The 62055-nt window shown below is 39.8% G+C and overlaps 1 protein-coding gene across 1 annotated transcript; it reads left to right on the forward strand.

Annotated features, from left to right (window-relative positions):
- Positions 1-53990: 53990 nt before the first annotated feature.
- Positions 53991-56476, forward strand: LOC104231573 (xylan glycosyltransferase MUCI21). Its single transcript, XM_009784585.2, has 3 exons — positions 53991-54320; positions 54426-54503; positions 54999-56476. The coding sequence occupies exons 1-3, from the start codon at positions 54107-54109 to the stop codon at positions 56276-56278; spliced, it is 1572 nt and encodes a 523-aa protein (XP_009782887.1). The 5' UTR covers positions 53991-54106; the 3' UTR covers positions 56279-56476.
- The last annotated feature ends 5579 nt before the right edge of the window (positions 56477-62055 follow it).

The following is a 62055-nucleotide window of genomic DNA, read 5'->3' on the forward strand; positions in this document are numbered from 1 at the left end:
TGTTTGGTCTAACCTTAGCTTGAGGGATTAGGAGTTGTGTCCTATTTGCTATGTGTTATTTGTTGAGTACGACGTATAGACATGGAGACGAGTATCCATACGTTGGTGTCAAGCATGCCCGTGAGTCTTATATTATGATTACTATGACTCCGTTTGTATTGTTCATGCCTTTTGTGATGATTTCTATTGTTGAGTAAAGTTTGTAGAAGTAATAGTGGTATTTGAGTATTGAAGAGCATTGGCTCAAGTTGTATAATGAATTGTGGAAGTACAATTGGCAATTAAACCCTATAGAGCGTTGGCTCAAGTTGTGAAGTGAGTTGTGAAGTAAGTGTGAAAAGGAGAAGATGATTATTATATTGTCTCCCTTGTCGGGATGTTGTTGCTTTCAATGTTATCTCCTTTGCCGGGATGTTGATATTTTTGATATTGTTCCTTTACCGTGATTTGATTGTTGTACTATTGTTCCCTTGACGGGATATTATTGTGATTTCATTTATTTCCTTGCCCCTATTACTTGTGATTGTTGTTTGGGTGAGTAAGAGTGTCAAAGCACGAAGGGTGATGCCGTGCATTGTTTTGGTGAGAGAGTGTTAAAGCACGAAGGGTGATTCCGTGTATGATTTTGTGAGGAAGAGTGTAAAAGCACGAAGGGTGATGCCGTGCCACACAATGTACAATTCCGTGCCGATTATATTGATTTTATGGTGAGGACGAGAGTAAAAGCACGAAGGGTGATGCCGTGCAATTTATATTGATTCTTATGGTGAGGACGAGAGTAAAAACACGAAGGGTGATGCCGTGCACTTGTTTGATTTCTGATTCCTGTTGATAATTGAGATATGGTGTTCCTCGTATTTACTTGTTGTCTTTCTATTTTTAATTGATGTTTCCTTGCAGCATGTTTCCCCCTCCTATTTCCTAACTGTACATTCCTGCTTTGTATTTTTCGCCGTATATGATTTAACTGCACAGGTTTATTTGTTAGTCTGGTCCTAGCCTCGTCACTACTTCGCCGAGGTTAGGCTAGACACTTACCAGAATGGGGTCGGTTGTGCTGATACTACACTCTGTATTGTGTGCAGATCCCGGCGCAGCAGCTTTTGGACCTTAGCTTGGGGTGGCTGCCTTCAGTCCATACGGAGATTCAAGGTAGTCCTGCAGGCGTCCGCAGGACCTGGCGTCTCCCTCTATCCTTTCATCCTGTTTTATTTACGTATTTCAGAAACAGTGTTGTATTTATTTTTCAGACCTTGTTTGTTGTATTTCTAGACCGTCTGTGAAGTTGTGACACCGGTTCTGGGTAGTGTTTGTTTAAGAAATTGTATTGGAAATATTTAAATGGTTTTATTTGTTTCTTTCGCTCATTTAAATTCCGCTATTTATAAACTGTCTGTTCATAATTGTTTGGTATTAGAGCTTTAGGTTACATAGGTCTCACAATTCACGGACAAGCTTAGTAGAGTCTGAGGGATCGGTACATAGACATCTGTATTTATCCCTAGAGGCTACAAAGTTAGGAAAAACTTCATATCTATTATTTCATACCGTGCGGTTTGGTTTCTCAATGCTAATTGATGGCGAGAACACGCGCTTCCTCATCCACTGATCAGTAGTCCGAGCCCCCAGCTGCAGCTCTCACGAGGGGCAGGGGGCGAGGACGAGACCGTGCTAGAGGCAGAGGTAGGGGCAAAGCTCAGTCCAAAGCACCAACGGCGGAGCCTCAAGTTGAGTTTGATGATGAGGTTCGGGCCCAGGCAGTTCTGGTAGGCCCAGCTCAGGTCCCAGAGGGGTTCATTGCTACCCTAGTACTCCAAGATGCTCTGGTCCGTCTACTGGGCCTTATAGAGAGTGTCACCCGGGCAGACTTACTTCCTGTAGCACCAACCGTCTCTCAGGCTGGAGGAGGAGCCTAGACTCCTGCTACTCGCACTCCGGAGCAGATGGCTCCCCATTTCAAACTCAAGCAGCTTAGCCAGTTGGAGTAGTTCAACCGGGTATGGTAGCTCAGACCGGTGATGGAGCAGCTATGTATGTTGATGCCTTGTGGAGATGGACAGGTTCACCAAGCTCTTCACTACCACTTTCAGCGGTGCATCTTTTGAGGATCCCCAGGATTATTTAGACAGTTGTCACGAAGTTCTCAGGAACGTGGGGATAGTGGAGACCAATGGGGTCGACCTTGCTACCTTTCGCTTATCTGGATCCACCAAGACTTGGTGGAGAGATTATTGTTTGGCTAGACTAGTTGGGTCACCAGCTTTGACTTGGGATCAATTTTCTCAACTATTTCTGGAGAAGTTTCTTCTTGTCACTCAGAGAGAGATCTATCGGAGGCAGTTCGAGCGTCTCCAACAGGGTTCTATTACAGTTACTTAGTACGAGACCAGGTTTATTGATTTGATCTCTCATGCTCTTCTTATACTTCCCACTGAGAGATAAAGAGAGTGAGGAGGTTCATTGAGGGAATCGTTCAGCCCGCTCAGCCAGCTAGAGGTGGAGGTAGAGGTGTTATTGGTAGAGGTAGAGGTATTAGAGGCGGAGGACAAGATGTTAGAGGTGGAGGCCAGCCAGCAACATGCCGAGATGTAGTTCAGGGTGGTGGAGCCCAGCCCCGATGTTGTGCCTTTCCAGCCAGGCCTGAGGCTGAGGCTGAGGCTTCCGATGCAGTTATCATAGGTATTGTTCTGGTTTGTAGTAGAGATGTTTCAGTTCTATTTGATCTAGGGTCTACATGCTCCTATGTGTCATCTTATTTTGCACCGTATCTGGTCATGCCTAGTGATTCTTTGAGTGATCTTGTATATGTATCTACACCGATGGATGATTCTATTATGGTAGATCGAGTCCATCATTCATGTATAGTTGTGATCGGGGGTCTTGAGATTCGTGTAGATTTGTTACTTCTAGACATGGTTGATTTCGATGTCATATTGGGGATGGACTAGTTATCACCTTACCACACTATCTTGGACTATCATGCCAAGACTGTGACCTTAGCCTTGCCGGGTGTACCTCCTTTAGAGTGGAGAGATACTCTTGGTCATTCTACCCGTAGTGTTATCTCATATATGAAGGCTTGACATATGGTCGAGAAGGGGTGTTTAGCCTATTTAGCATATGTTCGTTATTCTAGTGCCGAGGTCCCTTTTATTGATTTTGTGCCTGTTGTTCGTGAATTTCCTGAGGTATTTCCTTCAGACCTGCCGGGTATGCCACCCGACAAGGATATTGACTTCTGCATTGATTTGGCTTCGGGCACTCAGCCCATTTCTATTCCGCTGTATCGTATGGCCCCGCTTGAGTTGAAAGAGTTGAAGGAGCAGTTGCAAGACTTGCTTGAAAAAGGTTTCATTAGACCTAGTGTTTCTCCTTGGGGTGCGCCAGTGTTATTTGTTAAGAAGAAGGACGTATTAATGAGAATGTGTATAGATTACCGGTAGTTGAACAAGGTTACAATCAAGAAGCATCCATTGCCGAGGATTGATAATTTGTTTGATCAGCTTCAGGGTGCCAAGGTATTTTTGAAGATTGACTTGAGATATGGCTACCATCAGTTGAGGATTAGGGCATCCGATGTCCCTAAGACAACCTTCCGCACTCGGTACGGGCATTATGAGTTCTTGGTAATGTCATTTGGGTTAAAAATGCCCTAACAACTTTTATGGATTTGATGAACCGAGTGTTCAGGCCTTACTTGGATTCGTTCGTGATAGTCTTCATTGATGATATTTTGATCTATTCCCGCAGCCGGAAGGAGCATGAGCAGTATCTGAGAGTGGTTCTCCGGACTTTTAAAGATAGTCAGTTGTATGCTAAATTTTTAAAGTGTGAGTTCTGATTGAGTTCAGTTGCATTTTTGGGTCATGTGGTATTAGTATAAGGTATTCAGGTAGATCCGAAGAAGATAGAGGCAGTCAAGGACTGGCCTAGACCAAAGATCCAGAGTTTCTTGGGATTGGCAGGCTATTATCATCGATTTGTGGAGGGGTTTTCATCTATTGCAGCCCCAATGACCAGGTTGACCTAGAAGGCTGCCCAGTTCAGGTGGTCAGACGAGTGTGAGGCGAGCTTTTAGAAGCTCAAGACAACTTTGACTACGACGCCGGTGTTGGTTTTGCCCACAGGTTCAGGGCCTTATACAGTTTATTGTGATACATCTCGCATTGGACTTGGTGCGGTGCTGATGCAGGATGGCAAGGTCATTGCCTATGCTTCGCGGCAGTTAAAGATTCATGAGAAGAACTATCCAGTTCATGATTTGGAGTTAGCAGCCATTGTCCACGCGTTGAAGATTTGGAGGCATTATCTATATGGCGTGTCATGCGAGGTGTTCATGGATCACAAGAGTCTGCAGTATTTATTCAAGCATAAGGAGCTAAATTTGAGGCAGAAAAGGTGGTTGGAGCTATTAAAGGACTATGATATCACCATCTTATATCATCCGGGAAACGCCAATGTGGTGGACAATGCTTTGAGTAGGAAGTCAGCCAGTATGGGCAGTCTTGCTTATATTCCGGTCGGTAAGAGACCGCTTGCTTTGGATGTTCAGGCTTTGGCCAATCAGTTCATGAGATTGGATGTTTCTGAGCCCAACCGTGTGTTAGCTTGCACCATCGCTCGTTCTTCATTATTGGAGCGTATCCGAGATCGGCAGTATGATGATCCTCATTTGTGTGTCCTTAGGGACACAGTGCAACACAGAGGTGCCAAGCAGGTTTCCTTAGGAGATTATGGAGTTTTGAGGCTGTAGGGTCGAGTTTGTGTGCCTAATATGGATGGGCTCCGGGAGTTAATTTTAGAGGAGGCCCATAGTTCCCGGTACTCTATTCATTCGGGCGTCGCTAAGATGTATCAGGATTTGTGACAACATTATTAGTGGAGGAGAATGAAGAAGGATATTGTTGCATATGTGGCTCGGTGTTTGAATTGTCAACAGGTTAAGTACGAGCATTAGAGGCCTGGTGGTTTGTTCCAGAAGATTGAGATTCCTGAGTAGAAGTAGGAGCGCATCATTATGGACTTCATTGTTGGACTCCCACGGACTCAGAGGAAGTTCGATGCAGTGTGGGTTATTGTTGATAGGCTGACCAAGTCAGCACATTTCATTCTGGTGTCAGTCTTCTATTCTTCCGAAAGGTTAGCTGAGATCTACATCCGGGAGATTGTTCGTCTTCATGGTATGCCCGTGTCTATCATTTCGGACCGAGGTACGCAGTTTACCTCACATTTCTAGAGAGCATTTCAGCAGGAGTTGGGCACACGAGTTAAGTTGAGCACAACATTCCATCCTCAAATGGACGGGCAGTCCGAGCGGACTATTCAGATTTGGGAGGATATGCTCCGAGCTTGTGTCATTGACTTTGGAGGCTCGTGGGATCAGTTCTTGCCTTTAGCGGAGTTTGCCTACAACAACAGTTACCAGTAGAGTATCCATATGGCCCATTTTGAGGCTTTATATGGTAGGCGGTATCAATTGCAGGTTGGATGGTTCGAGCCGGGAGAGGCTCGGCTGTTGGGTATGGATCTAGTAAAGGATGCCTTGGACAAGGTCAAGATCATTCAGGATAGGCTTCGTACTACTCAGTCCAAGGAAAAGAGTTATGCCGACCGTAAGGTTCGAGATTTGGCATACATGGTCGGTGAGCGGGTATTGCTTCGGGTGTCGCCTATGAAGGGCGTGATGATATTTGGGAAGAAGGGCAAGCTTAGCCCTAGGTTCATTGGCCCGTTTGAGATTCTTGATCGAGTGGGAGAGGTGGCTTACAAACTTGCATTGCCGCCGAGCTTGTCAGCCGTGCATCCAGTATTTCATGTGTCCATGCTTCGGAAGTATCACAACGATCCATCCCACGTGTTAGATTTCAGCACTGTCCAGTTGGACAAGGACTTGTCTTATGAGGAGGAGCCGGTAGCTATTCTAGACCGGCAGGTTTGTCAGTTGAGATCGAAGAGTTTCCCTTCCATTTGTGTTCATTGGAGAGGTCAGCCTGCTGAGGCATCGACCTGGGAGTCCGAGTCCGATATGCGGAGCCGTTACCCCCATCTTTTCCCCGACTCAGGTACTTCTTTCTTATGTCCGTTCAAGGACGAACGGTTATTTTAGAGGTGGAGGATGTGATGACCTTTCTTGTTCTAGAAACAAATTCTGTGTTTCGAAGCCTTAAAATCTCCTTTTTACCTTACCTCGATTAGCGTGCGTGGTCCGAACCTATATCCAAAAAGCTTTTTATATGAAAATATGAGAAATAGAAATTTCTAGAGTTAAAATTTAATTATGGTTGACTTTGGTCAACATTTTGAGCAAACGGACCCAGATCTGTGTTCCGACGATCCCGAGAGGTTCGTAGTAAAATATGGGACTTGGGTGTATGCCCGAAAATGAATTCCGAGGTCCCAAGCCTTAAAAATCAATTTTTGAAAGAAATTATTTTGTTGAGTTATTTATGAAATAAAGAAAAGAATTAATGTTTGAAATCATTGGTATCGGGCCCGTATTTTAGTTCTAGAGCCCGGTACAAACTTGTTAAAGTATTTAAATGATAACTGTGAAATTTGGTAAAAAATGGAGTTTATTTGACGTGATTTGGTTCTCCGGTCGAAGAGTTATGAACTTTAAAGTGTTCTTGATGAAAATGATGAGTTTTGAGGTTTAATTCAAAGTTTTGCATGCTATTTTCCTGATTAACTGCACGAGCAAGTCCGTATGATATTTTTAGGTTGGTGTGCATGTTTGGTTTGGAGTTCCGAGGGCTCGGGTGAGTTTTGGATAGGCCACGAAGTGGAATTTAACTTAGGATGTTGCAGGTTTTTAAATACGAATCCTGGCTCGCAAATGCGAGAGAAGGCCTAGACAGGCCTGATCGCAAATGCTATCACTTCTTCGCAAATGCGAAGAGGCCCAGAAATTCCCCTCGTCGCAAATGCGACAATCCCATCGCAAAAGCGACTTCGCAATTGCGATCATTAGTCACAAATGCGACAATAGTAGACTTCTGAAGGGTTCGCAATTGCGAACCCTGGTCGCAATTGCGACATGTGTGACCTGCAAATTCATAACTTAGCCGAAAATCTTTCATTTTTCAAACCCTATCTAAACCAAAACACTCTTGGGCGATTTTTCAAAGACAAGTACTCTTCCAAATCGATTGTAAGTCATTTCTAATTTGTTTTTATTAATCTTTAACATCTTTTCTCATGATTTCAACCCTAAATCAAATGTATTCAAGGGGAAAATTGAGTGTTTTAGGTAGAACCTAGGTTTTTCAAATTTTGGGATTTTGGACCTCGATTTGAGGTCCGATTTCAAAATAAATTATTTATTTGGGTTTGTGGAGGAAAGGGTAATCGAGTTTTGGTTCGAACCTCGGGTTTTGACCATGTGGTCTCGGGGGCGATTTTTGACTTTTTGGGAAAACCTTTAGAAAATCTATTTTCATGTATTGGAATTGATTCATTTAGCATTTATTGATATATTTAAGTAACTTGTGGCTAGATACGAGCGAATTGGAGGTGGAATCAAGAGGTAAAGCGATAGTTGAGACTTGAATTGTGTTCGTGGCATCAATGTAAGTGTTTGGTCTAACCTTAGCTTGGGGGATTATGAGTTGTGTCCTATTTGCTATGTGTTATTTGTTGAGTACGACGTATAGGCATGGTGACGAGTATCCATACGCTGGTGTCAAGCATGCCTATGAGTCTTATATTATGATTATTATGACTCTATTTGTATTGTTCATGCCTTTTGTGATGATTTCTATTGTTGTGTAAAGTTTGTGGAAGTAATAGTGGTATTTGAGTATTGAAGAGCGTTGGCTCAAGTTGTATAATGAATTGTGGAAGTATAATTGTCAATTGAACCCTATAGAGCGTTGGCTCAAGTTGTGAAGTGAGTTGTGAAGTAAGTGTGAAAAGGAGAAGATGATTATTATATTGTCTCCCTTACCGGGATGTTAATGCTTTCAATGCTATCTCCTTTGCCGGGATGTTGATGTTTTTGATATTGTTCCTTTGCCGTGATTTGATTTTTGTACTATTGTTCCCTTGACGGGATCTTATTGTGATTTTATTTATTTCCTTGCCCCTATTGCTTGTGATTGTTGTTTGGGTGAGGAAAAGTGTTAAAGCACGAATGGTGATGCCGTGCATTATTTTGGTGAGAGAATGTTAAATCACGAAGGGTGATGCCGTGTATGATTTTGTGAGGAAGAGTGTAAAAGAATGATGTACAATTCCGTGCCAATTATATTGATTTTATGGTGAGGACGAGAGTAAAAGCATGAAGGGTGATGCCGTGCACTTGTTTGATTTCTGATTCTTGTTGATAATTGAGATATGGTGTTCCTCGTATTTACTTGCTGTCTTTCTATTTTTAATTGATGTTTCCCCGCATCATGTTTCCCCCTCTCATTCCTAACTGTACATTCCTGCTTTTATTTTTCGTCGTATATGATTTAACTGTACATGTTTATTTGATAGTATGGTCCTAGCCTCGTCACTACTTCGCCGAGGTTAGGCTAGGCACTTACCAGCACATGGGGTCGGTTGTGCTGAGACTACACTCTATATTGTATGCAGATTCCGGCGCAGCAACTTTTGGACCTTAGCTTGGGGTGACTGCCTTCAGTCCATACGGAGATTCAAGGTAGTTCTGTAGGCGTCCGCAGGCCCTGGCGTCTCCCTTTATCCTTTCATCCTGTTTCATTTACGTATTTCAGAAACAGTGTTGTATTTATTTTTCAGACCTTGTTTCCTAGACCGTCTATGAAGTTGTGACACCAGTTCCGGATAGTCTTTGTTTAAGAATTTATATTGGAAATATTTAAATAGTTTTATTTGTTTCTTCCGCTCGTTTAAATTCCGCTGTTTATAAACCGTTGGTTCATAATTGTTAAAGGATTAAAATGAGAAAACGGTAATTTGTTCAAATAGTTGGCTTGCCTACCTTTCACTAGAAGGCGCCATCACGACTCCCGAGGGCGGAAAATTCGGGTCGTGACAAGTTTGTGTCATCGGAAAGTTGGTAGAAACATAATAATATAATTGAGCATAATTTTCAAGAATATATAATGTATATTATAAAAATACTTTTATTTAAATAATTATTTTTATGTTACGTGCATGAAATATATATTTTACAATCTTTATTTTCTTACATTCTGAATTATATAAATAAATTTTTGAATTTTTGTTGTTAATTCTAAAAATTTTAAAAAAAATAAAAAGAATTTAAATGTTTATAATTTAGAGAGTAAAATAGGTATTTGGTAATCCAAAATTTGAAAAATCTAGTTGAGTGACCTTCTAAGTGCAATAGGTATAGTTCAGTGATTTGTTGTTACAAACGAAAAAAAAGTGACTTTAAGAAATAATTTAGGATAGTTGGGTGACCATTTGAGTAATTGACTCTCGAATTTAAACATCGAGTAATAAGCTGGATTTCAGTATCTCAAGGATAATACAGCCAAAAGATTCCTTTTATCTAATAGATTATGGCCACTAACCCTAGATTTCTTGGACCTTTGCCAGTAGAATTTTGCTCATATCTGTGTCATAATCTTGTGTTCAATCCTATAACATATTGTCATCTGTTATATATAATAATTACATTTTAATTCCAAACTAGTTTGAAACCGATTTGATGAACAATATTTAATTTATCTATTTCGCTCTATTTTAATTGGAAAAAAGATATCCACAACATTTTGCAAAAAAAAAATAAAAAGGTTTAGCAGCATGACGATGTAGTTTTCCACGAGAATTCAACAACACACCCAATAAAATTTCACTATAAGTCATGAAATATCTAAGGTTAAAAGAAAAAATAAAATTTTTATCCAACTTTATCCACCTTCAAACTAAATATATATTTAGGATATTACATACAATATATCTCATGATAATTATGTCTGCAAACCGGACGACCCCTTATTAGGTTTGGAGATAAAGTGAATAGGTGAAAAAACGAAAATGTAATGTGCCCCATATGGAATGTCTAATGGGGTGTCAGTCGCGTTTGAATTTAATAACTGTAAATTTCATACGCTAGGATTCAAATGCTTTGAGTCGTCATTGCCTAAAGTCATTCCAGATCAGGTGAAAATTACTTCAAATTCGAACTGTACAAGACGCCGCCACCCTTGGCTTTCCGATGCCTTGATTAATGGAATTACTTCTTTAATTTTTTTTAATTACTTCCTTAGCTTTAGAATCTTTGTTTTTGTATTCATTATAAATGAAAACTTTGTGATTCACCAATAACAATTGTGGTTGATCGGTAAGTAATCATTCTTAATTAGAGATATTGAATTCGAGTTTTTAATATGTAATCGTCTTTTTTAGGGAGTGTTTTATTCTTAATATGGGATTTTTGGCGTAAATGATCCGAATATGCTTTAAGACGAATATTGAATACCGAGTGAAAAACGAAAAAATATCATAATTCTTTATGTACTCTGTGTTTGAGTTTTTGTTATTTTAGGCAGGGACGGAGGTAGTGTAGTAGTTACGGGTGTTAGGTGTTTGCTAACAAAGAGAAATGTACCAAAAGACAAATATACTAAACTTTATGATGGAGATTTAGAGATGCGACATGTTGAAGTCTATGTGAAGAAGGTGGATCAAGTTTATTTTGTTAGAAAATTTAGGCCAAGGGGGAAATTTTGTTAGATGTTTGTCCAAATTTTCTTACCATGATTGGTTTTCCTATCTAATGAAGAAAATGACAATATATTTACATTAATTGGGTTTCTTTCTTGTAGAAGGAAATTATAAATCTCTCATATTTGACTAGTGCTTTTTCTTGTAGGAAAAGGTCTGGACTTATATAAATTGAGGATCCTTCCTTCTCATTCAGTAGCATCCACAATGTAACTATATGGGGTTTGAGAGTCGTGTTTAAGGGGAGAACTTTACGGGACAAATTTTAGTGTGTCACTTGTGTTTGCCTCTTTGTGAGGTTGTTCTCTCGATATTTTGTACTCTCTTTTTATATAGTGGATAGCTCGTCTACGCCGTGGACAAAGGTTAGTTGACCGAACCACATTATATGTTTGTGTCTCTTTTGGTATATTTCTATTTTATTATCTGATTTATCATCATTCAAGTATTATTTTGCTAGCTTTCGCATGACACCTGATTTTTTCGGTCCTAACAATGGGTTCAGACGAACCCAATAGTTTTTGCTTAAACCTTGTATTTACGTTAGAAAATCCATTAAATATGTAAAAAAATTTAATTGTGAATCTAGTTGTCACGACCCCAAACCGGACCGGTCGTGTTGGTGCCTCTCGTGAAGACAAGGCCAGCCGACACAATTTCCAAATTCATTTTTAACAATTTTAATAAGTCAATTTAAGCCTTTTAATTAATCAGATATTGCATAATGTAAGTCTAAATGAACAGTGCAAAAATAATAGACAAGCCCGACATCAGGGTGTCACAAATCACGAGCATCTACTAAGGTCTGAATATAATGAAAAGACTGAAGATATACTAAATACAGTCTGATAAAATCAAGAGGGAGAAAAAGCAGTGTTGCGAACGTCGGCATCTACGTTGCTAAACTCCGATGACTCTACCTCTGAGCAACCAACACTCGCTACCGAGTTCAGAAATACCTGAATCTGCACACAAGGTGCATGAAGTAAAGTGAGTACTCCAACTCAGTGAGTAATAAAGGTAAATGAAAGTTGAGCAGTAAGAAAACACGTAAATCACGTCAATACGCTACAACAAATACAGGATATTTCCAACACAGTATAGAAATATTTACTTCGTAAATCATGCTCAGTTTCAGTGAAAACCTTTTAAAAATAATTTTCAACAGTTTCAAATGAGTGATAAAACAGTGAGTAAACATAAAAGAAATATAAACAGCCCTTCGGCAAAACATGTACCATAAACCACCCCTCGGGCATAATATCAACAGAACCAACCCCTTGGGCAACCTCACAATCACTCATAATCAGCCCCTCGGGTATAACATAAATCAAGAACTGACCCTCGGGCAATAACATGGAACAACATCAGCCCCTCGGGCTATATCACATAACACACTAGGTACCCGCGCTCACTGGGAGTGTACAGACTCCGGGAGGGGCCTCTTACGGCACAAGCGCAATATCAAGCCATCTCGTGGCATAATCAATAGGCTCTCGGCCTCATATCAACAAGCCACCTCGTGGCGTACAATCTCAGGCCCTCGGCCTCATAATCATAATCAGTGTATCACTGCTGCGGCGTGCAGCCCGACCCAAAGTATCCTCACAATACAGTCCCTCAGCCTTACTCAGTGAGAATCTCATAAGTCACTCGGGCAACAGTAAAACATGATGCTCAACCCAAAATATCATTTAATATGTTAAAACAAAGTAAACATGGTTGAGTTATGAAAATAGTAGAATAAAGCATGACTGAGTACAAGTATAACGTCAAAACAGTGAGAAAATAGTAGTAAAAATCCCCTAAGGGTCCAAATAGTTGGCATTCGGCCCAAATATGGCATTCGGCCCAAATATGGCATTCGGCCCAAAACATGTTGATAGCAAATAGTTTTCAATCAGATACGCGGTAAAACAATCATTCGGGATGGACTAAGTCACAATCCCCAACAGTGCACGACCCCTCACTCGTCATCTAGCGTGTGTGTCACCTAAATATAGCACAACGATGTGAAATCCAGGTTTTTATATCCTCAGAACAACATTTACAATCATTACTCACCTCAATCCGGCCCAAACACTAGCCCGCGATGCCTTTAACTTCTCGAATCGACCTCCGGATGCTCTAAATCTAACCAAAATCACTACATAATCATTAAAATATGCTAAGGGAACAAAGCCCACTCGAAAATATCCAATTTACATAAAAAAATCTCGAAATTGCTCAAACACGCCCCCCTGGTCCATGTCTTGGAATCCGATAAAAATCACATCAATAGAATCCTTATCCACTCACGAGTATAACCATATCAAATTCATTAAAATTCGACCTCAATTGCCCATTCAAATCTCCAAAAGAGTTCTCAAACTTCTCTTCCATTTTCCCCCAATTTTCACTCTAATTTCTCAAATAAAATGATGAAATTCAAGACTAAATCATGGAATTAAACTAAATATAAGTGAAGAATACTTACCCTAATTACTCCACTAAAAATCCCCTCAAATTTCACCTTCTCCCAAGCTCTCCAATGGCTTTTATAATATTGGACTTAAACCCTCGATTTTAAAATATAAACTGTCTGCCCAAATATTTCTTCATCGCGAATGCGGAAGCTCCCTCGCGTTTGCGAAGCACACAGCTTCACTGACCAAGATTCCTTCTACGCAAACGCGAGAACCCTCTCGCGAACGCGATGCACACTGACTCACCTCTTCGCGAACGCGGCCCCTACTACGCGAACGCGTAGAACAATTGCCTTGGGGTCCCAGCTATTCCACTTTCTCAACGCGAACGCGACATAAACCTCGCGAATACGATGACCATAGACCTCAACACTTCGCGAACGCGAAGATCAACTCCCCTGCCTCACATCCTAACCCTTCGCGAATGCGAGACATCCATTGCGAACGCGAAGGTCAAAAACTTGCAACACCAACAATAGTTTTCCTGCAACTTTTTCCAACATGAAATGATCCGTTTAACCACTCGAAACTCACCCGAGGCTCTCGGGACCTCAACCAAACATGATAACATATCCCATAACAACATTCAAACTCGTTCCAACCTTCGGAACACTCAAAACAACATCAAAACACCAAAATCACATTGGGTTCAAGCCTAAGAATTCCAAGAAATTCCAAATTCTGCTTTCGATCAAAAAGTCTATCGAACCTCGTCTGAATAACCTGAAATTTTGCACACACGTCACAAATGACACAACAGACCTACTCCAACTTCCGGAATTCCATTCCGACCCCTATATCAAAATCTCACTGATCAACCGGAAGACGCCAAAATCTCAATTTCGCCAATTCAAGCCTAAACCTTCCGCGGACCTCCAAAACACATTCCGACCACGCTCCTAAGTCCCAAATCACCTAACGGAACTAACCAAATAATAAAAATTCCAATCCGAGGTCATATACTAACTAGTCAAATCTTGGTCAAACCTTTCAAATTTTTAAGCTTCAAACTGAGAAATGTTCTTCCAAATTCATTCTGATTACCCTGAAAACCAAAACCAACGATTTATATAAGTCATAATACGTCACACGAGGCTAGTCATGTCTGAGAACTGGCAAGCGAAGTGCAAAAGCTCAAAACGACTGGTCAGGTCGTTACATCCTTCCCCACTTAAACATACGTTCGTCCTCGAACGTGCCCAGAGCTGTCACCCTATCTCATATAGGTCCGATAATAGAATGTAACTGAAATTCCACAATCCAACCTAGTCCATAAACCTTAGAACCACATTTCCACTTTTGAAATCATCCACAAGATCAAAATCTCACATCCATACTCTAAATAAGCTTGAACAAACTGTAACAACCCATACCTACAACTTCAGGTGCAATTACATGATATACCACATAACTCAAAGCTTGTAGCGATAACTTCTAATCACAGCAGTTGCATACAACAACCGAATACCGATAGTAAACCTCTTGTCCACTAAAGCCTCATTCAAACACTTTCATATACTACCAATGATAAATGAAACACGTAGAAAGTCAATAACCATTCCTCAGATCAACCATTCATGCAGCCACTCCTCCTTTGGCAAGGACCCCTAGCAAATTTCTGAGCCGAACATCGATATTATCCTTCCAATATACTGAAACCGAATCCGTTTGTGTTCATTTTAGATCCTGATGATCTCATCTAATCCAACACAACTACTCTGGTGACATGACACATCAATACAATCGAAAGCCACAACTCGTGCAACCCGCGCACCAATAAGCAACAATCCGAACGTACTCAAATCATGGAAAATGACTAAAATGAGAGAGCTGTACTGCAAGCTCACCAGTATCACCACACACAATGCTGAGAACTCGTCACACATCGTAGAAACAGAACATACGAATCTAACCTGAATGGTCATACCCCCACAAAACTTCGCTGCAATGCGCGACCCTATCCAAACACTGGTCCACATGAAACACCTCAAGTCACTATGTTCAAAATCGACAACCACGCGCAATTTGATGCCTGGAACCAAAGCAAATCATCATACCCACGGTGAAGCAATGACATAACGCCACACAAACCCGAAAGGACACAACCGATACGCCATCCACCAAACAATACCCAATACTCTTCCCGCTCAAATTCCATTGAGAGACCCCAATGGAACCGCACCATATGTGCCTATAACTAACAAATCATAACGCCTCACAACCCAGAAAAGTCACTCATAGATCACCTTAGAACACTAATAGTTCAATAGCAATCGAATCAACACATCCCTCAACAATACAACTCGAAGTCAACCAAGCCGACTCAATGCAGAACACATATCCATATAGGTCTACCCATGAACCCCCTATTAAGGAGTTCCTGAAGCTGTCCCTTCAACTCCTTTAACTTCACCGGTGCCATACGTTACGGTGCTCGGCACCAAATCAATACCAAAATCAACAACCCCATCCGGCGACATGCCCGGTAGCAGGATACACATTCGAAAAACCCCTCATCACCGGAACTGAATCAATGGTAGGAGTCTCTGCACTGATATTCGTCACGAAGGCCAAATAGGGATGACAACCCTTCCCAACCATCCGCTGGGTCTTTAAAAATGGAACCACCCTACTAAAAACATAATCCGTCGAACGTCGCCGCTCAATCCGTGGCATACCCGGCATAACCAACGTTGCTGCCTTAGTGTAACAGCCCAGAATAACACAACACTAAGACAACCAGTCGATACCCAATATCACCTCCAAAACCTAACATACCAAGCAACAAAGATCCACTCGGGTCTCCAAACCTCCCATAGTTACCACACAAGACCGATATACGTGGTCCACAACCACGACCTAACCTGTCTTTGAGAACTCCCAGTCTCCAACTCCATATAGCACCCGAATCACCATGTCCGATCCCAACTCTGTTGTCCGAATATACAACACACCTCTAATACCTAATCATCCCACGAGAGATACTACTATAATTCTTCTATGACACCAAGCAAACTCGAATATAAGCAGTCGATCCATCAAGAGAGTGCCGCAATACTAATGATGCATCCTCAACACAAACACATCACCCTTTTCTAAAATGTACACCCTCCTCAGGCTACACCAATTCGTGATCTCATTTATCTAGTCATCTGAAATTGCCCATGCTATCTAAGTATTTGTGACCTTCCTTTCAAATCTGAACCGTGACCTTACACAAGCAAATCTCAATACTACACAACATATCGCACAGACCGTATCATCCTAGGATACACATGAGAACTTCATACCCCTTCCAGGCCACAAGCAGCTACATACTCAACTAGCCAAGAACTTTCCATTGATCCCATCTAGAAGAAAATCACTATATATCCCATGATCCTCACGCCAGTAGGAAAATATACCTCTCTAACTGTGGTAGAAACCATCAAGAACTCTCCGAATTCCATTTGCACAAAACTATACCATCAGGACTGAATCCTTCTAACTCAACCAAGCTATGCAGGCCACTAAAACCCAAGAGGATTGTCGCGAAACACCTATAGAAACTCATTACCTTGTAAGTATCCAAAGAACTAATCATATCCTTACCATGCCGATTCGGCCTACTACCAAGCTATCCCATCTATTCAAGTTCCTTTTGGTTTACCTTCAACTTGATACCTCTTCTTGCTATAACACCACAATTCCTCAAACCAGACTCACCACACGAGACCCAAGTATAAAATCACATCGTCTAAGGCTCATAAGCCGCTGAATACTTTCTTAAATATTCCTAAAAGTACCACGTTCAAAATACCTACCCCAATAAGACTTCCTACAAATCTGAAGCCATTACCTTCTTGATACTGATATATAGAATCCCATAATTGATATAGAAATGACACAAGTCTTGGCACCCTCCAATGCAAACCTCAGTTTCTAGCCAAATTATATAACTTGAAAATCCTCAATTATTACACGTAAACTTTGAACTCATTAGAACCATTCTCGAGAGTCAACTACTCTACTCAAACCGCAATTAGACTGATCAAACGGGCCGATGACATGTGCTCCACTAGAACCCTGACACTGCAAAATGTAACCTCACCTTAATGCAACCAAGCAACTTCCTGTTCTATGCACCGAACATCCTTTACCAATAACAACTTAAGTCATTTCGTGACTCTCATACACCCATAAAGTATAGCATAATCTTTATTGAAATTTCCTTTACTCGAGCCATCCTTGGTCTCAACCTCTGTAAGCCATAACTGATTCACTAGTACGCCTCAAACTAGAACCAACATAACACCTAACCGTGCAATCACCCAATCAATAGCAGACTCCCCCACTTGGCTCGAAACCATATATCAAAACACATACAATAACTCATAACGCATATACTCTATTGCATGCCAAAATACTATAGTGAGATTAAACTCAACCCTTTATAAGCTTGTGAAACACAGGCAATCTAGTACTTTAAATCTTCTGCAAATCTCGCATTCACTCTCGTAACAGTTAAACTCACTCTCTTAGGCGACCCAAATTAAAATTGCAACACATATATTTCCCTAGTAACAGAGATCTTCCCATTAACGACATAAAGGATTACACAAACTTCAAAATAATTCGCAGGAGATAACCCACCTGCTTCGCCTCAACTAGCATCTCTTTATACCCTTCCACTGTCATAAACATTACATAGTCACTTGATCTTCCTAAGTCTGAACTTATATCACAACATGAAATCCACTTCACTCCCCCAACTAGAAAACATGAAAAGATTCTTCACACACCCATAACTCGGGGTTATAAATCAAGATGGAAATCAAGCACCTAATAGTTCTTCTATCCTCCAGCAGACCCTTCTCGTTGCTTCCAAATCATATGAATACATCTGGCAGTCATAACATACTCATCGCATAGCCATCCATCCATCACTTATACTAATAGGGACACTACTGAACATATAAGTTTAAAAACACGTGCTCACACAATCAACACCTCGGTGCTCAAGCTGCAGGCAAAACCCGGCCTCAAGTCCTCTAGACTGGCCCAACATCAACGCATAGAAAATCACATCTCGCCCCTCGATCAGGGAATCACAAGCCATCGATGCACATCTGATACTGAGCGCTCATGCGCGTATACGAATGCGTGGAAGGAATTCAAAGAGTTATATTTCAAGCTGAATCAATGACACACGATAAGAATTCAAGAATGTGAAGTTTTTTTCCTAAAGGTTCTACAGCCTCCCGAGGATAAGTACAGACGTCTCCGTACCGATCCGCGAGACTCTACTAAACTTGCTCATGACTCGTGAGACCTATGTAACCTAGGCTCTGATACCAGCTTGTCACGACCCCAAACCGAACCCGATCGTGATGGCCGCCCCCGTGAAGACAAGGCCAACCGACACAATTCCCAAATTCATTTTTAACAATTTTAATAAGTCAATTTAAGCCTTTTAATTAATCAAATATTGCATAATGTAAGTCTAAATGAATAGTGCGAAAATAATATACAAGCCCGACATCGGGGTATCACAAGTCACGAGCATCTACTAAGGTCTAGATATAACGAAAAGACTAAAGATGTACTAAATACAGTCTAATGAAATCAAGAAGGAGAAAAAGTAGTGCTGCGAACGTTGGCAACTACCTTGCTAAACTCCGATGACTCTGCCTCTGAGCAACCAACGCCCGCTACCGGGTTCAGAAATACCTAAATCTGCACACAAGGTGTAAGAAGTAAAGTGAGTACTCCGACTCAGTGAGTAATAAAGGTAAATAAAAGCTGAACAGTAAGAAAGCACGTAAATCACGTCAGTACGCTACAACAAATACATGATATTTCCAACATAGTACAGAAATCATTTACTTTTTAAATCATGCTCAGTTTCGGTGAAACCCTTTTACAAACAATTTACAACAGTTGCAAACGAGTGATAAAACAGTGAATAGACATAATAGAAACATAAACAGCTCTTTGGCAAAACATGTACCATAAACCACCCTTCGGGCATAATATCAATAGAACCAGCCCCTCGGGCAACCTCACAATCACTCGTAATCAGCCCCTCGGGTATAACATAAATCAAGAATTGCCCATCGGGAAATAACATGGAACAACATTAGCCCCTCGTGCTATATCATATAACACATTGGGTACTCGCGCTCACTAGGGGTGTGCAGACTCCGGGAGGGGCCCCTTACGGCCCAAGTGCAATATCAAGCCATCTTGTGGCATAATCAATAGGCTCTCGGCCTCATATCAACAAGCCACCTCGTGGCATACAATCTTAGGCCCTCGGGCTCATAATCATAATCAGTGTATCACTGCTGCGGCATGCAGCCCGACCCAAAGTATCCTCACAACACAGGCCCTCGACCTTACTCAGTCAGAATCTCATAAGCCACTCGGACAACAGTAAAATATGATGCTTAGCCCAAAATATTATTTAATGTGTTAAATCAAAGTTAACATGGATGAGTTATGGAAATAGTAGAATAAAGCATGACGGAGTACAAGTATAACGTCAAAACAGTTAGGAAATAGCAGTAAAAATCCCCTAAGGTTCTAAATAGTTGGCACGAGGCCCAAATATGACATTCAGCCCAAAATATGATGATAGAAAAATATGAGTGAAGAATGCTTACCCCAATTGCTTCACTGAAAATCCCCTCAAATTTCACCTTCTCCCGAGCTCTCCAATGGCTTTTATGATATTGGACTTAAACCCTCAATTTTAAAATATAAACTGTCTGCCCAGATATTTCTTCATGGCGAACGTGGTAGCTCCCTCGTGTTCGCGAAGCACACAGCTTCACTGACCAAGATTCCTTCTGCGCGAACACGAGAACCTTCTCGCGAACGTGATGCACAGTAACTCACCTCTTCGCGAACGCGACCCCTACTACGCGAACGCGTAGATCAATTGCCTTGGGGTCCCAGTAATTCCACTTCCTCAACGCGAACGCGACATAAACCTCGCAAACACGATGGCCATAAACCTCAACCCTTTCGAGAACGCGAAGGCCAAATACCCTGCCTCACATCCTAACCCTTCGCGAACGTGAGACATCCATCGCGAACGCGAAGGTCAAAAATCTGCAACACCAACAATAGTTTTTCTGCAACTTTTTCCAACATGAAATGATCCATTTAACCACTCGAAACTCACCCGAGGCTCTTGGGACCTCAACCAAACATGAAAACATATCCCATAACATCATTCAAACTCGTTCCAACCTTCGGAACGCTCAAAACAATATCAAAACACCAAAATCACATAGGGTTCAAGCCTAAGAATTTCAAGAAATTCCAAATTCCGCTTTCGATCAAAAAGTCTACCAAACCTCGTCTGAATGGCCTCAAATTTTGCACACACGTCACAAATGACATAATGGACTTACTCCAACTTTCGAAATTCCATTCCGACCCCTATATCAAGGTGTAAGGAGTAAAGTGAGTACTCCGACTCAGTGAGTAATAAAGGTAAATGAAAGCTGAACAGTAAGAAAGCACGTAAATCACGTTAGTACACTACAACAAATACATGATATTTCCAACATAGTACAGAAATCATTTACTTTATAAATCATGCTCAGTTTCGGTGAAACCCTTTTAAAACAATTTACAACAGTTCCAAACGAGTGATAAAATAGTTAATAGACATAATAGAATCATAAACAACTCTTTGGCAAAACATGTACCATAAACCGCCCTTCGGGCATAATATCAATAGAACCAGCCCCTCGGGCAACCTCACAATCACTCGTAATCAGCCCCTCGGGTATAACATAAATCAAGAACTGCCCCTCGGGAAATAACATGGAACAACAGTAGCCCCTCGTGCTATATCACATAACACATTGGGTACCCGCACTCACTAGGGGTGTGCAGACTCCGGGAGGGGCCCCTTACGGCCCAAATGCAATATCAAGCCATCTTGTGGCATAATCAATAGGCTCTCGGCCTCATATCAACAAGCCACCTCGTGGCGTACAATCTTAGTTCCTCGGGCTCATAATCATAATCAGTGTATCACTGCTGCGGCATGCAGCCCGACCCAAAGTATCCTCACAACACAGGCCCTCGACCTTACTCAGTCAGAATCTCATAAGCCACTCGGGAAACAGTAAAATATGATGCTTAGCCCAAAATATCATTTAATGTGTTAAAACAAAGTTAACATGGCTGAGTTATGGAAACAATAGAATAAAGCATGACTGAGTACAAGTATAACGTCAAAACAGTGAGGAAATAGCAGTAAAAATCCCCTAAGATTCTAAATAGTTGGCACGAGGCCCAAATATGACATTCAGCCCAAAATATGATGATAGCAAAATATGAGTGAAGAATGCTTACCCCAATTGCTTCACTGAAAATCCCCTCAAATTTCACATTCTCCCGAGCTCTCCAATGGCTTTTATGATATTGGACTTAAACCCTCGATTTTAAAATATAAACTGTCTGCCCAGATATTTCTTCATCACGAACGTGGTAGCTCCCTCGCATTCGCGAAGCACACAGCTTCACTGACCAAGATTCCTTCTGCGCGGACACGAGAACCCTCTCGCGAACGTGATGCACAGTAACTCACCTCTTCGCGAACACGACCCCTACTACACGAATGCGTAGAACAATTGCCTTGGGTCCCAGCTATTCCACTTCCTCAACGCGAACGCGGCATAAACCTCGCGAACGCGATGGCCATAGACCTCAACCTTTCGAGAACGCGAAGGCCAACTACCCTGCCTCACATCCTAACCCTTCGCGAACGTGAGACATCCATCGCGAACGCGAAGGTCAAAAATCTGCAACACCAACAATAGTTTTTCTGCAACTTTTTCCAACATGAAATGATCCGTTTAACCACTCGAAACTCACCCGAGGCTCTTGGGACCTCAACCAAACATGAAAACATATCCCATAACATCATTCAAACTTGTTCCAATCTTCGGAACGCTCAAAACAACATCAAAACACAAAAATCACATTGGGTTCAAGCATAAGAATTTCAAGAAATTCCAAATTCCGCTTTCGATCAAAAAGTCTACCAAACCTCGTCTGAATGGCCTCAAATTTTGCACACACGTCACAAATGACATAATGGACCTACTCCAACTTTCGGAATTCCATTTCCACCCCTATATCAAGGTGTAAGGAGTAAAGTGAGTACCCCGACTCAGTGAGTAATAAAGGTAAATGAAAGCTGAACAGTAAGAAAGCAAGTAAATCACGTTAGTACGCTACAACAAATACATGATATTTCCAACATAGTACAAAAATTATTTACTTTATAAATCATGCTCAGTTTTGGTGAAATCCTTTTAAAAACAATTTACAACAGTTCCAAACGAGTGATAAAACAGTGAATAGACATAATAGAAACATAAACAACTCTTTGGCAAAACATGTACCATAAACCGCCCTTTGGGCATAATAATATCAATAGAACCAACCCCTCGGGCAACCTCACAATCACTCGTAATAAGCCCCTCGGGTATAACATAAATCAAGAACTGCCCCTCGGAAAATAACATGGAACAACATTAGCCCCTCATGCTATATCACATAACACATTGGGTACCCGCGCTCACTAGGGGTGTGCAGACTCCGGGAGGGGCCCCTTACGGACCAAGAGCAATATCAAGCCATCTTCTGGCATAATCAATAGGCTCTCGGCCTCATATCAACAAGCCACCTCGTGGCGTACAATCTTAGGCCCTCGACCTCATAATCATAATCAGTGTATCACTGTTGCGGCATGCAGCCCGACCCAAAGTATCCTCACAACACAGGCCCTCGACCTTACTCAGTCAGAATCTCATAAGCCACTCGGGCAATAGTAAAATATGATGCTTAACCCAAAATATCATGTAATGTGTTAAAACAAAGTTAACATGGCTGAGTTATGGAAACAGTAGAATAAAGCATGACTGAGTACAAGTATAACGTCAAAACAGTGAGAAAATAGCAGTAAAAATCCCCTAAGGTTCTAAATAGTTGGCACGAGGTCCAAATATGACATTCAGCCCAAAATATGATGATAGCAAAATATGAGTGAAGAATGCTTACCCTAATTGCTTCACTGAAAATCCCCTCAAATTTCACCTTCTCCCGAGCTCTCCAATAGCTTTTATGATATTGGACTTAAACCCTCGATTTTAAAATATAAACTGTCTGCCCAAATATTTCTTCATCGCGAACGTGGTAGCTCCCTCGCGTTCGCGAAGCACACAACTTCACTGACCAAGATTCCTTCTGCGCGGACACGAGAACCCTCTCGCGAACGTGATGCACAGTAACTCACCTCTTCGCGAACACGACCTCTACTACGCGAACGCGTAGAACAATTGCCTTGGGGGTCCCAGCTATTCCACTTCCTCAACGCGAACGCGACATAAACCTCGCGAACGTGATGGCCATAGACCTCAACCCTTCGAGAACGCGAAGGCCAACTACCCTGCCTCACATACTAACCCTTCGCGAACGTGAGACATCCATCGCGAACGCGAAGGTCAAAAATCTGCAACACCAACAATAGTTTTTCTACAACTTTTTCCAACATGAAATGATCCATTTAACCACTCGAAACTCACTCGAGGCTCTTGGGACCTCAACCAAACATGAAAACATATCCCATAACATCATTCAAACTCGTTCCAACCTTCGGAACGCTCAAAACAACATCAAAACACCAAAATCACATTGGGTTCAAGCCTAAGAATTTCAAGAAATTCCAAATTCCGCTTTCGATCAAAAAGTCTACCAAACCTCGTCTGAATGGCCTGAAATTTTGCACACACGTCAAAAATGACATAATGGACCTACTCCAACTTTCGAAATTCCATTCCGACCCCTATATCAAAATCTCACTGATCAACCGGAAGACGCCAAAATCTCAATTTCGCCAATTCAAGCCTAAACCTTCCGCGGACCTCCAAAACACATTCCGACTACGCTCCTAAGTCCCAAATTATCTAACGGAGCTAACCAAATCATTAAAATTCCAATCCGAAGTCATCTACTAACAAGTCAAATCTTGGTCAAACCTTTCAAATTTTTAAGCTTCAAACTGAGAACTGTTCTTCCAAATTCATTCTGTTTACCCTGAAAACCAAAACCAACGATTTACATAAGTCATAATGCATCACACGGGGCTAGTCATACCCGAAAACTGGCGAACAAAGTGCAAAAGCTCAAAACGACCGGTCAGATCGTTACGCTGGTAATTATAACGAGCTAGAGTTCAGTAATAAGTTCATGACCCATAACTTTTAAATCCCGGCTCCACCTATAATTTTAGGATCAAATTCATGTAAGCACATGATTACATGAGCATTATTAGTATCTAGAAGTATTTAAGTCGTATCATCATTTTATTCGTTCTTATAGCCAATGGTTTAATAATTCACCATTATTGACGAATGAATTGGAAAAGTCATAGAAGATTTCAGCCTAAAAATCTATAAGTTCTTTATTCATTATCTCTTACGCCTTCAATCATGAATGACACACTAATAAAAAAAAATTAACACTTTTGATTGTAACTTTGATTTTGATTTTTGGAAGACTGATTTTGGATATATGTTTGAATTTTTTTTCAAAACACTCTTAAAAACGCCACTTGAAAAGATTTTCTTTTTTGCAATGAAAACTAATAATTAGTCACTATAATATGTTAAATGCTAATATTCTCGAAACCAAATTATTACGAAGCCTTCAATCATTTGTTTGCATATTATACTTTTAAAGAAGCCAACATTAATTACTCGTTATTCTTATTCATTTCTCCTCTCATATTTATAAGTCAATAATTAGGTATAGATATTTGCTTTGAATTGAATTACATATAAAACTTGGTTAAGAGAAAAAAATGTGTCAACAATAATACGCGGAACATGCAACTTCATGGAATGTCAAAAAGGAAAAAGAAAGTAAACTAGGTAGGTGTCTTTTCTGCTGCTTTTGTTACTTTTAAAACATATAAATATGTTACAATTGTCATAATTAAACACGTTTAAACTACTGTTCAACAAAGTATAATCAGTGTGTTGTTTTATACTAAGCTTTTTTTGTGACTTCTTCGCTTTTCGGAGAATCAATTTCTCGAATAATATCAAGCAAATTTTTTGTTTACGTATATTTTTTACTTCATTTCAAATGCTTTTTGTAAGTGCAATCCATTTCAGGACATAAGTTGAAGTCTTACTAAAATCATGCAACCCTATCTGGTAAAGTAAAACTAAACAAAAGGCCAATATTTCTTTAGTCTAACCTAGCAATTTTCAACTTCTTTGAGAATGACATTACGACTTCATCTCACATTATGTGTATAATTCTACTCTCACAATTTCGTTTTCTTTCTTCGTTCATTCCCCTCCAGCACAAATTACTATCCTACTTTAATACGAGCATGGAAGCAAAAATAACAAGAACACAAACAGAAAGATAAAAAGATAGAATTTAACAAAGAACTAATTAGGTAATTGAAAGAACACTTGAAATCTATCTCAAATAATTAACCCTAGACTATAAGATAACCCTCAATGGGAAGAATCCCTGTAAAAGTCACCTTAATAAGTTTGTAATCAACCAAGGAATTCATCCTTACACTCAAAGAGTTCAACATTTAGTCATTTATAAATCAAAATGAGCTCACTCTGAGGCCACCCGGACAATGAAAACAAGAAATTAACAATGAAACTAAAGAGAAAAACACAAACAAAATTAGCATGAAATAAAATAAAGCACACAAAAACTAGTTTCTCACTAAGTATTAACTAATACTTAAGTAAACTAGATAGAATAAACAAGAAATTAAAGAATGAAAGAAAAAGAAACAAGCTGAAAAGCCTATTTCGGAAATTGGAATGGGTTACTCGACAAAAGTGGCTATTTCGAAATTGCACCGGAAGTTGTGGCTATTTTTGCACCTTCTTTCTCGTTGGATTTAGGATTGAAAATTAGTCTAAAAGTGGTTCGAATATTCACAACTCAGTCCCAAATTCGATATACAAGCTCCACATTGTATGGGTCAAAATCTGACCGTGGTGGTCGTCCCCAGGAAGAATAATAAGGGGTCGACCAAGCTGTAATCGTGTCCAGAAGACGAAACAGCAAAGAGCACCTCGGCCATCATCGGGGTCAAATCATCGAAAGCGTACATTATAGAATGAGCACTGTGTTCGAGCAACGACAGAAGGTACAATCGTAATAATACATGTCGGTCAAAGACCGTTGGATAAAAAGGGAAAAGAATTATATATAGGGGAAAAAGGCTCGGGGGGGGGGGGGGGACTTTTCGGGAAAAAAAAGAAAAGCAAACACAACAGAGGAAATGAGAGAAGTCTCTCGTTTATCAATACTGACTTCTCTTCCCTTTCTTGGCTCCCTCATCTCTGATGCATCTCTGCTCTAGATGTAAGTTCATCTCTCATGTTTGGTGTACAATTATCATATTAATAAATCTTATACATTTCTTCTCTTGGTTGTTTCGCACTTAACATTGTCGCGCCTCCTTTTTCTAAAGCGAAATCGGGTTTATGATATTTGGAGGGACAACTCATTCCTTTTGGGAATTGGGTTTGCATTTGAAGAGTCGCCACCTAATGATTTAAGGTGCATTAGAACACCAAAAGAGTTTGATTTGAATAACCAAAGATAGGGTAAGGGCTTGAAATTATTCTAAGGGGAAGGTGTTAGGCACCCCTCAGAATCCACTAGTGTGGTTCCCGGCTAGACAATTATTATGAATTTGGGTGCAATTAATAAGTAAACAAATAAGGCTCACGTAAGAAGGGATTTCGATACATAAGAATTTGAGAGTTAAACACAGTTTGAAAGGACAATGAGAAAAGCTAATTTTAGAAAATAATGCTAAAAGAAATAATAAAGAATAAAGGGAGGGGGGTCCTAGGTTTATTAATAATATGGATCACCCCACATAATACCCAGGAATCACTCCTCAATGAGGGAATACACGTGACATTATTGCGTGGTCATCATATCCATATCTACCCTTCCCACCTCGTTAAGGTATTAAAGCACAGATTAGTCTCGATTACTTATTGCATGCTATTACCCGTCCCATTCCTATCAGTCCTGGAGGCACTTAGGACTACTAATCCTTAAAGGAGGGATGTTGGGCTTATTTGGAGTTTCAAAGGTAAAAATTCTAAAGCGACATACAAAACACATATGCACGTTTGGGGAAGCATATAGACAAACAGAGGCTCATGTATACCTCCTCAAAACAAACACATAAATGGTATGTCTTGCAGTACTGTTTAGGTCTGATTCAAAAGTATTAAAGACAAGTGAAAGGAGGTTGTTGAGATAGTTTCAGTTTATCATATAACTCAGATAAGAAGTCTGAATCAGGCCCGGCTGCTGGTTGTAATTATTGACAGAAGCAGATTCAGTTTAATTACTCTAAAGCTTGCCTAGGTGTTTGGACAAGGGTCCTATAGGCATGGTATCAACTGGATTCAGAAGGGTGATGAAATAGTAAGACTCAAAATGAACTGTTTGAAATCATATATGTTAAACTTCTAAGTGAGGGACTCAGATTATTAAAAGAGAGGCAGAATTTAAACGAATCGATTATGAGTTCTGCAACTGACAATATCCATTATTACTTATTTTATATCTAACATTAAGTGAAATGAATCAGATTCAATTAAAAACTCCTATAGGCATGCTTTCTACATATTGCTGGTTTTAAACCTTTATAGACGTGGTGTTGAAATGCAGAAGACCCTTCCGACATAGTATCAAATGCAGAAATTCGTTTTAAACCTTATAAATATGATATCTAAATGCAGACCTTGTGCAGAATTAAACATTTCTATAGGCATGGTCTCTAGGTGAAGTTCGGATATGCAGAATTAGAACAGTCCTATAGACATGGTTTCTATGTGAAATTGAATATGCAGAATTCAGAACAATTCTATAGACATGGTTTCTATGTGTAATCGAATATGCAGAATTGTAACAGTCCTATAGGCATGATTTCTACCATTTGCATGCATAGTTACTCAGCCTTGTTTCCCTAGCCAACCCCAAATGCTTATTACAACTTATTACAAGCCAGAATGAATAAAATTACATAAAAAAATATAAATGAAAGTACAACTAAAGGAAGCCTGATTCTGACTTGCTCTCTGAGTTACAAGATAGACCAACTCAAAGACCATTAATCCAAAGCCTTTCTCCAATTTGATTGTGTCAGAGTTCCCTAAGAACCTCAATGGAACTCTGGGCAGTGCTCACACCCTAATTGTATCACCAGAATGGGAACAAGTGCAGTGTGGAAGTGCCAACCCTCAAGTGTCCAAGTTCAGAGGGAGCTCAATGGGTCCTAAGGCAAGGCTCGCAAGAGAGGGGCAGAACTTAAAGTCTAAGAGAGAGTGCAAGTGAAGAAACAGAGTTCTGAGGGAATAAAGGAGAGGGAAATAGCCACAAGTTGGCAATTTCATATATTAGGGGTTCAGGGGTAGGGAAGTTGCAAAGAGCCTATGCTTAAGCAAGGGTAAGCTTTGGGCATGCACAACAATGGAGATGCTGGCATGCCTATAAGCCTACCAGAACATACAATAGCAGATAATCATAGAGGTTAGGATCCCAGAGATGAAGCTTGAGTCATGGACAACAATATTCAGTACTGTCATGCCTCAAGAAAACCATAACATCAAACATATTGGGGTAGAGGTTTAGGATTCATAGCAAATTCAGAACAGGCAGAGAGGAAATAAGTACTGAACTGAACACTAGCAATAGACATACAAGAGGGTAAAAGTATTAAGTAAACACATTATTGTGAGGCTGAAAACTTAATCAGAACATACCAGTTCAAAGAAGCAGAATACAGTAAAAGTAGGTAGCAGAACTTGAAAACAGGCCACAGTACGAGTTACAAGAGAGAATGCTTTTTGAGTGTGAGTATGAGTTTAGAAAACTTAGAGTGTTCGTGTGTGTTGTGTTAATGAAAAGCCAGATATTTATAGTGTGAAAACAGGAAGAAAAATAATTGTACCAATTAAAATCAATCAGTATAAGAACTTCCTTTAATTAAGGAGTTAAAATCAAACGATAATATGCAAGTTCTAAATAAGGAAAGAAATCACATAGGGCTGAATATTTACCAATAAGGAAGTGTCTCAAGTACACAGTAGGTAATAGAGTCTAGGTTCATCAGACTCTAATCAAGAAAAGGTCTGTAAGAATCCAATACCAATGTAATCAAGGTAAGGGGATTAATCAAATTGAGTAGAAAAGGTAGGGGTCGAAAGTTCAAAGGAAAGTATTCAAATAGGTCCAAGAAACAGGGAAATCAATACAACAAGGAAAGAATCAATTACAAGAGTGCAATCAGAATTACACAAAGAGGTTTGAAATCAGTTCACAATTAAAAAGTTATTTTGAGAGGGAAATTTAGCATATAAAAGAGTGCATAAACATAGGCATGCGAGGCTGAACTCATGACAAAGAGAATAATCACATGATAGTCACATACGTCAATTTCACCAACATTAGTAATAGAGAAAGGGGAGAGTATCAGAAGCATGATAAAAGGTCAAGTAGAAAGCCTTTCTGAAAACTGTAGTCCAGTTCCAATGATAGCAGGAAATCAAGATCACATAAAGCAACAGAAGTTGAAACAAAGATTTCGAAACTCGGTCGAGCAATAGATGAAACAACTTAAGAAACTCGAATAGGTCCAAAGAAAATAGGGTTTTGAAACCAAACAAGATCAGAGATGAGGAACAAGCAAATCACATAGCAAATAGTCTCCGGACTCGAATGAACCCAAAGTTTTAGGGGTTTTACCATCAATCGAGTCATAAAGATGAAAAATAAGTAATCAAACAAATCCTAACACGAAAATATATTCAGAAACGTCAAAAGAAACTAAGAATTTTAACATGCACACTCTAGTAGAAGAACAACATAAAGAAACACAGTAGAACATGTTAAAAATTAGAAAAGCTTTGAAATGACTTAACAGAACCTTAAATCGGAAAAGGTAAAAAGAGTTTTGAGGGCAGAGTTTTGAAATAAATCTCGAGAAAACGTTTAGAAGCTTAGGGAAAACACAGATCTACAACGAATCTAAAAGAATCAGAAGAACCTCGAAGTTTAAGGCTTCTGAAGAACCCAAATGGTGAGAAAGGCTTGGAAAGTCATTGATCTAGGCAGAAGAAGTCATGATCAGGCTTAAATAGCCATGGCTGGCCGGAGCAAGGTCAGAGATGACCAGAGACAGCTATAAGAACTGAGGTCGACCAAGGTCTGGGCCAAGCTTCTTCAAGGTTTGGTCTTGAAACCATAATAATCGAGCATGTAGGAGTCACAGGAGGCGGGTACAGGCCTTTAATGGCTTTGGAAACCATGGATTCAGGTGATTTTAGGGTGGAAGCCGAGGGAGGCGGCTAGGGTTTGAGAGGAGCTTGAGAGAGAATTGGGAAAGGGGGGATTCAAGGGCGGCTGCAGGCAACAAATGAGTAGGGTTTGGGGTTAATTCAGGTTAAAAAAGGAAGGGGCAAACATGAGCCGTTGATCTAGGCGATCAACGATTGAGATAAAAAGAGGATCCAGGTGGGTTATTTTAAAAGGGTCATGGGTCGGGTAGATTAGGATCAGGGTCTGGGTAGTTGGGCCTCAGGTTGGGTCTAATTAGAGGTTCAAATCTGGCTACAATTGAAATGCAAATGGGCTAACATTTAAATAGTCATTTCTCCCTTATCTATTTTATAAAAAATAGTAAAATAATTTCTGGAAATAAATTAAAAGCACTAAAATGATTAATAATACATAATTATCAAATGAAAAATATTGGAGTCGATTTTATAAATATGATTACAATTAAATCTTAAAAGAGGCCAATATTGCAATTATATGCAATTTAGTTTTGAAAATACTAAATAAATTTGTAAAAATATGAAAAAAAATATGTTAGCTATATTTTAGCAAAAATGTGAGAATCCAATAACTGAATCACCAAAATGATAAATTTGGGGATAATTATTGGGGTTTTCTTGATAAAATAGGGCAATAAATTGATTTAAAAATCTTTAAAAATTAAGGAAAATAATAAAACATGTGGACATACTTGTATATACATATACATGCTATTTTGAAGGTATTTTGTATATTAAAAAATATACAGTAAAAATTGGATATCAACAGCTGCCCCCTCTTTACCCCGAAAGGATGAAAGAGTTGTCGGGTATAGATATGATGACCAATTTTGACCGAACGAAATAGTTCGAAGAGTCTTAGGCTGTGCTCCAGCTTCTAAGCTGCCTACATATCCCTGGTCTTATAGGAATCAGGCTATATGTAGTTCAGGATCCACCGGCGGAGTATGCCGATGGAGACTTTTCAAGAACGGGCGCGATATTGAGGACGGGGTGAATGGTTAAAGTCTAACAGGGCTGCGGGAACTGGAGCGGGATCGATCCTACTGAGATGATTGTTGCTCGCTGGTTTACCTGCAAGTGAGCAATACAAGCATATATGTGCATAGATTTAAACATGATGCAAATTCCCGTCGGATCATGAAAGTTATCTTCGGACGGTTAGGATGACGTCCTTAGACCATGATGTCCTGGGCCATGAAGCGTATAATAAAGGATTTGCGGGCCATGAAATGATGCTCTCGGGCTATGAGAATGATGCCTCTGAACTATGATGCCTTTGAATAATGATATGCAAAAGATTAAAAGGGATCCTCAGGCTATGACATGGCGTTCTCGGGCTATGAAAATGGTGCCTCCGAACAATGACGCCTTTGGATGATTTGGCAATCTTTTAGCCCGTGAGATGCAATAGGTGGCTATCTTTCAGCCAATGCAAATGCAGTAGGTAGCGATCTTTTAGCCAATGCAAATGTAAATAAGGTGGCGATCTTTCAGCTAATGCAAATATAAATAAGGTGGTGATCTTTCAGCCATGCAAATGTAAATAAGGTGGCGATCATTCAACCAATGCAAATGTAAATAATGTGGCGATCTTTCAGCCAATGCAAATTTAAATAAGGTGGCAATCTTTCAGCCATACAGATGGAGGTAGAGCTTAACCTTGGAAGGCAGAATAATAGCCTTATGTAATGCAGAAATGCAGATGGAGACATTGCTTAGTCTCGGAAGGCAGAATGGTAGCCTTATGCAATGCAAGAATGCATATAGAGGTAGAGCTTAACCTCGGAAGGCAGAATAGTAGCCTTATGCAATGCAGAGAATGCTGATATAGGTAGAGGTTAACCTCGGAAGGCAGAATGGTAGCCTTATGCAATGCAAAGAATGCAGATGGAGGTAGAGCTTAACCTCGGAAGGCAAAATGGTAGCCTTATGCAATGCAAGAATGTAGATGGAGACAGAGCTTAGTCTCGGAAGGCAGAATGGTAGCCTTATGCAATGCAAGAATGCAGATAGAGGTAGAGCTTAACCTCGGAAGGCAGAATGGTAGCCTTATGCAATGCAGAGAATGCAGATGGAGGTAGAGCTTAACCTCGGAAGGCAGAATGGTAGCCTTATGCAATGCAAAAATACAGATGGAGGTAGAGCTTAACCTCGGAAGGCAGAATGGTAGCCTTATACAATGCAAGAATGCAGATGGAGATAGAGCTTTGTCTCGGAAGGCAGAACGATAGCCTTATGCAATGCAAGAATGCAGATAGAGGTAGAGCTTAACCTTGGAAGGCAGAATGGTAGCCTTATGCAATACAGAGAATGCAGATGGAGGTAGAGCTTAACCTCAGAAGGCCGAATGGTAGCCTTATGCAATGCAGAGAATGAAGATGGAGGTAGAGCTTAACCTCGAAAGGCAGAATGGTAGCCTTATGCAATGTAGAGAATGCAGATGGAGGTAGAGTTTAACCTCGGAAGGCAGAATGGTTGCCTTATGCAATGCCAAAATACAGATGGAGGTAGAGCTTAACCTCAGAAGACAGAATGGTAAGCCTTATGCAATGTAGAGAATGCAGATGGAGGTAGAGCTTAACCTCGGAAGGTAGAATGGTAGCCCTATGCGAGAAGTAAAAGGGCAAATGATAATAGAATTTTCCTAGCTGATAGCAGATTGCGATATTGCGACTGCTAGGGACATTGTGCCTACTAGGGACACTGTGGGCGGATAGCAACTGTGAGTAAGTCCAATGGTTCTGAGAGTTGTATTTCTAAGCAATGTGAGTCTCGTGAGTGTATAGTATATTTGATGATTTTGCAACTCAAATGCCTGCATCCAAAGAAAAATCGTGAGTTTTATAAAGGGGGGAGGTTAGTTCGTATCCCTGCTAGTTCTGCTTGACCTGCTCGGCTTTGATCTGGTGATGCTGTACGTATCGTTGGGGGTAGCATTGCTAAACAGAGTGATTTTAGAAATAAACATGCATGATTTAGCAAAGAAAATGTAATAATAAATACATAATTAAGAATAGTTTTCTTTAGATGAATCGGCGATTGCGATGTGGTCCAAGACATTGCAACCTTTCTTGCTACGGAATTTTGAGGGTCCTCCTCAAAATTCTACCCCAGTTTAATGGATTGATGCTTCTGATATGTTACGCCCTGCAATATTACGTCGATATCACATTCCGCAGTATTACATTACGGTGATGTCACACTTCCAGTAAAGTTACGACGATGTTGCACCCTGAATTATTGTACGTGAAATTTGTCGTAAGGTAATTGACATCAGTCCAAGTAAAATATTATTTGGAGGTTATAAGGATTATGCTATTTCACAAGTGATCAGTAAATTCGTGAAGGTGAGAGGGGAAGCAAGTTGAAGAAAATGAATTTCGTTAAAAATGGCCAACTTGGGATAAAATACGAGTCGAGCGGTTATACCCGATAATTATAAACTAGTACCATGCAAGGTACCATATGACCACGGTAGTGTAATATATAAAGTATATATGAAGTATTTTGAAAATAAATAGAATTTTATGTAAATTGTGATAATTCTTAAATTATGCGGGTAATAGATTAATTATTGGGTAATGAAATATTACCCGGTTAATTAATAAGTGGATACAAAATTTACAAAATTACACCCCAAGAAAACGTGGCAGCCCCTCCCTTTTAGTTAAGGTGACTAAAAGGATCCTAATCTTAAAGTCTTAGTAAGACTTGTGAAATGACATTAGTAGAAATGCACTGGAAACAAGCTTAAGACCATAATCTGCTAAGGACGTTGAAACAGAAGCCAATTCCATTTTCAAAAAAACCAAGCTTCATTTTGGTGACTTTAAATTCACTTCATTCCGTAGACGTCAATCTGTTCTTGGTTTGAAACCAAGAATGTGAACGTGAAAGGAACTATTTCGTTCAAACACTTCAAAAATTCCGATAGAAATTTCAGTCCAAATTTTCCAAGCTTCAAGCATAGGTTTCGTTCAAGAATTTGGTAGAAACAGGTATATTAAGGCTATCCCTTCTTTCTTTTGGCATGATTCATACGATATGAATGAAACGTGCAAATGCACAAATTCCATAAGTGACTCTACTCATAGAAGTAATAGAAATATCTATGTTCTTTAATTCTCATGTGTCATAATATTTTATCATCTGTTCATGAGTCTTAGAAAAATACGAAAGTTGAAAATATGTTACTTTATGATATTGCTCAAGAGGCAAAGTGGTCTTATGACCTTCCGAATGATTTTGTTGACGTACCTTTCATGAATTGCATTCATGTGCATTGACCTATGACCAGATGGCGTTATATACGTGTATATATGTAAATATATGTATATGGAATGGGAAAAGGTTATGGCGTTATATACGCACCACGACCTGATCAGCTGGTATATGATGATGATGTTGCCCACAGTGGCCGAAATATGATTCAAACGACGTTATATACACATATATATGTAAGTATGATTCAAATGGCGTTATATATGCATATATATGTATGTATATATGTATATGGGATATGGGAAAGGTTATGGCGTTATATATGCACCACCACCTGATCAACTGGTATACGATGATGATTTTGCCCACAGTGGCCGATATGATATGATGGGAGGCCCTCAGAGGCTGATGATATTATGAAATATGTACCTATGCACGACATGACATTCATACGCACATGCATGACGTTAAAAGTAATTTATGATTTACAAAGTTATTCAGACTTACAGGTTGAGTCATGTACTCTATATGTCTTCCATATCTCTCATGTATTTATTTATGTGCCTTACATACTCAGTACATTATTCGTACTGACATCCCTTTTGCCTGGGGACGCTGCGTTTCATGCCCGCAGGTCCCGATAGACAGGTTGAGAGCCCTCCAAGTAGGCTATCAACTCAGCGAAAGATGTTGGTGCGCTCCATTTGCTTTGAAGTTGCTCGTTTGGTTAGTATGATTTAGACGAGTATTGTTTGGTATGGCGGGACTCTGTACCGACCCTTATGACATTTATGTATTCTTAGAGGCTTGTAGACATATGTCGTGTACATAAAAGATTGTACGGCCTTGTCGGCCTATGTTTTGAGTTTATAAAGGATCATGTTGGCCTATTAGGCCCGTATGCATGTGTATATGATGATGTATTAAAAAAGATACGTTACGTTGGTACTTAGTTGAGTAAGGTACCGGGTACCCGTCCCGGCTCATCGGTTTGGGTCGTGACATGATATCCGCTTGCGATAATCAACTTTGGAATTTTGAGGGTCCTCCTCAAAATTCTGCCATAGTTTCCAATCGTATGGGGAAATGTACATTTTATTAAATTGTTACCGAACCCATAGGGCTGCCTACGTATCCCCTCTTAAACGGGAATCAGGTCAGGCATAGTTCAATTTACATCATATGAGGAAAGCACAAAGATTACACATAGTAACGCTTGACTGCATCTGAATTGATCGGCTTCGGACAGACTTCTCCGTCCATTTCTGCAAGTATGAGGGTTCCTTCTATCAGAACCCGGTGAACCATGTACGGACCTTGCCAGTTGGGAGAGAGTTTCCCCTTGGCTTCATTTTGATGGGGAAAAAATTTCTTTAACACCAGCTGCCCCGGTGTGAACTGTCTTAGCTTGACTCTTTTGTTGAAGGCTCTGGACATTCTGTTATGATAAAGCTGACCATGACAAACTGTATTCATTCTCTTTCCATCGATAAGAGCTAGCTGCTCATAACGACTCTTCACCCACTCTGCATCGTCGAGTTCTGCTTCCTATATGATCCTTAAGGAGGGAATTTCTACTTCAGCAGGAATGACTGCCTCTGTACCGTAAACCAACATATAGGGAGTTGCCCCGGTTGATGTGCGGACTCTGGTGCGATACCCCAATAAAGCAAATGATAGCTTCTCGTGCCATTGCTTATGCTTTTCTATCATTTTCCTTAATATCTTCTTGATATTCTTGTTGGCGGCTTCTACGGCTTCATTCATCTGCGGTCTGTAGGCTATAGAATTCTTGTGTTTGATCTTGAAAGTTTCACACATGGATTTCATCAAGTCACTGTTGAGGTTGGAGCCATTATCAGTGATGATTGACTCCGGAATCCCGAATCGACGAACAATGCGGTCGCGGACAAAGTCTGCTACGAATTTCTTAGTCGCTGCTCTGTAAGATGCTGCTTCGATCCATTTGGTGAAATAGTCGATTGCTACCAGGATAAACCTGTACCCGTTGGAAGCGGCAGGTTCAATTGGTCCAATAACGTCCATTCCCCAAGCGGCGAAGGGCCATGGTGAGCTCGTTGCATTAAGCTCATTTGGAGGTACCTTTATCATGTCTGCATGTATCTGGTAGCGGTGGCATTTCCGGACATACTAGATGCAGTCCATTTCCATAGTCATCCAAAAGTAACCAGCTCGGAGTATCTTCTTCGCTAAGACAAAACCGTTCATATGTGGACCACAGGTCCCAACATGAATTTCCTCTAATAGCCTGGATGCTTCTTTCACGTCGACACACCTTAACAATCCCAAATCAGGAGTCCTCCTATATAGGATTCCTCTGTCGTGGAAGAAATTATTGGACAACCTCCAAAGTGTGCATTTCTGAGTAGGATTTGCAAGTTCTGGGTATTCGCCTTTTGCCAAATATTCCTTGATATCATGAAACCAAGATTTCCGTCTGTTTCTTCTTCAACATGAGCATAATAAGCTGGTTGATCATGGATCTTTACCGTAATGAGATCAATGAAGTTTTTGTCTGGATGTTGCATCATAGATGATAGGGTAGCCAATGCATCGGCGAACTCATTCTGGACTCTAGTAACATGTTGGAATTATGTCTTTGTGAACCTCTTTCTCAATTCCTGTACATAATGCAGATACGAGAGTATCTTGGAGTTCTTGGTTGCCCATTCTTCTCGGACCTGATGTATAAGTAGGTCCGAATCTCCGATCACTAGCAACTCTTGAATATTCATGTCAATGGTCATCTTGAGCCCTAAGATGTAGGCTTCGTATTCAGCCATATTGTTAGTGCACGGGAACCTGAGTTTGGCGGACACCAGATAATGCTGTCGGGTTTCTGATACTAGGACTGCTCCTATGCCAACTCCCTTGAAGTTTACTGCTCCGTCGAAAAACATTCTCCAAATGTCATAGGATTCTGCAATATCTTCCCCTATGAATGATACCTCTTTGTTAGGAAAATACATTTTTAGGGGTTCGTATTCTCCGTCCACAGGATTTTCAGCAAGGTGGTCTGCTAGTGCCTGTCCCTTGATCGCTTTCTAAGTCACGTAGACTATGTCGAATTCACTCACCAAGATTTGCCACTTGGCTAGCTTGCCAGTGGGCATGGGCTTCTGGAAGATGTACTTCAAAGGATCCATCCTTGATATGCGATATGTAGTATAGGCACAGAAGTAGTGCCTTAGCTTCTGAGCTACCCAAGTCAAAACACAACAGGTGCGCTCTAACAGAGAATACCGGGCCTCGTACGGGGTGAACTTCTTACTGAGGTAATAGATGGCCTGCTCCTTCCTCCCCATTTCATCATGCTGCCCTAGAATGCAACTAAAAGCTCCATCCAATACTGCAAGGTAGAGCAATAAGGGTCTACCCGGCTCAGGCGGGACCAAGACTGGTGGTGTTGACAGGTATTTCTTGATTCTGTCGAAAGCTCTTTGGCAATCATTAGTCCATTTGGTAGCGGCATCCTTCTTCAGCATCTTAAAGATTAGTTCACAGATAACTATAGATTGTGCTATGAACCGGCTGATGTAGTTGAGTCTCCCCAAGATCTCATCACATCCTTCTTGTTCTTCGGTGGTGGCAACTCTTGAATAGCTTTGACCTTTGATGGATCCATTTCTATTCCTCGGTGACTCATAATAAACCCAAGTAGTTTTCCGGCAGGAACCCCAAATGCACATTTTGCGGGATTCAGTTTCAGATTGTACCTCCGTAATCTGTTGAAGAACTTCCTCAAATCCTCCATGTGATCAGTGGCTTTCTTGGATTTGATAATAACATCATCTACATACACCTCTATCTCCTTGTGTATCATATCATGGAAGATGGTAGTCATGGGCCTCATGTAGGTGACCCTAACATTCTTCAAACCGAACGGTATCATCTTGTAACAGTACATTCCCCACGACATAATGAAAGCTATTTTCTTAGCATCTTCTTCATCCATCCAGATCTGATGATAACCAGCAAAACAATCTACAAATTACTGTAGCTCATGCTTGGCGCAATTGTCAACCAGGATGTGTATGTTCGGCAAAGGGAAGTCATCTTTTGGACTGGCCCGATTGAGATCCCGGTAGTCGACACAGACTCGAACTTTCCCATCCTTCTTTGGCACTGCCATGATTTTGGCTAACCATGTCGGGTATTCTACTACCCTGAGAATCTTAGCTTTGATTTGCTTAGTGACTTCTTCCTTGATTTTCAAACTCATATCAGACTTGAACTTTCTGAGCTTTTGCTTTACCGGCGGACATGTCGAATCGATTGGCAGTTTATGAGCCACAATAGACGTACTCAGACCAGTCATGTCGTCATACGACCAGGCGAATACATCCTCATATTCCTTTAGAAATTCTGTGTATTCTTTCTTTTCTAATGGCGATAGGTGAACGCTGATTCGTGTTTCCTTGATATTTTCTGTATCTCCCAAGTTAACAGTTTCGGTCTCGTCCAGGTTGGACTTAGGCCTGTTTTCAAAATTCTTAACTTCTTTAACAACCTCTTCCAGTATTTCATCTTTGTCTAAATCTATGTCCGTTTGTCGTGTCGTCTCGTTGCACGTTACAGTCATCGGTTCATCAAGATAAGTAATAGTAATGCTGTATAAGTAAAGTAGTGAGAACAACAATAGTAATAAGTGTTGATTCGTTAGAAAAGTCAAAATGCTTTGATAAATTGCATAACTATTTTGAACATTGAAAATGCAAAAAGAAAATCATTTTAGTAAATAAAAACGGTGCATGATGCTTGTTTTAGCCTTGCTACCCCGAGGCTCGTCGAGCTCTGGTTGTCCTGATGGTCCAATTCTTGAGATGGGCCCCTCTGCTCACAGCCTGTATGGAAGGGACTTGTAAAATAAGATGATGATGCCAGAATGCACGAACTAACCTTTGGGGAGGGGAATAAATAAAAAAAGGTAAAAATAAAAAGGTAACAAGTTGGTGAGGATTATAGGAAAATGTTGTGCTATTTAAACACATAGTGCAAGAATATAAATCGTGTTCTAATTTGGGGACCTCTTTGTGCCCGAGGTAGGCCTAGCGACAAATTGATTTGGAGAACTTAGGATGCTAAATGCCTCATTTTATTAATAAAAATAGACGAATCCCAAATTGACACTAAATAAACAAGAAATGAAAATCACTAATGGCCATTGGCTTTATTTTTATAAAGCGAAAAGATAAACTCCTATCTACTTGGTCCCTGAAGGACCTTCCTCAAGTTGAATGCTCTCGTTGATCAGATCCTCGAGTTCGCGTAGGTTCACCAGTAAAAATACCTTTTCTAGGTGTTCTCCTTCGTTTCCCTCAACGTTCTGGCAGTCGGTGACTCTTTTCCTCACTTTTCCTTCCAATTCCAGCAGACTGTATTTCAGATATTTCAACTTTCGCTCCAGTTGGCGGCCCTCTCTTTCCATTTATTGATTTGGTCATTTGACGGAAGATTCCTCCACCAGTCTAGCAAGAGTGAGGGTATGCTAACCATACCAAAGCTGGGGACCTCGTTCTCTATATTTCTGTAAGACAAATAAGGTTAGGCTCGTACCCCCACCAGACTTGACTATTTAATATCAACAATTATCATGAAGCATTTAGTTCTCCAAATAAATGCACAGAACGTGGTGACGCCCGTTTAGGTTTAGGGAAACCCAGTGGACTTTGGACAAGGCTATCATAAAGAGTCATTATGCGGACAACATAACTGACTTGGCTAGGTTTGACCATGATGCATGCACAGTTTAAACAGAGTAAGGTTGCTATGGGGTTTTAGACTGGTACCCTTGAGCGGATAACTCAAAGGGGAAAGGCACAGAACCGTCGACTACATCGTTGATCGACTGGTTGTACCATAAATATGCCTTTTCCGAATTTAGGGGGTGATAATATCGGAAGAGCGCAACTACTCATTATAAGCATTGCTATAGGATTTGTTTGGCACGAGTGAAATATGACGTTGAGCATGATTATGCAACAATTAAAGGCATGTTGTCACGTATTTGCACGTTTAAGAAAGCAGTAAATACAATAATTTCATAATTTAAAGCAGTAATGAAGGAAAGCAGTAAAGGAAAGAAACAAAAAGATAAGTCAGTTTCGTAATCGAAGAAGAAATTGAATGCTTAAAAGAAATAAACAAATAGTTGTGCATAAAGAAGCATAAATTCACAACAGTAGTCTGAAATGGTAAAAGCCTAAAGGTCCCCAGCAGAGTCGCCATGCTGTCACGTCCCCTTTTTCTAAAGCGAAATCGGGTTTATGACATTTGGAGGGACAACTCATTCCTTTTGGGAATTGGGTTTGCATTTGAAGAGTCGCCACCTAATGATTTAAGGTGCATTAGGACACCAAAAGAGTTTGATTTGAATAACCAGAGATAGAGTAAAGGCTTGAAATTATTCTAAGGGGAAGGTGTTAGGCACCCCTCAAAATCTACTAGTGTGATTCTCGGCCAGACAATTATTGTGAATTTGGGTACAATTAACAAGTAAACAAATAAGGCTCACGTAAGAGGGGATTTCGATACATAAGGATTTGAAAGTTAAAACAGTTTGAAAGGACAATGAGAAAAGCTGATTTTAGAAAATAATGCTAAAAGAAAGAATAAAGAATAAAGAAAGAGGAGGTCTTAGGTTTATTAATAATATGGATCACCCCATACAATGCCCGGTAATCACTCCTCATTGAGGGGCTACACGTGATATTATCGCGTGGTCATCATATCCATATCTACCCTTCACACCCTGTTAAGTTATTAAAGCGCGGATTAGTCTCGATTACTTATTGCATGCTATTATCCATCCCATTCCTATCAGTCCTGGAGGCACTTAGGACTACTAATCCTAAAAGGGAGGTATGTTGGGCTTAATTGGAGTTTCAAAGGTAAAAATTCTAAAGCGACATACAAAACACATATGCATGTTTGGGGAAGCATATAGACAAACAGAGGCTCATGTATACCTCCTCAAAACAAACACATAAATAGCATGTCTTGCACGTACTGTTTAGGTCTGATTCAAAAGTATTAAAGATGAGTGAAAGGAGGTTGTTGAGACAGTTTCAGTTTATCACATAACTCAGATAAGAAGTCCGAATCAGGCCTGCCTGCTGGTTGTAATTATTGACAGAAGCAGATTCAGTTTAATTACTCTAAAGCTTGCCTAGGTGTTTGGACAGGGGTCCTATAGGCATGGTATCTACTGGATTCAGAAGGGTGATGAAATAGTAAGATTCGAAATGAACTATTAGAAATCCTATATGTTAAACTTCTAAGTGAGGGACTCAGATTATTAAAAGAGAGGCAGAATTTAAACGAATCGATTATGAGTTCTGCAACTGACAGTATCCATTATTACTGATTTTATATCTAACATTAAGTTAAACGAATCAGATTCAATTAGAAACTCCTATAGGCATACTTTCTATATATTGCTGGTTTTAAACCCTTATAGACGTGGCGTTGAAATGCAGAAGACCCTTTCGACATAGTATCAAATGCAGAAATTCGTTTTAAACCTTATAAATATGATATCTAAATGCAGACCTTGTGCAGAATTAAACATTTCTATAGGCATGGTCTATAGGTGAAGTTCGGATATGCAAAATTAGAACAGTCCTATAGACATGGTTTCTATGTGAAATTGAATATGCAGAATTCAGAACAATCCTATAGATATGGTTTCTATGTGTAATCGAATATGCAGAATTGTAACAGTCCTATAAGCATGATTTCTACCCTTTGCATGTCATAGTTACCCAGCCCTGTTTCACTAGCCAACCCCAAATGTTTATTACAACTTATTCCAAGCCAGAATGAATAAAATTACATAAAAAATACAAATGAAAGTACAACTAGAGGAAGCCTGATTCTGCCTTCCTCTCTGAGTTACAAGATGACCAACTCAAAGACTATTGATCCAAAGCCTTTCTCCAATTTGATTGTGTCAGAGTTCCCTAAAAGCCTCAATGGGACTCCGGGCAGTGCTCACAGCCAAATTGTATCACCAGAATGGGAACAAGTGCAGTGTGGAAGTGTCAGCCCTCAAGTGTCCAAGTTCAAAGGGAGCTCAATGGGTCCCAAGGCAAGGCTCGCAAAATTGGGGCAAAACTTAAAGTCTAAGAGAGAGTGCAAGTGAAGAAACAGAGTTCTGAGGGAATAAAGGAGAGGGAAACAACTACAAGTTCACAATTTCATATACGAGGGGTTCAGGGGGTAGGGAAGTTGCAAAGAGCCTATGCTTAGGCAAGGGTAAGCTTTGGGCATGCACAGCAATGGAGATGCTGGCATGCCTATAAGCCTACCAGAACATACAATAGTAGATAATCATAGAGGTTAGGATCCCGGGGATCAAGCTTGAGTCATGGACAGTAATATTCAGTACTGTCATGCCTCAAGTAAACCATAGCATCAAACATATTGGGGTAGAGGTTTAGAATTCATAGCAAATTCAGAATAGGTAGAGAGGAAATAAGTACTGAACTGAACACCAGTAATAGACATACAAGAGGGTAAAAGTATTAAGTAAACACATTATTGTGAGGCTGAAAACTTAATCAGAACATACCAGTTCAAAGAAGCAGAATACAGTAAAAGTAGGTAGCAGAACTTGAAAACAGGCCACAGTACGAGTTACAAGAGAGAATGCTTTTTGAGTGTGAGTGTGAGTTTAGAAAACTTAGAGTGTTCGTGTGTGTTGTGTTAATGAAAAGCCAGATATTTATAGTGTGAAAACAGGAAGAAAAATAAGGCAAGAAAATAATTATGGAACTGTGTACCAATTAAAATCAATCAGTATAAGAACTTCCTTTAATTAAGGAGTTAAAATCAAACGATAATATGCAAGTTCTAAATAAGGAAAGAAATCACATAGGGCTGAATATTTACCAATAAGGAAGTGTCTCAAGTACACAGTAGGTAATAGAGGCTAGGTTCATCAGACTCTAATCAAGAAAAGGTCTGTAAGAATCCAATACCAATGTAATCAAGGTAAGGGGATTAATCAAATTGAGTAGAAAAGGTAGGGGTCGAAAGTTCAAAGGAAAGTATTCAAATAGGTCCAAGAAACAGGGAAATCAATACAACAAGGAAAGAATCAATTACAAGAGTGCAATCAGAATTACACAAAGAGGTTTGAAATCAGTCCACAATTAAAAAGTTATTTTGAGAGGGAAATTTAGCATATAAAAGAGTGCATAAACATAGGCATGCGAGGCTGAACTCATGACAAAGAGAATAATCACATGATAGTCACATACGTCAATTTCACCAACATTAGTAATAGAGAAAGGGGAGAGTATCAGAAGCATGATAAAAGGTCAAGTAGAAAGCCTTTCTGAAAACTGTAGTCCAGTTCCAATGATAGCAGGAAATCAAGATCACATAAAGCAACAGAAGTTGAAACAAAGATTTCGAAACTCGGTCGAGCAATAGATGAAACAACTTAAGAAACTCGAATAGGTCCAAAGAAAATAGGGTTTTGAAACCAAACAAGTTCAGAGATGAGGAACAAGCAAATCACATAGCAAATAGTCTCCGCACTCGAATGAACCCAAAGTTTTAGGGTTTTTACCATCAATCGAGTCATAAAGATGAAAAATAAGTAATCAAACAAATCCTAACACGAAAATATATTCAGAAACGTCAAAAGAAACTAAGAATTTTAACATGCACACTCCAGTAGAAGAACAACATAAAGAAACACAGTAGAACATGTTAAAAATCAGAAAAGCTTTGAAATGACTTAAAAAAACCTTAAATCGGAAAAGGTAAAAAGAGTTTTGAGGGCAGAGCTTTGAAATAAATCTCAAGAAAACGTTCAAAAGCTTAGGGAAAACACAGATCTGCAACGGAACTAAAAGAATCAGAAGAACCTCGAAGGTTAAGGCTTCAGAAGAATCCAGATGGTGAGAACGACTTGGAAAGTCATTGATCTAGGCAGGTGAAGTCAAGATCAGGCTTGAATAGCCATGGCTGGCCAGAGCAAGGTTAGAGACGACCAGAGACAGCCATAAGAACTGAGGTCGACCAAGGTCTGGGCCAAGCTTCTTCAAGGTTTGGTCTTGAAACCATAATAATCGAGCATGTAGGAGTCATAGGAGGTGGGTACAGGCCTTTAATGGCTTTGGAAACCATGGATTCAGGTGATTTTAGGGTGGAAGCGGAGGGAGGCGGCTAGGGTTTGAGAGGAGCTTGAGAGAGAATTGGGAAATGGGGGATTCAAGGGCGGCTGCAGGTGACAAATGACTAGGGTTTGGGGTTAGTTCAGGTTAAAAAGGGAAGGGGCAAACGTGAGCCGTTGATCTAGGCGATCAACGGCTAAAATAAAAAAAGGATCCGGGCGGGTTATTTTAAAAAGGTTGTGGGTCGGGTAGATTAGGATCTGGGTCAAGGTAGTTGGGCCTCAGGTTGGGTCTAATTAGAGGTTCAAATCTGGCTACAATTGAAATGCAAATGGCTAACATTTAAATAGCCATTTTTCCCTTATCTATTTTATAAAAAATAGTAAAATAATTTCTGGAAATAAATTAAAAGCACTAAAATGATTAATAATACATAATTATCAAATGAAAAATACTAGAGTCGATTTTATAAATATGATTACAATTAAATCTTAAAAGAGGCCAATATTGCAATTATATGCAATTTAGTTTTGAAAATACTAAATAAATTTGTAAAAATATACAAAAAAATAAGTTAGCTATATTTTAGTATAAATGTGAGAATCCAATAAATGAATCACCAAAATGATAATTTTGGGGATAATTATTGGGTTTTTCTTTTTAAAATAAGGCAATAAATTGATTTAAAAATCTTTAAAAATTAAGAAAAAATAATAAAATATGTGGACATACTTGTATATACATATACATGCTATTTGGAAAGTATTTTGCAAATTAAAAAATATACAGGGAAAATTGGATATCAACAAACATGCATAGATCTAAAATTAATTATGTTTGGCTAAGATTTACCTTCTTTATTATCAATAACTAGTTTGACAAAAGAGTTTAAAACCTTTTTTGCTCAAACAATTTGGCGCCGTCTGTGAGGATTTCTTAGCCAAATTTTTTAGTTTTTCTCAGATCTAAAACCAGCGAAATGCAACCACCCACTCGAAAGAGTAATAAATAAACCTCACATGCTAATCTAGATCAGGCTGCTACATAAAAGTAGGAGTTATAACCAATATCCACGCAAAACCCACATCTCGCCAGTAACAATAAATTTAGCATGATATACACACGTTCAAAATAGAATCATGGTCATCTGGCGTGATTACATCCCCATTTGACACATTCACCTTGTATATTAACCCATGTTCCCACCCTTTATGAAAGGACGACAGCCTGTTCCGTAGTCCTATAAAAGAATGAGCACATCCTGCCCTACTTTCACATTCCCCCACACATCAGATGATCCATGAACGAAGTATGACATGTTTCCCTTGTTGTGAGTGCGAATTGAGCGAGATCAGACCGGGGCTCAATTTCAACGTTGCAGCAAGTGAGGCGAGTCCAACCCGCACATAGCTTAGACACTGCTAAAAAAAGGAGTAGAACACGGTCGCTGAATCTAAAACCACTGTTCCATCAACCATTCAGAGACCAGGCAGAGCAAGCAACGCTACAAGGCCGACCCATTGGATCGAGGTACAGAAAATTTCATTTTGGTTTATCCTCTGTTGTTTGTTTAAACATGAACATGAGTGTCGTACGGGCAAGCAAGCATTTCAACTAGAACTAATGGAAGGAAAAATACTACAAAACAACTGGAATGTCACCCACCTCAAATACTTCAACTTCTAAAAAAGGACGCCCCGCAAGTCGTACTCTTTTTCCCTCACCCGGGTTTTCTCCCAATTAGGTTTTCTCGGGGAGGTTTTTAACGAGGTGGCGAGGGAGGCGTCTCGAAGTTTAAATCGTAATTCATCGCCCCGCCTATCGACAACCTCTCCAGGACAAGCGATGAAGGGACTATATACATGGAAACAACCCCAATAAATGTATGAAACAAACATGTACAACACTCCCCAACGAGTGAAACAACAACATTTCATACTTCCCGACGTCATATTCTCCAATGCGGGCAAAATTAAACAACTGGGACTTACCAAGGAAACACATCGTATTCTACAATGCAAGCAGAATTAAGCAAACCGAGAATCAGCCAGGAAACGCAGAAGTTAAGCAAAACTGGGATTCCCCCCAGAGAACGCCCAAAATTCTCCAAAAGACCGAGTACGCCAGGATCCACCCCGATGTATACACAGACAATATGGTGGTCTGTGGTTCTCCAAAATCTGACAATAAAACAACGGGTTAATATTTCGACCTTAACTCGAAATAACACCCCTACACCCAAGGGTCATCGCCAATAGAAGAATTCAACCTCGCTCGAATTACAACGCGTTAATATTTTGACCTTAACTCGAAATAACACCCCTACGACCAATGGCCATCACCAAAAGAAGAATTCGACCTTGCTCGAATCACGACGGGTTAATATTTTGACCTTAACTCAAAATAACACCCCTACGGCCAAGGGCCATCGCCAATAGAAAAATTCAACCTCGATCGAATTACAACGGGTTAACATTTCGGCTTTAACTCGAAATAACACCCCCATGGCCAAAGGCCATCGCCAATAGAAGAATTCGACCTCGCTCGAATTACAACGGGTTAACATTTCGACCTTAACTCGAAATAACACCCCCACGGCCAAAGGCCATCGCCAATAGAAGAATTCGACCTTGCTCGAATTACAACGGGTTAACATTTCGACCTTAACTCGAAAAAACACCCTTACGGTCAAGGGCCATCGCCAAAAGAAGAATTAAACCTCGCTCGAATCACGACGGGTTAATATTTCAACCTTAACTCGAAATAACACCCCTACGGCCAAGGGTCATGCCAATAGAAGAATTCAAGTTCGACCTTAACTCGAAATAACACCCCCACAGCCAAAGGCCATCACCAAAAGAAGAATTCTCGAATTACAACGGGTTAACATTTCGAACTTAACTCGAAATAACACCCCCACGGCCAAAGGCCATCGCCAAAAGAAGAATTTGGCATCGCTCAAATTACAACGGGTTAACATTTCGACCTTAACTCGTAATAACTCCCCCACGGCCAAAGGCCATCGCCAAAAGAAGAATTCGACCTCGCTCGAATTACAACAGGTTAATATTTTGACCTTAACTCAAAATAACACCCCTATGGCCAAAGGCCATCGCCAAAAGAAGACTTCGACCTCGCTCGAATTACAACGGGTTAACATTTCGACCTTAACTCGAAATAAAACTTCCACGGCCAAAGGCCATCGCCAAAAGAAGAATTCGACCTCGCTCGAATTACAACGGGTTAACATTTCGACCTTAACTCAAAATAACACTCCTACGGCCAATGGTCATCGTCAAAAAGAAAAAAGTTCGAACTCGCGCAAATAAAAGCATTGGCCGCACTTAACAAGGCCTACGCCAAAACTGACTTCTCCCAGAATGACGAACCTGAATTCAACCTCGTTTGAATCAAGGGTGATTCTGCCTAAAGCGACAAATCAGATGCCAATCTCGCCCGAATACGCGAGTTCAAAACAACTCTATTCGGATTTACATGATGAGACCCTACTCGATCCGATCAAGGTCGGACTCGCGATCGAAATACTGAGGACTCACCACGCAAAAATCTGAAAGTCTACGCCAAAAACAAAAGCATGTAACAAGCAAGGGGAAGGGAAATAAAACCAAAGGATACACAAAAGCGAAACAACTTTCTTATTTATATATACGTGTGCAACAGCCGCACTTTACACAAGGCCAAAACGGGACCAAAAAACAGAGAAACGAAGATGAACAAAAAAACATAGACTAAGGCAGCCACTTTTCACTCGGCGTCATCATCGTCATTCCCCCCATCATTATCTCTAGGAATTTCCTCCTCAGCATGAGCATCCTCGCCGGCCTTCGGTGTCGCATGATCGTAGCCGCAGTTGACACGAGCCTCTCGTGCCTTCGTCCGCTTCTTCATAAGCGGCCTCAGAAATATTGCCCGCCTCCCACAAACTCTTGTATATGTCACGTTGGGCCTCGACATGAACCCAAAGCTCGTGCAAGTGGCGAGGAACAGTAGCAGAGGCAGATTCAACTTGGGCCAACAATTCTGCCTTTTCGGCCTCAAGTACAACGACCCAATCTCCCAAGTTTGAAGCTTCCCGGTAAATTTTGCCAATTCACTCTTCAAGCCTCGCCTCCCTCAGTGTGGCCATTGCCTATCGGATTCCTGCTCGGATCGAAGGACGCGGATAGTGTCCTCTAACGCCGCCGCCCTTGCTGAAGCCAATGCCCAAGCACTCTCGGCGCTCTCCAACTCGGACAATTTTCTCTCCAGCTCGGCTAATTTCCCCATCCACCCCGCATTCAAAGCCTAAACCTTGATGGCATTTTGATCAAGCTCGGACTGCAATGACGGTACCTTCGCCTGAAGATGCTCACACTCTGCGGCGACCCCTTTCCCAACTCAAGTACCTCGCCCTTCACACTCTCCCTGTTAAAGGAGAAAATGATCATGTAAGCAACAAGATCAAATTGCAAGACAAAGAACAAGGAAATTGCAATGGTCCGACTTACCGGTGAGAGGCTTATGCCCGTATCTCTCATAGAAGGATGCCCACTCACGGACCCCCTCCATATGGGGAAGAATAGCAATAACACATTCGTGGATATCATCAATGGGTGGGGGAGGCAATCTCTCAGCTGCACACGCGGAAAACGAATTAGCAATGCCGCCTAAAGAGAAACGGTCGGCCACCGCCTCGAGGGAAGTCATAAATCAAACAAAAGAAAATTTACGGGCAAAGTTCCACGACTCAGGCAGCCCTATTGGGTCCGCTACAAGGTGCTCGATCCACATGAAGAAATAACTCTCCCAGAAACGACGGTTAGCCTTGTCGTCCATCTTCACCACCAAACTCTTCTTTCCTCGGTGACACATGTGGATCATCGAGCCTCGAATAAATTGGGGAACAAAAATGTTAAGCATATTCCCCAAAGTGACCTCACGACCGGTAAGCTCTGCGAACTTTTGCAGCATGAGAAAGAGTTTATACACGTATAGTGAAAGCTGAGCGGGGCACACCTTATAGTAGCGGCAGAAGTCTACCACTAGGGTGGGGAGCAGAAGCGTATACCCAACAACAAAAGGGTACGCATAAAATGCGCAGTACCCTGGGCGGTGCAGATGCACAATATCCGTTCCCGTCGCCGGTATCATTTCAATGTGATTAGGAATTCCCCAATTTGTCTTTAGCGCCGCAATCGCCATTTCATCCATGCTAGATGATGCAGGCTCCGGCTCTTCTCCGGCAAGGCTGTTAAAATCATTCCATAATTTCCCCGGGCGGGGCAGTATTTTAGCCACTGTAGGATTACACTCATCTTCTGCTGCCTCAGCTCCTTCTCCGAGAATGGGTGCATTATTTTTCAACAACGGAGTTTCGACGGGTCTATCAGTGTGGGAAGAAGTACCATCCATTTGTCTTGATTAATCGGAGTAAATGAGTAAGAAAAAGGGAGAGAAAGACAATGGTGGCGTCAATTTCTGACTGGCAGGAGAGTGAACTTAGAAATTTGAAGTATTGAAGAAGGTAAAAGCTTGCAAAAATCCTTTGATAAGACGAAAAGTGTGGCAATGGAATGATGTTTTCTCCCTATTTATAGGAACATAAATGTCCTGAGCGGGAAACCCAAGAGACGCCAATCAAAACTAATAGGGCATGAGAAATGATACGATTCCTGGGGAATGTGCGCCTTAATGACAGTGGTTGTTCATGATGCATCGAATCGACATAGCGGTTCAACTCCGAATAAACGTAACAGTTCAATGGTATTATTGAAGTGTCACGTCGTCAGCTTGACCTAAAGTCCTTGCTCAAGGCACAAACATTCAGATTTCTCCTAACTTTCGAATCGATAAAGTTCGCCCATCGAGCCCGCTAAGTGGCGACCTCGACAGATGGAGGGACTAACTGTAGTGGTCAAAATTTGACCGTGGTGGTCGTCCCTAGGAAGAATGATAAGGGGTCGACCAAGCTGTAATCGTGCTCATGGGACGAAACAACAAAGAGCACCTCGGCCATCGTCGGGGTCAAATCGTCGAAAGCGTACATTATAGAATGAGCACTATGTTCGAGCAACGACAAAAAGTACAGTCATAAGAATGCACGTCGGTAAAAAACCGTTGGATAAAAAGGGAAATGAATTATATATAGGGGGAAAAAGCTCAGAGGGGAGGACTTTTCGAAAAAAAAGAAGCAAACACAGTAGAGGAAACGAGAGAAGTCTCTCGTTTATCAATACTGTCTTCTCTTCCCTTTCTTGGCTCCCTCGTCTCTGATGCATCTCTGCTCTAGATGTAAGCTTATCTCTCATGTTTGGTGTACAATTATCACATTAATAAATCTTATACATTTCTTCTCTTGGTTGTTTCGCACTTAATATGCATGGATCTGAAATCAATTATGTCTGGATAAGATTTACCTTCTTTATTATCAATAATTAGTTTGACAAAAGAGTTTTAAACCTTTTTTGCTCAAACACACATGACGTACTCGATCTATTGGAAAACACCCATTCAAAACAAAAGTCAATTACAAAAACCCGATTTTTGAACCAAACCTTCAAATGAGCTTTAATGGAGTTTCAACTCCTTCTTCACTTTAAAGCATAACTAAACACGCCTTAAAGCTACTAACAATGGTTTCCTAAAGATCTAAACAATAACTCAACTGCAACTTAAATTTTAGCTTCACCCAAATTAATTTTTTTATCTCAAAAAGCAGGGGTTCGAACCGGTTCTTAAGTATTTCTTATCATCAAATACATGTCATACAACATTAACAAACGAGATCCAAGAGATAATAATCATTCACACCAAAGCTTCTTCACATCACAAATTCGAACTCAACAATATCTTTTTTTTGTGATTTCTGATTTTTTGATTTTTTTTTTTGGAATGTTTTCTTTTTATTTCTTACCTCAAATCACATTGTATGTAAAAACACATACTAATCCAAGCTTTGATACAAAGATGATACGAACAAGAAAGCAAAAATAACAAGAACATACATAAAAAGATAGAATTTAGTAAAAAACTAATTTGAGATTGAAAGAATACTTGAAATCTATCTCAAATACCCATTCAAATAAAATTTAATAACCCTAGACCCCATAAAAGTCACCTTAATAGGTTTGCAAGGAATTCATCCTTACACTCATTCAAAGATTTCAACATTTATCAATCAAAATAAGCTCACTCTAAAATGAGAGCTTAATTATTGGCCAAATAACCGTTCCATTATGAAAATAGTCTCCAATTAGAATTCAAAGTGCTCGATGGCTATTTAAATTGTATCATACTCTAACCACCCTAGCCCATTCAAAGAGAATTACAAAGCTCTCCTTTTTTCGTTCATTCTCCTCCTTAGAGCATCAATATGGGCTTGGCCCATTGGGCCAGCCCAGCCCAACCTAGCCCAGCCCGTGATTTAACAAGGTTGGGCTAGAATTTTTGGAGCCCATTTGAAAATGAGGCTTTTAAGCTCGACCCGAGTAAGCCCGTGGCCTGTGAAGCTTGACTGAGTCTGGGCTGGGCAAGCCCGTGGGCTTAAAAAAATATTTATTTAAAATATATAAAAATAAAAAGAATACTGCCTCTAGAGATGGAAAGTCAGAATTGGATCTTTACTTAGAGGAACCAAAATTTGATCTTAAGAAGTTTCAAGAGATAGATGTTGTCATGTATCGGAAGGACCATTCTAGAAAATATCTCGATCTTTCAGTGATGACGCGTGATGTACTTAATATTCGTATTACCATTGTAGTATCAGAATCAACATTTAGCATTTGTGACGTGTTCTTACAAACTATAGAAGTTGCATTTATTATGAAATCTCCAAACATTTGTTACTACTTGAAATTGGCTGCACAACTTTTTTTCAAACTCAAACTGGTAATTTTTTATGTGAATTTGAATATTATTAGTTTTTAAAATTTAATTAATTCTTAAGATTTAACTAATTAATATTACATATGAATTGTAGATGTAGATGAAAGTGAAGATGTTAAGATAACCTTGTCACAAGCGGATTCAAATGTATTTGATAAAGATGATGTGTTGGATATCTCATAACCGTCATGGACGTTCTCTTGAATATTTTATTTTGAGTTTTGAGTTTTAGTTAATGAAATATAGTCTTGTCTTTTACTTTTTGTTAGTGTTTATTGTGATATATTGGAACAATATAAAAAGTTATTAAGTTTTGCAAAAATTTTGCAATAAGATATTTTTTAACTTTTGAATAATTATCTTTTTATAGGTCAAAACTTAAAGAAAAAATATAAAATTATATTTTTAAAAATGATGGGCTTGGCCGTGGGTGTCCGCGGCCCACATAAGGTTGGGGTGGGCTGGCCATTATAAGACCCATCAAAATGGTGGGTTAGCCCAACCCAGCCCGTCAATTACTAAAGCCCACGACCAACTATAAATGATGTTTGGATATAATTATTTATGAATAATAATGTAAGGATTATTATGTGATGACTAATAATACTTATACTATTATGCAGATATTATAACAATACTTTTGTCTTTAAACACTTTTATTTGTTTGTTGCTACTATATATATATATATATATATATATATATATATATATATATATTTGTGAAGAACTTATGCATATATCAACAATGAGCAGTTTAATATTATCAATCAAATGTTGGATTACCATTCGTATGATAATTATTTTTGTACAACCAACCAAATAACATACCGTATTATTTGAATTGAGTTTTAATGGTAAAATTATCTTTGTTTATGCTGCCAACGGAACCTCGTAAACACACGTTCCGTCCAAGTTGTAACATGTTGAGAACCAGTCTAAAGCCAGCCACCAATTACCTGGTCTTTACCCTCTCCTTTCCTCTTCCATTCAAGTCCTTTACCATTTTGTACACGCCTTTGACCATGAAATATATACAACCCCCTCCCCTCCCCCTCCCCCCCCTCTTTTTTTTTTCCTTCCCTTTATTCCTTTTTGACAGCTCTCATCCTTTTTTTTTTTTTTTTTTTTTTTTAAATTTCTCCCAAACAGTACAGCTTCAGACCTTGAACCTCATATAAACCTTTCCTCAAGTAAACTTCACACACCCTTTTCTTATTTATCTCATTCCAAATATACACACATACACAGAAAAGCTCTTTCCTTTACTCTGTTCATTCCAAAACCTGTTATTTTTCTTCCTGTTCAGCTATATATGTTGAAGAAAATGGTGCAGTACCAAAGATATCAGCAGTGGAAGAAAGGGGATGAGCTTGTTGTTTGTTTAGACGAGGAGTCAGTTTTTGAAAACACTAATCACACCAAAAGATCAAGACTCAAGCTTTTGTTTCTCCTCTTGCTATCTTTCATCTCTTTTAGCTTTTTTTTAGCTCCTCATTTCTTCACTTCTTCCTCTACTTTTTCTCTATGTAAGTTTTTCTCTTTTTCTTCTTTGTTCTTGTTGTTTGCTTTATGCTTTCTTCTGTTTAAACTCTTTTCTCTTTCTGATTGTTCTGTTTTTTGGGTCTTTGCAGATTCATTTGGTTTTGAGGATGAAGGGCTTGTTTCTACATCAGATGTATATGCTTCTGTTTGTTCCTCTGTCTCTAATGGTTAGTTGCTTCCTCTTTATCTTTATCTTCCTTTTTCTTCATGTATTTGTTATAACAATAGGGTGCTTTCTCCAGATTCCCATTTCTCATTATTTATTGCTTGAATATTTTGAGATTTTTCATTTTGTTTTTCTATCAAATTATTTTTGGGGTTTTACCTTATTATCACCATAAATGGTTATGGGCAATGGCCCTTTGGTTGGTTATGAAGATGAAAGCAAGTGTTTTTTTTTTTTTTTTTTTTTTTTTTGCTTTTATAGCGTCTATAAGTTTGCTTTTGGTAATAAAAAAAATGTATACTTTTGGTGTGTTTGTAGTGTAATCTCATTCTACTTTGAACATAAACATGTTTTAAGGCTTTTCTTGTGCTATTAAATACTTTTGGTATGATGTTAATCCAACAGTTAGAGCATTATATTAACCTTAGTGCTTCCTTTTTAGTTTCACCAGCTTCTCTTTTTCAATTGTTGAGAGATTTTTCTTATCAAAATGCAGGGTCAATTTGTTGTGATAGAAGTAGCATTCGGTCAGATATCTGTGTAATGAAAGGAGATGTAAGAACAAATTCTGCTTCCTCCACAATTACCCTTTACAGAAACAATGGTTATGGCAGCCAAGTATTTGGGGCCTCTGGTGACAATGATGAGATATTCCAACACGAAAAGATTAGGCCGTATACTCGAAAATGGGAAAAAAGTGTAATGGACACTATCGATGAATTAGACCTTGTTTTGAAGGGAGAGAATAATGGTATTCATCAGAAGTGTGATGTCCAACATGATGTACCTGCTGTGTTCTTTTCCACTGGAGGTTACACGGGTAATCTTTACCACGAATTCAATGATGGGATTTTGCCTCTTTACATCACTTCTCAGCATTTCAACAAGAAAGTTGTATTTGTAATCCTTGAGTATCATGATTGGTGGATTTCAAAGTACGAGAACATACTGCCTCACCTCACTGAATATCCTATTATCGACTTTAGTGGAGATAATAGGACTCACTGTTTCCCTGAAGCCATAGTTGGTTTAAAAATACATGATGAGCTAACTATCGATCCTTCATTGATGAGAGGCAATGGGAGTATTAGAGATTTCCGAGACATGCTAGACCGAGCTTATTTGCCTCGAATTAGAGGGTTGATCCAAAAAGAGGAACCAGATAGACTTGCTTTGTCACCGTCAGCTAAGACAAAGATAGAGATGACTGAAGAAAAGCTGGATTCAAAGAAACCTAAAGTGGTCATAATAGCCAGAAATGATTCAAGAGCAATACTGAATGAAGATTCATTAGTTAAAATGGCACAAGATATTGGGTTCCAAGTGGAAGTTTTGTGGCCTCAACGAACGACTGAGCTTGCAAGGATCTATCGAGCTCTTAATTCCAGCGATGTTATGATTGGAGTTCATGGTGCTGCTATGACTCATTTCCTCTTCATGCGGCCTGAATCCGTTTTCATCCAAATCGTTCCACTGGGAACAGATTGGGCAGCAGACACTTATTATGGACAACCAGCAGTGAAATTAGGTCTCAAGTACATTGGCTACAAAATCCTTCCACAAGAGAGCTCTTTGTACAATGAGTACAAGAAAACTGATCCTGTTCTAACGGACCCGGACAGTGTGAACAACAGAGGATGGGAATTCACAAAAAAGATCTACCTTGATCGTCAAAATGTGAGATTGAACCTTCGGAGGTTCCATAAGAGATTGCTTCGTGCCTATTATTATTCTGTTGCAAAGAAGAATGGGCGTCGCCATCATCAAAATCAGTAATTCTTTTCCATCTTTGTGTTTGTCAGACGTGATTAATCTCAGTAGTTATAGTTCTTAGAGTTGTACACCAATATTTACAAGAAAAAAGAAAAGGAAGTTTTTTGTAAAGATTGCTAGCAACTGTGTTTGTAAATCAAGTAGGAAAAAAATATTTGATCTTTGGTAAATACTACATTCACTTCAAAGAAAAAAATTGTCTTGCTTCTGAAATTTATACATATTTGTTTGTTATGCTATTTATTTGTCAATGTGGACGTCCCATGTTATACACACCACCCAAATCCAATAGTCCATGCCTTTGGTGGTTACTTGTTGATTTGCTCTTTCTAAAATTAGCTTGAACGTAAAAAGTTTCTCCTCAGTCAACACTTTGTTCTGTTGGATTTGAGCATAGAAAGAAGATAGAGACCATTTTCTTTTAATATCTTGTGTACACTTTCTTAGTTTGCAGACATGGCTATTGTACTGTTTCTTGAACTAAATGTATAGTATCAGATTGAAGTGATGAGAATGTAGACAAACATATGTGCCTAGGTTGTTGTACACTACTGCACATGAACATGGATCTTCATATATCTGAAAGCATCAATTATCTCAATTAGCAAAAGAGACCACTGATATACTTTATTAACACATTCTTTGGTTAGCAATATGTATCCATATTCCTTCTTTTATAAAATGCCATAACCATAAAGGCGCATGATTTGAAATTTATATCCATAAACCTACAATTTTGCTGCTGGTTTGTGAAATTTTTCCCAATGGTACGTGATGTTTCAGTAGGAACTGATAAATCTTGGCATGCAGTTGTATGCTTGACAGTTTCCAGGCTCAAAATTTTCTTCATCTCCATTCTCCAAAGTACAATATGTTAGTTTATTTTTGTTAAATATTCTTCCTTCTCTTTGGCGTCTGTGCCGTTGTTCTTTCGTTAAACAGATATTATGGATTTACAAGTATACAATAGGCAAGTAAACTTCCATATGCGGTCTGTAAAAGAAGTATATAGAACTGTGCTCTTTCTAACTGCTTAAGTTTTTAGATGGTCGCACACTTGAACAATTCCAACAATATATCAGCTAGCTGTCATGGTATGCATCAATGAAATATTTCTATTTGACAAACTTTATTTTTTTCCCGCTTTTGTAGCTACTTTATGATTAATGTAGTTGGCACAACATCCCACTGAACTATATGCAAACTGCCCCAAAAGTCTACTTAAATGAGTTGTAAACAATTGCTCAGACCAGAAGCTGGAATCTAAATTAAAAGGCTCAGCTTCTGCTGTAGAAAATTCTGCCAAAGCATTTAAAAATATGCAAATGCAAAGTGCAGAGCGAGAGCATCTCATGTTCCCCTCACTGGCTTTTATGAGTTTGTATTTAAGGTACCTAGCTTTTGAAATGCTGTATGGCAACTTTAATTAAAGTTGCAGTTAAAGATTCTTCTCTCATCATTAATAAAGTTTCTGCATTAAAAAAATACCTTTGTTAATTATGACAGAAGGATCTTTAGCTGGCAGTTGGCACAGCACTTCCGACCTTTGGTTCCAGAAATTCTCGTGCAGTTAAAATACTTAATACAATTGCTAGACAAAAAAAAAAAAAAAATACTCCAGTTAATACAATTCTGCCCCATTAAGTACACATTTTTTTCTCTTTTAGTCTTGGTAGACTTGTAAACCTTTGATCAAAAGTCAAAAGAGGAAGGCAAAAAAATGATAGCAGTAGGTGATTGATGATTTTACAAATTTCTCTTTCTTGGAATTATACTGGATTTATGACAAATACACTTCTATTACTTTTGGTTTTTTATGGTACAGGAAATACTTTATTTTTCTCTTTTTTCCACGGTGAGTGGACACTTGAAATAGGAAGAATGTAAAAAGGAGTTTGGTCAAAATTAATTCGTTTGACTCTTGAAATTTACGAGCTATCACATAAATTGGGGTGGAGTGAGTACAAGATACTAATTCTACTAGTGAGTTACCATTGTCAAAAAGCTAGCAAGATGTTATCGTCTTTTTTTCATTTTTGAAAAATTCAGAATATGCATTAATCAAACCATATAGAGCGGAAGCATGATGAAGCCTAATTGACAATCCACACGGAAGTTGTCAAACTACGACACCTCACTAATTAGTGATATACAAAACTTATGGCTAAAAGTAATAAAACGCCTACTTATATAACTAAAAGATACATTAGTCAAACAATGCTTAAGAGATAGCACATCTTCACAAATAGTATTCGCCCCTCATGAAGGACCTATGCTTTCATTTAGTATTTGAATCATTGTTGAGGAATCTAACAAGATACTTAAATTCTTCCGACCATACTTCACAACTACTTGAATTGTTTTCTTTATCGCCAATGCTTTAGCTATTACCGTTTTTCCAACAAAATAGATAGACTACCATATGCATGAGCCATGAAGTAAGTCACCATTAGCCTTCAAGGTTACCATTCCAATACTTGCTTTGCGAGTTTTGTCTTTAATTCTTGCTTATTTTTATTTTGTGATCCAATAATATCTTCATAACCTAGAAAAAGCTCCAAATAACTACATAAGAAAACAACAATAGTCTGAGCATGCAAGCTCCAGAACTACCTGCCTCAAGTTCATCTAATTCCTTCATCCTACATCAATTGGATTCTGGCAAACACAACCTATATAGGATAGTAATTCAACTTCCTTATGTAAGCTCCCAATTTAGTTGACAAACTTGCTCTAAAGTAGACCTCCTGCACTATCAATCGAATTATAATCTCTGCTGGCCTCATTTGCTTTTGGAATATTCTATTGTTCCTTTCTTGCCACGTACAGTACATTGTTGCTGCCAATGTAATACGATAGACGCTAGCACCTGCACTTCTTCCTTTGCACGTATTGATAGCCCACTGGATTTCGTCATTCCATACCATGCTGGTTTTGTTAATGTTTTGCCATATCAATATCTTCTTCCAAATGCCACCAGTTATCTCACATGCAAAGAAGAGGCGTTGAGTGGTTTCCTATTTTTTTTTTATTACAAAAGGGGCATAGAAGATCAATGGTAATGCCCCATTGAGCAATTCTGTCTTTTGTAGCCAACCTTCCATATATAGCTAGCTAGTCTCAAAATGAATAGCCATTTAGGAGCTCCCTGATTATTGCATATAATATTCCTCCATGACACTTTAGGGAATTTCCCTAGTATTCTGTGGTACACCTCTCTAACCGAGTATTTGTTCAATTATTGGATATTGTTTACCCTAAAATTGAGTAACAATTAAACTTGTAATGTGATTTTAAGGATACATGATTTAATAGCAATTGATTAATTTTGAGATAAGTGATGGAATTGACAAGAATATAAAACAAACCGATGTTTGGACAATGGCCTCGAGCTGATGAACCCTCGAGAGTAGTAAAGTAAGAACAATTAAAGAACAATAAATTGATGAACAATAGAGAAATATTATATTGATTTGATCTGTATGAATGTAAGGTGTTTGCAAATGATGGGGACCCCTATTTATATACTAGAGGAAACCTAATTGTGGTACAATTCTATTTACGGAAGTAAATCCCACGATTGATACTAATAACCGCCCTTGATTTGATCTGTTCCGAGATTTTCGCCGTGATCTTCGACCGGTTACGGATATTTCACATTTCTGTTATTGCGTTCCGCTCGAAGCTGATCAAATCTGGTCTCGATCGTCGGGGACCTTGATCTTCGAATTCGATACCTTATCTTCGTGCTCAGGCCTGACCCATTACGAGGCTGACCTTCTATGCAGTTCTCTGATCTCGGAATAATGGAAATATCGGGCGAGCCCGATTTTACTCGTATACAGATAGTCCCCTCGTTTCTTAGAGTGTAATGAGAAGAAACGAACTGAGTCTTTGATTTTGTACATTGACCAATTACGACGTCACCCTCGTAACGTAAGCGGCGAAGGCGACTGAAGCGTCGCGTCTGCACAGTTCCCAAGACCATTAATTAGTGCCAGTTAATGGTCGGCCACTAGTGTTTTCAAACCGTCATAGCAATATTATAAATAGATCCTTTTCATAATTTTCTCAAACTTTATTTTCAAAACTTTTCTTAATCTTCAAAGCTCTCCTTCTTTCAAGTTCCTCAATTCTGCAACTTACATACATCCCGTTTGCCGATCCTCTCCTAAAACAACAAAATCCATCTTCTTCTTTTTTCTGAACTCACATAGAAATGGCGAAAACATCTAAAACCGTTCCCTAAAAGGAAAAAGCTTTTTCATTGCGGCCGACCGGCGATAAAACTCCGGTGGCGCCACACATCGAGGAGTGCGTTCTGAGGTCGTGCATTCTTTCCTCCGACTTCAAAGTCAAGAAACCCTCTTCGGCCCCTGGCCGATGTGAGCCCATGTCAAGATATATATGCTCGATAACTGAAGATGATCTCGAACATGTGAAAAAAGATTGCCACTAAGAAAATAAAGAGGTGGTGATTCCTACCCTTGAAGAGGACATCACCACCTACGTAGAAGGGTTCTTAAGTGTTTACACTTACCCCTTTATGCTGGGTCCCGTTGATACGGTTATTCTCGACTTCTGCCGCCAATACCGAATAACTCTTGGCCAGATGCACCCTTCATTTTGGCGCATTGTTATCTTGCTCCGATTCTTCGTTAGCAAGGTCGAAGGGATGCCATTTACCCTTGACTACCTCATTAGACTGTATAGACCCCGTCTCTATTAGGGCAGCTTAATAAGGCTCCATCACCGAGCCAAAAAGGTGTTGTGCTCAAGTACAAACGAAGACAACGATCGAGGTTGGATGGGTTGGTTTGTTCAAGTGAAAAAATCCGATTTAATCCCGACCGAGAAGATACCGTTTCATGAGGAATGAAACATGAAGCGTAAGTACAAACCCATCAACATCTTATGTTGATTGCTTTGTTTCTTTTATCTTCATCCACCCGTATCTTTTTCTCACCCACGTCTTTTCTTATCATGTAGCGGTTCCCTGGGTACCTGGTGCAATCCCAAACCTCAAAAGTTGGGTTCGGAAGCTGGCTTCGACTTCTACATATACTGAGCGCTCGTGGTGTGATTTAGCGAGGGGCCGATGGGAGGCCAAGAATCATTGTAAGCTTACCTAATACGCTTTTGATGCTTTTTTCTGAAACGTTTCTTTTCATTTGTACTTGATTCCCTTTTATGCAGGTCTCGGGGATGTTTCTGAAACGAGGCCAGCCCTGCCTGGGGAAATGGAGGCCCTAAAACCGGCGAAGGATAAGAAGAGGAAAAGGGTCTTGCCTTTGGATACCCCAAAGCCTAAGAAGAACAAGGCTCGCAAATCGAAGTAAGATGTCACCACCCTATCTAAAAACGTAGTCCAAAAATATGAGATGAAGAAGATGAGGAAGAAGATGCTGACTGTGAGGTGGTGGCTTGAAAGAGGGGAAGCGTCAAAGCTTCAAAAGCAGCTGAGTCGGTGATGGTTGAAGAGGCTCATCTTCGGACCGAGGAGATCTCGGAAGATGGTCCGAGCAAAGTCCCCGAGTCATCGGAGGCTGAAGATGTCTCCCGCCGTGACGAACAATCAGCGAGTGTGCCTGTTCGCCGTGACGAATAATCGGCGGGTGTGCCTGAAGGGTCCGATTCCGAAGCCCCTCGAGGAGGAGAGAGCGCCCCAAATGTCGTGCTTGGGGCAATCAACATTGATGATTCGCTGCCCCTCCCTTCATTTTCTGTGGGGAAAATTCGGGAGGCCTAGGATATGGAGACCCCCGACTTAGGAACGTCTC

Source organism: Nicotiana sylvestris, chromosome 12 (assembly GCF_000393655.2).
Source record: "Nicotiana sylvestris chromosome 12, ASM39365v2, whole genome shotgun sequence".
In the NCBI taxonomy this organism is placed as follows: Eukaryota; Viridiplantae; Streptophyta; class Magnoliopsida; order Solanales; family Solanaceae; genus Nicotiana; species Nicotiana sylvestris.

Coding starts and splice junctions, on each gene's coding strand:
- LOC104231573 (XM_009784585.2), top strand. CDS start 54,107: ATGTTGAAGAAAATGGTGCAGTACCAAAGATATCAGCAGTGGAAGAAA. Junction 54,321..54,425: donor TTCCTCTACTTTTTCTCTAT/GTAAGTTTTTCT, acceptor GGGTCTTTGCAG/ATTCATTTGGTTTTGAGGAT. Junction 54,504..54,998: donor TTGTTCCTCTGTCTCTAATG/GTTAGTTGCTTC, acceptor ATCAAAATGCAG/GGTCAATTTGTTGTGATAGA.